The sequence below is a fragment of the Lagenorhynchus albirostris genome, chromosome 2, assembly GCF_949774975.1.
Source record: "Lagenorhynchus albirostris chromosome 2, mLagAlb1.1, whole genome shotgun sequence".
Classification (NCBI taxonomy): Eukaryota; Metazoa; Chordata; class Mammalia; order Artiodactyla; family Delphinidae; genus Lagenorhynchus; species Lagenorhynchus albirostris.
In genome coordinates this window covers 38072184-38142522 of record NC_083096.1, presented here as the reverse complement: position 1 = coordinate 38142522, position 70339 = coordinate 38072184, and the positions used below count along the sequence as shown (strand labels likewise).

General features: G+C 46.4%; 3 protein-coding genes across 4 annotated transcripts; 2 read left to right on the top strand and 1 right to left on the bottom strand.

Moving 5' to 3' along the window:
* The first annotated feature begins 13621 nt into the window (after positions 1-13621).
* Positions 13622-39577, top strand: IRF6 (interferon regulatory factor 6). Of its 2 annotated transcripts, none has more exons than XM_060130671.1 (8): positions 13622-13903; positions 18316-18492; positions 22058-22262; positions 23282-23410; positions 25835-25993; positions 27050-27442; positions 28157-28275; positions 38683-39577. In XM_060130671.1, the coding sequence occupies exons 2-8, from the start codon at positions 18319-18321 to the stop codon at positions 38698-38700; spliced, it is 1197 nt and encodes a 398-aa protein (XP_059986654.1). In that variant the 5' UTR covers positions 13622-13903; positions 18316-18318; the 3' UTR covers positions 38701-39577. The 2 variants fall into 2 exon arrangements, with proteins under 2 accessions (XP_059986654.1, XP_059986646.1); XM_060130663.1 differs by lacking the exon at positions 38683-39577 and adding an exon at positions 28932-29670.
* C2H1orf74 (chromosome 2 C1orf74 homolog) lies at positions 33392-38681 on the top strand. The gene is made up of 2 exons (XM_060130681.1): positions 33392-33910; positions 34612-38681. The coding sequence occupies exon 2, from the start codon at positions 34707-34709 to the stop codon at positions 35496-35498; it is 792 nt and encodes a 263-aa protein (XP_059986664.1). The 5' UTR covers positions 33392-33910; positions 34612-34706; the 3' UTR covers positions 35499-38681.
* TRAF3IP3 (TRAF3 interacting protein 3) lies at positions 35763-59190 on the bottom strand. The gene is given in 17 exon segments (XM_060130695.1): positions 35763-35959; positions 36554-36675; positions 37449-37531; positions 37534-37575; positions 38669-38728; positions 40218-40280; positions 40817-40952; positions 42934-43071; positions 43194-43334; positions 45621-45692; positions 52330-52425; positions 52519-52548; positions 52810-52834; positions 53112-53175; positions 53308-53455; positions 55110-55513; positions 59062-59190. Coding segments are annotated over 16 exon segments (1656 nt in total). The 5' UTR covers positions 55455-55513; positions 59062-59190; the 3' UTR covers positions 35763-35868.
* Between the last annotated feature and the right edge of the window lie 11149 nt (positions 59191-70339).

Sequence of the window (70339 nt, the reverse complement as noted above, 5' to 3'; positions counted from 1 at the left end):
CTTGGGCGATGATTTACCTTCCATTTTGGAGGCAGCTTGTCTTATTCAGATAGTGAAGCCCCAAGAATGTCAGCCTTTCACATATTGAACAACCATACATTTCTCATGAAGAAGATTTCTAGCATCTTCTTGTGGTTTTTATTTCTCCTTGTTTTCCTCTCTGTGCATTTATTCTGACTAGAGCTAAAAATTTTAGAAATAAAGTTTGCAGCTAAAGATGTCCTTCATGAGTTTACACTTGCACTGAAAATTCCACAAAGGCAGATTGCAAAGCTGCTTGTAAGTCAGTGTTGAAGGCGGACTACCTGCATTCTGCAGACTTAGAGCTCCTCCAGCTCTGCCTGAAGAGGGGATTTGGGAGCCAGATGCATGTTTGGATCATTGTGTCCTCCAATCCTAAAGTAACTGTACTATAGTCTCTTTGATGGCTGGTGTGGATGACAGTGAATGTATCTGGGACAAGGCAGGAAAAGAGATGAGGGCAGCATGGGTAAGTGTTGAGCATTGTTAGCTGGGACCCAAGGAGGACATTCTCTTCAACCAGCAAGGAATATACCCAGGAACCAGTGTTTGTTCTTCCCAAAACAAAAAGACTGTGAAGAATCATTAAAAGAAAATAAAATGAGACAATTGTGTAGCCCTGATTCAAAAATGAAGAAAACACTAGCCTTTTCTCTTAGAAAAGATAGTTAAGGTTTATTTCCTATGAAGGGTATATATTATTTGAAGAATAACTGCTCTTCAAAGTTGTCCCTGTACTTCAGCCTTTAACTAAAGGGACCAAGTCTCTTTTAAAGTAGGAATCCCAACGACACTGAGTACAATGGACTGAATATTTGTGTCCCCGCGCCCCATTGCCAAATTCATATGTCGAAATCCTAACGCCCAATGTGATGGTAGCAGGAGCTGGGGCCTCTGGAAAGTGATTCGGTCCTGAAGGTGGAGCCCTCATGAATGGGATTAGTGCCCTTATGAAAAGGACTCCAGAGAGCAACCTCGTCTCTTCCACCATGGGAGGACACAGCAAGAAGATGGCCTTCTAAGAACCTAGAAGTTGGTCTTCACCAGGCACCAAATCTTCTTGGACTTCCCAGCCTCCATAACTGTGAGAAATAAATATCTGTTGTTTATAATCCACCCAGTCTCTGGTATTTTGTTATAGCAGCCCAAATGGACTAAGACACCAAGTTTCTCCATGAGTAGATTAGCAAGGAGTTCAGTCTTCCCTCTGGTTTGGCCAAGTCTCTCAATGATGCTGACCCAGTCCAAAGGGTCAGTCCTGGTTACATTCATCAGCAGTCACTGCTGAAGCCTGGCTGTGCTCCAGGGGGCAAGAGCAGACATTCTCCCCAGCTCTCCCTGTGCCCTCCCCCAGCTCCCCCCAATTTGTTATACTCAGTCTCAGGCATGCCACTAGCTCCCAGTGGTATAGCTCTTTAGGGTCCGAGTTCTTCACTTGAGTGCATGGCCATTTCCCTTGGCACACCCATAGTGTCAAGGCAGGTGGGTTGGAAGGAGGCTTCAGCGTCAGCCTCATGCCGTTCCCAGAGCCAACTCACCCCTATGATGGGCTCCAGGCCCTAGGTCATTACTGTCTTACGGTGAAGGTCATTTCAATGGCCTTGTCACAACTGTCTGTCATTGAGCCTTGTCAGGGCCCCTCTAGTTCATCTGACATGTCCTGGTGACTCTGAATCTCAAAGAGACTAGATCTACAAAGCTCAATATGAGCCATTATTGTTATTGAGCATCATTTGCTGTCTAAGCATAAGTTCCTATTAAATTAAACTGAATGAAATAGGAAGGTGGGGAGGAGTTGACTCTGCCACTCACGGATGAGTGTGTGTGTGTATGTGTGTGTATGTATGTTGTGGGGAGAGGAACAGGCTATAAAGACCTGAGAGCACATTCTACAGAGGTCCAGGACTCTAATTTTCCTTCTTGTGATTTCCTAAGAGAGTCTAGGGTAGGACAATACCAAGATGTTGAAGACAGATTTGGGGTGACAGGGAAATTTTATAACCTCTAGCCGTCATCAGAGTCAACTGTCTAAAATTCTTGAACCTTCAGCCAGTTTGGGCAGAGGCCTTGCACTGCCGATAGTAACAACATAGAACACTTCTGTACGTTTTTACAATCACATAACAGGCCAGATAAAAATCATACAGTAGGTATGTCAGGAAACTCAGAGAGAGCTGCTAAGAGCCCTGGGAATCCAGAGAGAGGCAGACATGCTTCTTTGGTCTATCACAAACATCAATTTTTCGCAACCCAATTAGTAATGCTGAGTATCTCCTCTATGCTACACCTTTAGGGAATGGAATGCTCTGGCTCTTCCTGTGCAAGAGTTGATCACCTCCGTGGGGAAAGCAGAAGGATGCACCCCTAGAAATAAATAATGAAGACAACAGACTCTGGACAAGGCCTCTGGGCATGACCTTTAGCTGCCCTGGTTACCATTGTGTGACCAGCTACCTTCAGAAGGAAATGCTATATACCTCCCACATGGCCACTCTACACAGCAACAACCTGATTCCTGGCATTAAGGAAGAGTTTGCTCCTAGTGGTCGGGCATTTGGGTTGAGAAGTGAGATGGCAGCAGCTGGCACCCCTTCTGTCCGTTCCAGAGCTAGGGTAGACCGGACGGAAGGCTTTTTACCATTTACCAAAAGGCTTTACCCCAGGCTTTACCATTCATCAAGAAGGCACAGACATCTCCCAGGAGAGGGTGGCTACTGTGCCTGGAGAGCCGGGTGCCTTGTTGTAGTGAAAAACCATCTGAACAAGGAAAAAGACAAGGCTAAGTCAGGGTAGGTGGGAGCAGGGACTGGGGCTGGCAGGGACATCTACCCTCGTATTGGATTAGAAGAGGTTGGCCATCTCCTGGGAGAGTGAGGTAGGTATTTCTTACATAGCCAGTTTCCTACAGGGCTATGAGCAAAAGTGCTGTTAATTATGTTAATTACAATAACAGCACTTCAGTTCTCAGGAGAGCTTTTCATCTTCAAAGGGACTCCAGGATGGAGCATTACCGGTTGACATGAAAGTCTCTGGAGTTTCAGAACTGAAGTCTGAAGTCCGAGGGGCCCTAGCTGTGTGGGACAGGCAATGCCCAAGGAATTCTCTTGCTTCAGGATGGGGAGCAGGTCAAAACAGGGTTATGTGTCCAGAAACTGGCCCTTGCCTCCCTGAAATTGGAGAGACAGGGGGATGGAGTGTCAGCCTCAGTCCAGTTCAGCCGAGTCCTGCCTCCTATATTGGGGTTGCCAGATAAGTTCAGTTAAATTTGAATTTCATTTAAGCAAAAAGCGCATGGATGCACTAAACAATTATTTGTCGCACACACACACGCACACACAGCCCCTGCACAATCAGAGGCTGGGCTTCCTACCCAGAGACTCCTACCTGAGAGCTCAGCAAGTCGGGGCGTGTTCCCCCAAAGCCACAGGGAACAGGTGCTCTCCAGACCTGCCCAGACCCAGCCTCTTTCCCACCCTCCTGTAGGAATGTGAGAAAGTCCTCCTTTCAGGGACTCAGGACTGGGCTGCTGGGAAGACAGTCCAGCCTTCCCAACTCCCTTATTTGCCTTGGATTTGGGGATGAAACAACCTCAGGGATGGAATGTCTCAAGCTTCCCTTCCCTCCCCTCTTTCCTTCTCTACACACTGATATCCACCCCACCACTCTGTAGCTTAAGCGAGAAGAAGCCTGTGGCCACCCACCCACCCCCATCGCCCTGAACTTCTGGAATAGAAATTCCTCTGTGACAAAACCCAGGGAGAAATGGTCCCTGGGCTGAGATGAGCTTTCTGCCTAGGCGGTGGAATCCAGGCCACCAGGACGGGTCCGGGCCTGAGCTAGAAATGCCTCCGGTTTCCCAGGCTGGGCGGGAAGGGAAGACAAGCTGGCACTTGCCACAGCGCAGAATAGCAACTGGGAGGTGGCCATGCCTGCTATGAAACAGCGAAACTCTTGGGGCCTGCAGACATTGAAGCACTTAGAGAGAGGTTCCCAGGCCCCTAAACCTCCAGATCCAGCCCCTGGGTTCAGTCAGTCAGGGTCAAGGACAGAGCGTCTTGCCTTCTTCACGCCCCCAGGACAGACAGATGGTCATGCACATTCACATCCTGGGATATTACTTCAGGCCCGTGGGCAAGATTAACATTCCAAAGCTTGGGTTCCCCTCCATGACCTAATGCAAAGGACACAGAGCCAGGCAGATCGGGCCTGGCCAGCTTCCTACTCGCCATTTACCAGCTGGTAATTTATCCATTTACCTTGGATAAGACTCTTTTAAAGATTAAATTTAAGAAAAATCCCCTGATGGACTTGAAAATAAATCCATTTAAGGAAAATGAATGTGTGCAAGATGAACTGACTGGCCAGCAATGCAGTGCATGGGGTTCTGGTTCAGAAAGCAGAGCACTGAGCCGTGACTGTACCTTCAAATACAAGATTCTGGAAAGAGTCCAGAAATTGGTAAATTACTCTCAGAATTGTATAGAGGAACAACAACAGCTTTCCCCTGCGAATTGTAATAGTTGGCAAAACACGCTAGTGTCTCCTTCTCTCCTTATCCCTTCTTAATAAATTGAAAGTGTATGAATATATGAATAAAATGTGACACAGTTCACGGGCATCATTCAAATCATCACCTGCCAATTATGGGAGTCTGTTGAACACTGAACAACAAATGTTTCTTGACTGACTAAACTACTGTCTGATTAGATGAAGGGAGGAAGAGAGGAAGAAAGAGGGAAAGGAAGGAAGGATTGATTTTATGTCAACTGAGTAGGTCTTAGCCTGACTCTGATTTTAGAAGGCTCAACCACTGATATTCTATTTCCCCAAATCCCCCTTCACTGGCTCTATTGTTTTCCCACCTCCTTTCATTTCTTTCTTTTTTTAAAATTAATTTTTATTACTTCACAATGTTGTGTTAGTTTCTGCTGTACAGCCCACCTCCTTTCATTTCTACTTATGCAGCAGCCATGAGCAGCTCTGCTAATAATGTTTGTAAAAGAGTGAACTAGATCAGAAAAAGCTACCTTATAGCTACCTGGTACCCCTAGGGATTTAGTTGTCCAGGATCCTGGCCAGCAAGATCTGGTGGGTCCTTGTTTGGATTTGAAATACCCAGAAGAAACTGCTACTGCTAGCAACTCAACGTTTTACAGATGTCACTGTGCTGGGGAGGGACAGGTGGTGAGTGGGCTGCCTCATCTCTGATTCCTAGGTCTGAATAAGATAAGAGAGGGAAAACAGTCCCAGAGAACGGGATCAGAAGTTTCCCAGGGGGTTAAAATCAAGTGGGAGCCACACACAGGACATCTGAGCTGTCCCCACATCCTGGATAGGGGATGGGGGGCGGTGTAAGGGTGTGACGAAGAGCTGTTTCTACTCTTCTACTCTTAGACTATCTTAATCCATCTTTCTTGCAAGACATTTTGTCTATTTCCAAGTTCAGAGATTTGAACTTGAACCCGAGTGTGGCCACTTCCCGTGTCATCTATTATCCTCCATGAGCCTCAGTTTCCTCAAGCGTACAATACGAATACTAGTAACTAACACATACATATACATTTAGCAAACATGTATGAACACCTACTGTGTGCCAGGCTCTGTGGCAAGCACTGAGAACGCAGTGGAAATAAGACAAAGTCCCTGTCCTCCTGGAGGTTACTTATACTCCAGGCAGAAGCCCCCAGAGGGTGGCTGCTATGCGGGGTTTTATATACAATTAAAATTTTATACGTAATCAAAATTTTTTAAAAAAAACTTGTTGCAAACATATAAAAAATTGGAAGATTTTATATAAAAATCTAGATTTCCCAGTGGCAAAACTGGGCCTGTCTTTCTGTACAGCAACCATCAGCCAGAACCCTGGCTGCTTCCTTTAAAAGCAACGCAGGCTTTCCAAGTAGACACAGTCCTCAACATTCCCGGACACTCTTACCTTGTTCAAGCTTAAACAATATTTTTGTTTACTTGTTTGTTTACCTAAAACCCTTCAAAGTTCCCTCACTGTAAATAGGAGAAAGTCTAGCTCTTTGATATGACATTCCATTCAAGGCCTTCCAGATCTGTTTCCTGCCTAATGCATCCCTATAAATGCTACACACCAGTAAACTGCAGTTTCCTGACCATCCCATGTGGTACCTCTGAACCTGTGCAGTGCTATTTTCTTTGCCTTAAATGTCCTTTGCTTCTGTTTTTCTATCCAGATAATTAATGTTGACATTTAAGGGTCATCTTAAACATCTCCCTCTCCCTTTGTGCAGGCTTCCTGTGAGGAAATGCCTAGAGGGTCACATGGTCTGGAGACCCTCAAAGATGCAAATGGTCTACTTGAGACCAAAGGGGAATCAATTGTTCTTTATCTTATGGTTGGGCCCAGGGACCTTCGAATTGGTGGCAACTTGTAAAAAGCCTCAGCTTTCCCAATACGTGGGGACAAAATATAAACATTAAATGAGATAATGTCTGTAAGTGAAATTAGACAATACTTTTTAAAAAATTGAATGGAATTATTGATGCTGGATAAGTAGCAGCTGTTATTCCAGGTGTTATTATTATTCGAAGCGGAGGCCACTTCATCAAGGATGATAGGTCAGCAGCTGCAAAGTGTGTTCAGGGAAGAAGAGTCTGTTAGGGCTACAGGGTAGCAGAATAGTAAGAGATGTGATTGGACAAACAGAAGAGGGCCAGCAAGGGGCCTTCCAACTCATCTCCCTGCTTGGCCATTTTCTCTTTTCTCTTTATTTTAAACACAGCAGCTAGAGTGATCCTGCAAAACAAGTCACCCCACGTCACTTTTCTGCTCAAAACCCCTAGTGGCCCCCTATCTCTAGCAGAGTAAAACCTGCAGCTATTAGATCTCAGATCTCACATGCCAACCGTCTCCCCTCTCTCCTCACTCTGCCAGACACTGGGCCTCATTCTGACCTCCCTGCTCATCCTTTAAAGTGTGCTCTTACCTCAGGGCCTTTGCACTTGCCAGCCTCTCTTTCTGGACCCATATTCCCTCTGCTATCCCCAGGGTTCCCTCCTTCATTTTCTTAGATCTTTACTTAGATGTCTTCTTCTTGCTGGTTAGTATATCTAAAATTTTACTTCTCCCTCACCCCCTCCACTTCCTGACCTGTTGCCTTATTGTTCTTAGAACTTATCACCAACTAACACGCTTTACTTATCGTACATGTTTATCTTGGTTATTGTCTATCTCCCCCACTAGAATATAAGCACTATGAGAGCAGAAGTTTTTATCTGTTTCTCTTGCTCACTGCTGTATCCCCAGCACCTAGAACAGAGCCTGACACATAGTAGACACACAATAAACATTTGTTGGATGAGTGAATCAAGTTTCTTGATTCAATAAACATTGGGAAATCACAGAATGTTTTTGACCAGAACAGTAAACCGATCAGAGCTCACAAAGGGGCTTAGGCTAGATTAGGGTAGGGGATAGGATGGGGCCACAATAGTAGAAGGATACACATGTGAAAGTTTAAACAGAGGGCTTCAGTAGGAATAAAAGAAAACAATAGGAGGCAGTAAGTTTCATGAGGGCAGGGATTTTGTCTGGCATATAAGAGTCGCTGAATAAATATTTACTGAAGGATGAATGAAGGAATGATGCTGGTGTCTCATGTGGGATGGACCCAGGGCTCTGGTTTGGGTCTGTCTTAGAAAAGATATAAATCCTTTTTGATCTTGAGTCGGATGTGCTCGTGGTCGGGGGTTACACGAGATCAACACTGAACTCTTATATCTGTATGTACATCTTCCCTTTCTTCCTGGATTGGGCTAACCCTCCATGGCATTTAGTCACCTTGTAGGCCTCAGTTCAACTCAGACAAATTGGGATTCAGACTGTGGTAACTGAGGAGGGGGGTCGAGCTGTAGGTGCCTAGGAGCAGCATCCAGACCGAATGCCCTGTTTGAATGCTATACAACCAAATTCTTAAGTGATGTGGAGAAGTTAGTGTGGAAGGCAGCCCATAGTGTGGAAAATCAGTGCGCCAGTCCAGAGCCACTCAAGACAGAGGCGATCCCTGTGGACACCATCTTTACCTTTTCTGCAGAACTATAGGTAATGGAATAGGAGGCTAATCTAGGTTGAGGCTGTGTATGTGGACACTGTTAAGAGAAAGTTCCCACAGTGGAGGGGTGGAGGGATGGAGGGTACTTGGTCAAAGAACCTCTCATTCATGCCCTCCCTTGTCTGCCCTTTAGTTAGCTACCTCTCCTCAAAGGAATTATACTAGGCTCTGATATCCACACTTGGACCTTGCCCCTAATACAATCAACAGAAATGAGGTGCTTCACATTCTCCCTGCCCCAAGAATAAATATAAGAGTAACCCATTTCTGAACTCTTCGGGTTTTAAACCAATGCCTGGTGCCCAGAACTATGCAGGATCCTTGCCTAAATATGGGAGGTGCAGCAGTGGAGAAAACATACATTTGCTGCTTTACTTATTTGTTGCTTTACTTATTTCATTTAATCCTTTTGTCAGTCCTGAGAAATAGGCAGTATCCTCATGCATGAGTTGAGTAAACTGAGGCCCAGCCAGCTCACACAGCTAGGAATTGAAAGAGGGGAAATCTGAGACAACTTTTGACTAATTCCAAAGCACAGGTTGTTTTTCTGAGGACATCAGTGCTGCCTCTATAATTTACTTGTAGAACTAGGAATTGTTAGAACTGGAAGGTGATTGTGGGATTTGTTCAACTCCTTCAGATAAAGGGGCTCAGGCTCAGACAGCGACGGTGACAAGCTCTGCTTGTCACCAAGTACCAAAGAAAGATCTGACACCCAGGTCTCTCCTGAGTCCCAGGTGCTCTTTCTTCTTTCTTTAAAAAAAAATACTGATAATAATGCTTTTCTTAAATTTTATATATATCTGCTTTAAAAATTAAATAGTCCTGAAACCTTTATAATCAAAATATCAGCCCTCCCCACTCCTTATTTTTGTTAACATAATATTTCATCTCCTAATATTTTCTGTTGAAATCTTTCATCCATCTTATCTCCCCGCCTGTGCTTTTGTCCTCTCTTAACCTTGTGGGTTAAAATCTTTTTTTTTATTCCTTCATTGTCATTTTACTGGAATGGCCTGGGGAGGGAGACAAGATAAAACACATTTGGTCAATCAGTCTTACTGAACAGAAGTCCAGTTTTTCGTCTCACTGACCCCCAATGATCCTGTATCCCCAGGTAACTCATTTTTCTGAAGTCAACACATTCTCCGCTGCTCACGGAGATCACCCTGCCCCTAGCCCTGTGCCAGGAGCTCCCGACTTACAGGCGTTCCTGTCTGGCCTGTGCCTTGCTGCCTTCAAGGACTTGACTGAGGCCTGGAGAGAATGATTTACAGGAGGAAACAAAAAGCAGATAACAGCAGTGAGAAGCCCTCCCATCCACACAGCGCTTGTCCAATTTCAGAGAGCTTTCATATCCACGATCTCATATCATAGCCATAGATAATCACAGGATAGGTAGTTTGGTGCTGACCAAAGTCAAGACACTGCTCTGTCCCAACAGGGAAACATATTTGAAATCAGGACTATGAACCCTCACGTTCGTGGTACTTGTAACTTCTTGTTTGACTCTTTTATCTGCAGGTCCAGTGACAACTTTCTTTGCCAGGGGAGATGGAAGTGGACTGTTAGATTGGTACTGAAGGGAAGAAGTTTGGAGGGAGGGCCCCAGGTGGGCAACGTACTTCCAAGGGAGTTACTGAGCCTTCTTTTTCCTCCGCCTCCTCTTATACAGATCCAAGTTTGGAATAAAGAAAGCTGCTTCTCTGAGAACACGTACCAGTGCGCAGCTTGGTCCAAGGTTAAGAAGAGAGTCAGAAACAAATAATTCTGAACACTTTAGTGGAGAATTCTCCTAAAGTCCCAAGCCAAAGTCTGTTTCATTGTCTGGGTTGGAAAGTGAGATTCATTTATGGATTTCTGCTGCAGCTTCCGTTGCAGAAATCTCAGTGATTCTAGGATTTGGATTGCATTCTGGGATGCAGTCTATGGAGGGTAAGGGGACAGAGGAAGGGGCAACACCAATGTGCACTACAATTTAGGTTGTTGTTCAGGCAATGCGTTAGGCCCACCTGTGGCCCCAGTACCTTGGAACACTTGATGGAGCCAGAGATAAACCAGGGCACAGAAAGGACTGGGGGTAGACCTGATGGGTTCCAGAATTGCCTTCCAGAGGCTGGCTGGGGTCTGAGTTCCTCTGAGAGAGCACAGAATTGAATTGTTTAGCTTGAAGTCCCTAATACCCCTTCTTCAGCAGCTCCACTGACGTGCAGCCCAGTCTCTGAGATTATTTGTTGTCACTGATTCCAGGAACACTCTCCACTATACCGAGCCATTGGGAAAGGTTCCAGTTGCCATGCCCTCTACTCTGCCAAGAAGAGGGTGGGATTTGGGTCACATTTGGGCTTTATTGTCATATGTTTGATACTGCAGAGGCTAAAGCCACAGGGTGGTGAAAAAGACCCCTCCTCACCAGGTAAGAGTTGCCTGGGAGCCAGAGAGGGAAATTCCCTGATTCCCTGTAGCTGTGAATCACGGCCTCTGTGCTCAAACGTACATCTCACTGCCTGAAACTCAGGCTCACAAGTGACTCAGTAATGCCTCACCTGAGCAGGGACATAGGGCAAAATGCTGGGAACACTGCAGGCTCAAGCCATACTGGGGATGTCTGAATCCCGTGACAGCTCTTTTGAGAACATAGAAGAACTGATTCCTCTAGAGCCCTTGCAGGGACTCACAAGGTGTTCTTCTTCCTCAGACCAAGCAGATGAGGTATGTCTCAAGCAACGGAGACTTCAGGGTGGCCTATTGCCAGCTCTCATAATTTGAAGAGCCAGAAATTTCCTCCTGATCTCTACCTTAATTCCTCCGGCTTTATTCCCTTTCATTGATTCTTCAGTAGAGTGATACAAGAGTTGTTCACCATAGTATCGACAGTGTCTAGATGCACGGGCAACTTTAAAAAAAAAACTTAACGACCAGTGCAGCACAGTCAGAATAGAGTCTGGCTGGGGTGCTGAACAGGGTCCAAGCGGGAAGAGCTCTGGGCTTGGGTTCTAGTCTTGGCTTTGTGGCTAATTTGCTATGTGACCTTAAGCAAATCACTTGACCTCCCTGGGCCTCAGTTTTCTCACCTTTAAAAAAAGGATATTTGGACTAGAGGTTGCAAACTCATATGCCTACAGAATCGGGAGATTAAAGTAAATGAGTGAATCCAATATGATGGGGTTGTCCTGACTGCTACCTGTAGACTCTCTCTAAATGGGCAGCTGTTGCCTGTTGGAAATGCTGACCTAGGCTGTCCAGAGCATTTGACTCTTCAAGAGATGCTAAGGATCTGGATGTGTATGTGAAATCTCCCAATGTTTAAAAAACTGTGTGGGGGACTTCCCTGGTGGCACAGTGGTTGAGAATCCTCCTGCCAATGCAGGGGACACGGGTTCGAGCCCTGGTCTGGGAAGATCCCACATGCTGCGGAGCAACTAAACCTGTGAACCACAACAACTGAGCCCGCATGATGCAACTACTGAGCCCGTGTGCTGCAACTACTGAAGCCCATGTGCCTAGAGCCCGTGCTCTGCGACAAGAGAAGCCACCGCCATGAGAAGCCCGTACACCGCAATGAAGAGTAGCCCCCGCTTGCAGCAACTAGAGAAAGACCATGTGCAGCAACGAAGACCCAATGTAGGCAAAAAATTAAAAAAATTTAAAAAACCAAAAAACGTGTGGGTCAAACAAATATCTCTAAGCCAGTCTCATCCCGAGACTAGAGGATTTGAAGGGCCCTCCCAGCTCAAATTTTCTGATTCTAAAATATGTGTCTTCCAGGGAATTCCCTGGCAGTCCAGTGGTTAGGACTTGGAGATTTCACTGATGTGGCCCCGGGGTTCAATCCCTGGTCAGGGAACTAAGATCCTCACAAGCCACACAGAGCAGAAGAAAAAAAAATGTGTCTTCCAGAGAAGATCGCTAAGAAATCACCTTAGTTATGGTAATTTCAGCTACTGGAAAAGTGAATGTCCGTGTGTGCACTCATACTTGTATGCCATTGGGCTTTTGGCTCCCCTCAAATGACACTCCCCTGGTGGTCTTCCTCCATCACACACACCTGCAGTGGACTGTTTGCTTGGTCTCAGGAGCCCAGCCCTGGGCCAGATGGAAGATTTGGCTTGTCCGGTGAGCTCATCAGCAGTAATAGACTGGCTGTGCTGATGAGATAGCCCTTCCCTTCCCCTAAGTGAAGGGAAGAGTGGCCACAAGCAGTGACTGAGACAGAGGCTGCCTGAGTCAGGATCTGGACCTTGCTGCCTTCCCAGGCCTTTGCTGGCTATGTCACTAGGCTGAGTTGGGACTAGGAATCAAGTCCACAGTATTGCACAATCACATTCTGAGATACTGCAGGTTATGGGACCTCAATATCTGAATTTGGGGGGGGACATAATTCAGTCATAACACTACTCCATCATGGTCTCTAACTCATTGTTTTAAACTCCAAAACCTAAGTACCCTGCTTATGCCCCTTCTTACCTGTGACAGCCTAGTGCTTCCACATCTCATGTGCTAGTACACAGCTCACTGTAAGCGTGCACTTTACATGGACTGGAGTTCTCTGCAGTGGGAAAGGTGAGGGAACTTTTATCAAGCACCTGTTAGGGGACATACAGGCCTTGAATTTCACGTAACAGTAGATGTCTGTTTATTCCATGAGGCAATGCCAATATGGTACTTTTTATCCTCACACCAATAAAAATGGTATTTATACTGCACTTGGAAAGTGCCAAATACTGTTCCAAGCACTTTATATGAAGTAATTTTTTGAATGCCCACAACGCCCCTTTGAGGTGGGTACTATTATTTACCTCCTTCTACAGATAAGAAACTGAGGCCCAGACAGCTTAAAAAACTTGCCCAAGTCTGTAGTAACTGATGGAGTTGGATTTGAATATCAGTAGTTGGCTCCAGAGGCCATGCTTTTAATCATTACCTGATAGTGTTTGGAAAAGGCAGGACTATTATTCTCATTGAATAGATGAGGAAACTGAAACTGAGCAGCTAAGCAACTCACTCAGGGTCATAGGGGTAAAAGGCAGAGTGAAGGCAGAATTCCTGCCCTGTAAGCCACAGGGCTTCCCTCACAAGGGACCAAGTGTCCTGAGTCCCTTCCCAATACCCCACTCCACTTACACAGGCCCACAGGTATTAGGGCCAACCCAGAATCTCTAAATCCTTATTTGTAGTTAACCGTCTCCATACCGCAGGGTGATTATGGGGCATGAAGGAAGGGAGGCACCTTCTCGACTTAGATCTAAGTCTTTTCGACTTATTTTTCCTCCCAGTCGCTTCCAGTTCAGAAGACCACTAGCCCCAAGGGGTCAGGTCTAGACCCCAGTCCCGGAATTTTCTCAGCCCGGATTAGAAGCGGGGGAGGGCGGTGGGGAAGGGGCTGGGGGGGCTGGGCTCCCCTGGAACACAGAGTATCATATTTCTTGCAACCTGCCAATCCTGAACGCATGGGGGCGTGGCCACACCTGGGAGGCGTGGCCGGACGGCAGATGGGTCCGCGGCGTCCCGAGGCAAGGCGCTGACGTGAGCTTGGCTTACCTGGGCGGGGAAGGTGAGGGCCGGTGTGGGACTGGGAGCGGAGCCTGCAGTCCCTACCTGCGCAGAGCCAGGTGTTGCTTGCCCAACCGGCCGAGGAGAGCAGTGGCGACGGGTGATCCTAACTGGGACTTGGTTCGGAGGGACGTTCGCTTCTGGCAGCCGGATTGAAGAAAGGGGGGGGCGCCAACGTCTGGAGCCTCGCTTGAGGGAGGGAGGACACGCCCGCCGGTGAAGAAGCGTCCCCTCCAGAGTTTGTGGGGGTGAGGAAAGCTTGCTTAAGGACATCTGTTTGTTTGGGGATACCCTCTAGGGCTGGGTGCCCATCGCCCTGCTTCAGGTAGCTTTCGGGCGGTCCTAGCCCGGGGGCGCTGGGCCCTTACCGACCCCCTACTTCTGTCGACTCCCTTTCCCTCCCGCCCAACTGGAGTGTGCGGCTCTCGGGCCCGTACCCACCAACCGTCGGGGAGCGCTAAGGCTCCTCCACCACGCTGGTCCTCCCAGCTCACCGCTCCGCAGGCCCCTGGATCCCAAAGAGGGGATTTCCCAGGCCGGCCGGCCCTTGATCTTGGTGGGTGTTTTGGGAAATTGCGCGTCGGGGCGGCCAGTAAATTTAGCCAGTTTGTTTCCTCTCCTGGGATTTGTTTAGCACAGTCAGGCCCCTGCCCTGGGCCTGAGAGACACCCGTGAATTTCCAAGTAGCTAAGCTACTTGCCGGCGAGGGTGGCGCCGGGCGTGGTTGCTCGGGGGGTGAGGCCCTCTTCGCCTGAAAGGGCTGGAGGCCTGGTGTAGAGAAGTGGGGAAAGTCTTCCAGGCCAGACTGGAAAGCAGGCCCAGGGTGCCACTGTTTACAGGGAGCCTGCTGTGTGGTAAAGGGGTCATCCCTACCCCAGCCCTGCTCGCTTGGTGGATGTCACAAGTGGAAGCCAGGGAAGGGAGAGGAAGAAGGCGTTTGAGTAGGGGTTGGTGAAGGCTGGTGTTGGCCTAGGAGAGTAGTTTTCGATGTTTGTATAATGCGTGACAGCCGCACCTATACCCTGTAGCTCCCTCTCTCCAGCCCTCAACTTCAATCAAGCAGGGAGGCAGGGCGTGGGAATTATGGCTAGAGGTCCAGAATTTACCCCTAAACAGGGCTAAACTAAATGGAGGAAAGACTGGGGAACTTGGAAGATGGCATTTCAGGTCTCTCCAGGAGGAAGGGAAAAAGCAGGACCACGCCTGAGGCCTGTCTGCAAGAAGTGAGGGTGTGTGTTTTACTCTGAGCCAAACCATTGACGACTGAATCTTGGCTTTGGGGTGGCCATGTTCCTGGAAACTAGTCTGGGCAGGGGCCGCAGAGGTGGCAGTACAGGTGTTTGTAGGGGACCTGTTCCCTGGAATGGGGGTGTGAGAGAGGATGGTTTATGCCTTGGGGAGGTTGATAGTGTCCCTGCTCAGTGCCCAGTATGAGGGGAGTGGATGGGTTAAATCTTTGTTCTTTGGCTAGTTGAATACCTGTTGGAGACACAGGCCTTGAATTTTGCTGTGATGGCAGCTAGAGATACCAGAGCTGAGTTAAACTAGGCTAAGCTTGTTCTGTGGGCATTGGGATTTGGGTGGTGAGTGTTCTGAAAGAGAACTCTGGTTTAGGTGTGTTTAAGGGTGGGTGTCATGCAGTCTCCTCCCTAACCACTTCGTTGGCCCTCCATGCTGCTTGGATCTTTGTTGATGTTTTTCATTTACTTTCTTGGTGTATAGAAAAAGGGAGGGACTTAGAAGGCTGGGTGCAGTGGCAGGATATGGTACAGCACACTCTGACTGAGAAGTGTTGGGTCCAGGCCCCAGATAAAACACTTTGCTGTGCCTCAGTTAACCCAGCTGTAAAATGGGGATGATAACAATGGGGATGATAATTTCATTAAGAGGATGAAATCAGACACGTTAAATAAAAGCACATGTAAAAACTGTTAAGCCTATGTAGATAGAAGATTGCTGTTACCGTGGTTTCATTAGCTGAAGGCCATCATCTTTTATATCTCCCAGTGGCCAAGAAATGTCTTAGCTTCCTGTGGTTAAAAAAAAATACTACTTGTAGTGTTTTGTTTTTAAGTTGTGAATCGAAACACGTCATTGTAGGAAAATGTGAATCGTATATAAAAGTACTTAGGCACGTATAAAATTCACCCACAGTCCTATCACCAGGTAACCACTAAGAACTTCTTGTTGCATTGATGTATTATTTCTTTCCCTTTTCAAAAATTCTCAGTGCTTATGTACACGAGTGCATGTTATGGTACAAGATGGAGATACTACTATACAGTCAATATTGTATGATGCCTTTTCCCCCCTTAAGTACATATTTAAACATTTTCCCAAATCCAGTAAACATTCTTCAGATGCCTCGACGTTAATGGCTACTTGATATTGCAGCCTATGAATGTCTAATTAGATATTTTTCTCTGTGATTTTGGTTGCTTCCAAAGTTTCCCTCTCTGCCTGTTCTTATAGTCTTAGGTGCTGGGTGGCTGGTGGAGGAGATCTCGGTGGGCTTTCAGAAGGTGGAGAGGGTTAGCTGTGATGGAGGTGGGGCATGGAGGAGGAGGAGGCTGGGGCAGCGTTGCTCCTGTGTACTGCCATCTTGGGAGAACGCTGAGAACGCAGGGCTCTAGATCTTAGTCATCGACCTCTAAGGGCGGCTGCCTCTCCCTCCCCGTCACTCTGTGCAGTTCCTTGCGTTGGCCTGGTTGCGTTAATTTTTTTTTTGATGTGCTGTGGATCAACTAGGATAAGCCCTTTTCTTCAAAGCCCATGATCTGTCAAGAGGTGGATTTCACGTGTCTGCCGGGCCTCGACACAAGACTGACCAATATTGCAACAGAAATTCTCGAAAGCCCCTCACTGGGTGGACCAGTTTGCTGTCCATTTCCCTGTTCTCTTTGTTCTTCCCTTACCCCATCCCCCTTCCCGCAGGCCAGGACTGAGGAAGAGAAGGCTAGAACTTGCCCTGGGGAGAATATGCATTCCCTCCTCCTTATAAGGTAAATGTTCTCTGTGGTTTGATAGCTTGACTTTGCTGTCCTACAGAGCAATCTACATCAAGGCCAAGAACATGGGGGTGGGGGGCCCTTGAATACCGGGTACTACCTCACCTGCCCACTGTGAGCTGCTCCCAGGGGGGAAGGTTTCAGTTGCAGAATTTGGTAATTGGGTCAGAAGGCTCAGGTGAGAGCAGGTCCTGCCGTGTTCTTAAAGTGCCAGTGACCGAGCTGGGTTTGAGTTTTCCCGTTTGTTGGGGGCCTGGCTGGGGAGAGAAGTGGCCTTAGGACCCACCCCTTAAGCTAAGTTCCTCCGAGGGGGTAAGCCTTCGGCTGACTCAGCTGGTTTGGTTTCTGAACCGCGATCCAGGTGGGAATCTTTCTGGGTGGGAAGGTGACTTATTTGTCTTCCCTTTCTCAGGTCAGTGGATGTTTGAGCAATTCCAATGTGGATTTCTTCAGGGAGTCTGATGAGGACATTGTGTTTAGTAACTAATGTCGCTCTTGTCACGCAGTAGCTGACGGACAAATATTTGTTGAATGAACGTTCTTTTGCAGGCCTGTCTTTCTCACCTGAAGTAAAAACAAAGAGAAATGAGAACGCCAAAAAATCTAAACACAACACCCCAGGCAAACACTTCTCCGGTAACTGCTTTTTCCTTTAGGCACCCAATCTGGGCAGGCCTTTGTTTCCCGCTGTGAGTGCTGGCTGCCACCGAACGTTATCTGCTACGCTATGCCCTTTATGAGAATCAATTGCAGACTTTACCCAGGCTGGCTCCAGCAACCAATCAGTTCAATTCAGCCTCTGTGGGGAGGTAAACAGACCCAGGTGAGGAGGCTGTCCTAGCAGTACAGACCTTGTCTTATGACTGGTTTTAGTATTCTATAGGGTTAGGAACTGTGGTATTTGATCATTCTAGGGCATCTTAGCTTTACCAGACTCAGATACAGGGCAGGGTTCTTACACTTTGTCTCCAGTGCTCCCAAGCCTTCTCCTAGACACTGGATTGTCGTGGGGACCCCCCCACCCCGCATTTGGGTGGCCCAGAGAAAGGAAAACTGACTTGAGGCCCAGCTCTCAGATCCCTGTGGATACACTTCCTGCTCATCTATGTAAGTGAGGACTTTGGAACCAGGGACCATCCCTCGCCTACTTCTCTCTCATCACGATGCTGTCATTTCTTACTAAAATATTCCCATTCACCTTAGTTGTCTAAGAAGAGAGCATGCTTCAAGTTCTTGCCTATATACCTGCTGTTTCCATAACTTTTTTCTTCCTTCTCCCGAGATGAGATTGAAAAGAGCAGTTTCTCTTCTCTTCCCTTGGTACTTGCGGAAGGACTGTTTTCCAGCAGGGATGACATCATCTCTTTATTTTTCTGCCTCAGGATTTAAATAGAAGAAATGTGATCTACTTACGTGATAAGTCTGATTTGGCTAGAGCATGAAAAATAAATGGCTTTGGAATAAGAATCAAAAGAACCTTTTAACCTGTTTTCTTTTCTTCCCCACCTGGCACAGTTTATTCCCATATTTAGTTTCTTTGCTGTAATCTAGTGAAACTGTAGCTCTATCATATGGGAACAGTGGCTGGGAACTTTTCCCAGGGGCTGGCCTAATTCTCCTCTCCCCATTTCTTCCCCCTCCCGCCAACCCAGATCATGGCTCTCCACCCCCGCAGAGTTCGGCTGAAGCCCTGGTTGGTGGCCCAAGTGGATAGTGGCCTGTACCCTGGGCTCATCTGGCTACATAGGGACTCCAAACGCTTCCAGATTCCCTGGAAACATGCCACCCGGCATAGCCCCCAACAGGAGGAGGAAAATACCATTTTCAAGGTAAAGGTATTCTTTTACCATCTGACTTGAAGTGTTTTCCAGTTCTCTCAGACCTTTCTGGTTTTTTGTTCTTCTGTTTTCAATTTTGGCTTGAAGAAGTTACTAGACCCAAAATGCTCATGCAACAAAGAGAATGTTTATGATGTGGGGCGGGGGCAAACTTAGCAGGCATAGTAATTTCTCTTGTTGGGGCATGTCTGTTATGGTTGAGGCCATTTATTCTTTCCCATTGGTCAAAGCTACTCAACTCACATCCCAAGGGATCCCAGGGGTGATTGGCTAAACTCCTGTAAGTGCGTGTATGCTGTGGTTGTTCCAGAGCTCTCAAGGGTCAGCCAGCAATCAACCCTTCATTCGCTCAGGGCTCTTGCCCTGGCCCGGGAATGGCTGTCCAGATCAGGGCACAGCTACTGAGTGTTAGCAGGCTCCTAACAGCCTGTAGCATGGGTGTGGAGGGCCCTTTGCAAGTTTTTCTTTTGATGTTAAAGCATTTTGCCCCATCCATAACCTCCACTTAAAAATGAAAGGCGATTTAATTACAGGTTTTTATTCTACAAATATGTTTTCTTAACTGAAGAGTAGCTCTGATGTGAGAGTTATTTTGCTTCACTGAAAATAAGATTGAATCACATGGCATTTCATAAAATGTAAGTGAAACCAAAGTCTAAGACAGAAGTAGGTGCGAAGCTAGTTGTGGGAAGGGGTATTATGTGGTTTGTAACTCCGCAGCCCATGCCTCTGCTCCAGACCAGCTTCTCTGTGCCGGTCAGTCTTCCATCTCATGAGTAGCTTTAGTTCCTGCACTCCCAAGACACGGAGAAATGAGTTTCCCCATTTCTTCCCTGACTCTAAGCTGGAAGTCAGAAGTGAAATCCAGTCCCTACCCTGAGCCCCTCAAGATTGATGCTCCAGGTTCTTGCTGAGACTGGGCCAGGAAAGGTGGGCTCACACCTCAAAGGAGAGCCAACTTAGAGTTGTTTCCCACCCAACTCAGTTATATTGGGTGTAGAGATGAGAGGTAGAGAAAAAATTGGCCTGTGAATACTTAGAAAGTAAATGAATGCTTTTAATGTAAAAATTAAATAATGACATGAAAGTGGTAAGGAAAACATCCGTAAATCAGCACCAATTATTGGAGCTGGCATCAGAGGGGGATGGGCCTGCCCTGGCCCAGCTGGCCTCTCGCTGTGGCCTTGGTCTGAAACTGGACTTGCTGTTGAAGTGCCTGGTGGTGGCTGGCCGTGGGGGAGGAGGCTGGTTCCTGAAAGCTCCACTCGTGAGAATGTTCTGTATGCTTAGGGCTTGAGGAAAAATTGGCTGTGGGAAGCTGCTTTGTCTTACTTATATCTGTGTATCTGTTTGCAGAATGCTAAGGGAGGGCCTGGGTGTCAGGAGAAGTGTGAGGGTGCTTTCACAGATCCCAAGCTCTGACAGGCCTTTGGCAGGATATGGGGTGTGGGCAGTTCTGACTAGCATTAAGTGGGTGCCCGCTGCCTACCCTAGGTCCGTTATCTCATTTGCTTCTCGACAACACTGTAAGGGGGGCGGCACCCTCATGTTATAGATGCAGAAGCTGAGTCTCAGAGGGGCTATGTAACTTGCCCAAGTCACACAGCCAATAAGTGGTGGGGTTAGGGTTTGAACCCAGGCCTATCAGCTCCCCCATTATCAGACGGCCCCTCCTGACCAGGAGCTGGAAGACCTGGCTTCAGATCCTACTACCATCACTTGCATGTGTGGTCTTGAACAAGTCACATAATCTCTTGGGGCTTTAGCTTCCCCTTCAGTAAAATGGGGCTAAAACCAGTCTTGCCTGCCTCACAGGATTGTTGTGAGAATTGAGTGAACTCAGTGTATGGGAAGGGACTCATACATTGCCATAAAAATGCAGAGACTTGTGTCCATTTTAGGAAGAGAAATAGGGACCTGCCCAATGACCAGACTCTCAGAAGCAAGACTCAGAATGGGTTTGAATAAGGGATGTTTATAAAGCACAGCGATTGCCACGTGGTGTGTACCACCCTCTGCTGCCTCAGCCTCAGGTTCTCTGCATCATCTGAGTGGGCCCTGGGGAATGGCTGTGTCGTGAGCAGGATGTTAGTCTGGCTGCTCTCTGTGGAGGGGCAGGGATTCAGGGAGCCACAGAAAGCTTGCAGACCTGGGCCAAAGTCAGCACAGCCCAAGCCAGCTGGATGGGGCCAGAGGGGGAGCGGGCACGGAGGATCCAACAAAGAGAGGGGAAAACGTGAGGAGGCAGCAGCCAGGTACTGCCAGGTGCAACTGGAGATGTGCCTCTCCGACACTAGGGACCGGTGAGGCTGAAATCCCCTACGGGGATTGGATGGAATGGAGTCTGCTGAGTGCCCAAGGGCAGCAGCTTTGTCAGACTGCTTCATTCCATACTGCGCATCAAGTGGAGGAGCCCCCAGGTCTGAGAAGATGATAAGAAGAAATGAGTGAATTGGAGGAGAAGAATTTAGCTCGGCTATTGGGAGAAGCTTCCTCGTGATTGTGAGGCTCTGCAGGGATTGACTGAGGGAGACCAGAGAGCTCAAAGGATGGGGCCAGAAAAATTCCATTTCGGCTTGAGGAAGTGGTCTACGTTCAGGAGCGGAGGCGGGGAGTTGGGACTGGACAAGCGATATGCCCTGTCCACTTGAACAAGCTGCCGTGTACTTCCTGATCTTGAGTCCTCTGCAAAGGACATCCCCCTTTTCTGCACCAGCACATACGTCACAAGCCCTGAAGAAAGTGTAGACATCTGAGATATGTTCACAATGGGGGAGGGCTGATATCCCGTGAACAGACACATAAATGCCTGTTAGACCTGGAAATTGAAAACCAGAGAGGCGGGGCCACACTGGTTTTGGCCCAGGCCACCAGCCACTGGTGTTCCCAGCAAAATGTTCCCAATGTGGGAGTTTGAGGAAGCAGGGAAAGGCAGGTGGTGTGAGTTTATTAGGACTTGACGCCCTCAGCCTCCCACTGAGGCAGGCTGAACCCCCAGAGCGTGCTTCCTGCCCTCCTATGGTCTGCTACTCCTAAAGGTACTTGGTTTCAACAGTTTTTGTGCATCAGATGGAAGACTGAAGGGAGAGGGAACAGCAAGCCTAAATTCTTCATATCATACGGCATCTCCCTTTCTCTTCTTATTATATAAGCAATTCATGTGAAAAATAAGTCAAAACAAAACAAAATTACCTGAAATCTTGCTATCCAAAAGTTACCATTAGTATTTTGGTGTATATTTGTTCCAGATTTTTCTTTATTTTCAACCCTTCATTATGGCCATTGTGGTCTTGACAGATGATGCTGGCACAAGCACTTGAGACGAGGCTCCTCTTTTTAAAATATTGTATTTGCATTTGGCTTAATTTCTCTCAGGCCCTGCCTTGCCTGGTCCCCAGTGTGGTGTTTCCTGCTGCAGTCTCTGTAAATTGGAGTTGGGGTGATGGGGCGGTCAGGCAGGGCTGTGTGTATCTGTGTCTGTATGAGGGAGGGCGGGCACACTTTCCAGTGTTTCTGGGCAACAGGCAGGCACTCACTGCAGTTTCCTATCCCTCAGGCCTGGGCTGTGGAGACAGGGAAGTACCAGGAAGGGGTGGATGACCCCGACCCAGCTAAATGGAAGGCCCAGCTCCGCTGTGCGCTCAACAAGAGCAGGGAATTCAACCTGATGTACGACGGCACCAAGGAGGTGCCCATGAACCCAGTGAAGATATATCAAGTGTGTGACATCCCCCAGCCCCAGGGCTCTATCATTAACCCAGGTGAGACCCCAGCTGCTGGGGAGAAGGTGGACAGTGTGCCGGGTTCCGGGCTGGACCCTTAAAGCGATAGTCGACTTGAAAGTCGCCTCGCTTACAAAGTTGAAGACTGGTAAAGCAAGAAATCCTGTCCCTAGAAAGAACCCAGAGAACAAAAGATACAAACTCAGCAAAGTCTTCCTGCCCACCCAGTGGAACAGTAAAGCATTAGAAAGGAGAGGGGGTATTGAGTTCTGTAAAAAAATAACTTCTCTTGGGACTCAACACTGAGAAGAGAGGCCAGATAGTTTAGAAGAAGGAGGGATTAAAACTTAGAAGGTCTGAGGTATAAACCTCGTTCTTTCCATTTCACTACTTGTGGGACATTGAATCAAGTCATTCAACCTTTTGAGCCTCAGCTTCTTCCACTATAAAATCTGGGTTCTCATCTTCCCTGCGTATTTCAAAGGCTGTTCTAAGAATCAATTGACATGACATTATGAAGGCTATTAAGTTCTCTTTATAAATGATGGGTAAGTGATCATTTAATTTGTATGGTATTTTTCCTAGGAGAATACCACCTGATCCCTATGTTTACTCTATGTTTAGCAAGTTCCGACTAAGAGCCAGATTATTTAGACTTGACCTCCAGTGAATCTAGTGAGGCTCTGCCATGAGGGAAGGGTCTGTCTTCACATTAAGCTTACAAAGGAGAGAAGCTGTGCTCCTTGGGTCCTTAGAAGGGATGCTAATGTGTAGAAAGGGGTTTAGAGTAGGAATTAAAAGATTTCTAGGAGAAGGGAGTAGGGTCTGCAGCTCCTGGATAGGGGAGGGGATGAGAGCTTGCACTGGGGCTCCGTAGGAGGAGCTGGGAGTGGGGTGAACACCCTTGGTTCCCACTCTTTGGCATTGAGGGTGCACACTGAACCCAAGGAGCCTCTGTGCTGGCAGTGCCTAGCTTGAACAGTGGGTCAGCTGCAGGGATGACAGTGCAAGGTGAGCGGCTCACCTGTGACCTTTGTGTGTGTCTGTTTCTCGGGTAGGATCCACTGGATCTGCTCCTTGGGATGAGAAAGATAATGATGTGGATGAAGAAGATGAGGAAGATGAGCTGGACCAGTCACAGCACCACGTTCCCATCCAGGACACCTTCCCCTTCCTGAACATCAATGGTGAGTGGGGTGGGGGGTGGGACAGAGGCATGGAGAAGATGTAAGGGGCTTTGATTTTGCAACCGTTGACACCATATCCACCATTGCACTGGGAGCAGCGACCAGGCCCTGTGGCCAGGCTGCCAGTCTGTTAGCAAGTAGGAGTCATAGGCAAAGGAACTCCGTAGGCATAGTTATCCCAGTGGGGTGGCTTCTAGGCAGAGAGAGCATCTTCTGAGTCTTATGTGATAATTCAGAGAAATTAAAAAATTAAATTCATTCTCAATCCCGCATACAAATACACAAGCTGTTATAAATTTTGCTGATTTCCTTCAGGCCAAGTGCAGAGATCATTTTCGTGAATTGTAGGCAAACTCTTCTGCTATTTCCCTCGGTATAAATTTTCTGTCACTGCCTTAACAGCGTCTGCTAAGGCTGTATCATGGGAAACTTGTGGCTCTACAGCTCTTAATACTAGGCTCTGATAAAATTTATCTACTAGAGACTTTTATCTTTTTTTTAAATTGACTTTTTGAATTCAACTTCCCAAGAAGGATGAGTTTAGAGGTTGCAGGGTCACTGTGAGACAGAGCAGGTACTGCATCTCCCATTGCACATTCTGAGGGTGCTCAAACACAAGGTGAATTGCTCTTCCACGGCATCTTCACTTGAACTTTTCACTGACATGCTCCTAGTCATATAACTTGCATTCAGTTGTGTAGCTTTTCACTACTTTTCTAAGTTCCATCTGGCTGCTAGGGTCAAATGAGATACTTTTGCCACCTAGAAAATTTAGTATATCAAGATGATTCCTGTAGGATTTTGGAGTACCCTACTCTAGGTGATGCCCCTTCTCTTGAGAATCAGGAAATGACTCTTATCTGTCTACTTGCCCTCCTTCACTTACCCTGTCATTTATAACTTTGCAACCAAGTGATGAGTAAAGACAACGATCATAGAGCTCTCTCAGGTTAATATTGCTACAGCTACATTCCCACTTGGTGCAATTTTAAGATTTGGACATTTGGAAATGTGAGATCCTTTCCCAAATCTTTGGCTGACTCATTCTGTTATTCTTACCCCCTAAAAGGATGCAACCCATTTCCAGAATCCTGATTTCCCTTTTTTTTTCTTTTTTCTTTTTTTTGCGGTACGCGGGCCTCTCACTGTTGTGGCCTCTGCCGTTGCGGAGCACAGGCTCCGGACGCGCAGGCTCAGCGGCCATGGCTCACGGGCCCAGCCGCTCCGCGGCACGTGGGATCTTCCCGGACCGGGGCACGAACCCGTGTCTCCTGCATCGGCAGGCGGACTCTGAACCACTGTGCCACCAGGGGAGCCCCTCATGTCTTTTTTCGGTACGCGGGCTTCTCACTGCTGTGGCCTCTCCCGCTGCGGAGCACAGCCTCCGGATGCGCAGGCTTAGCGGCCATGGCTCACGGGCCCAGCCGCTCCGCGGCATGTGGACCGGGCACGATCCCGTGTCCCCCGCATCGGCAGGCGGACTCTCAACCACTGTGCCACCAGGGAAGCCCCCCCTCATGTTTTTTTAAAGCTAATGTTGTGTGGCCTTATGTTATGGGCCACCTTGGATCCTTTATGGAAACATGTGAACATATATTAAAAATAAAAAAGTAAAATACATAGATATAACCAGACTCGTACACAAAGGGTCAAAGAAACCTTAACCTCTGTGATTTCAGAGCTGTTGGGCAGAGGAAGATGAATTGTTGAAGAATAGATGCTTAAAAGGTGAGGCTAGGAGGAAAAATCTGTAAACTTTGGAGTGAGCCAACTTTGACAATAGCAGGGATATAGGATGTGTTTTTCATTCTCTCTTTTAAAAGCTTTAACTGGATACTTTTGAATAAATAATACTCTTACATGGTTTAAAATTCATAATGGTACAAAAAGGAAATCAGCTGAAAGGTTTTCCTTCTAACTTGTCCGAACAGTTCCTTCCCTGGAGGAGACAGATCTTTCCAGGTTCTTGAGTATCCTTCCAGATGTTTCATGCATGTAAAAAAGTATGTGTTTGTTTTTAAAGGAATTTCTATACATTAACACTTATTCGAAGCTAATCAGTCAATTTAGTTGAGTTCATTTTATGGAAGACAACCAGTTTCTGTTTAATCGCTGGGTTCAAATTTTGTAACAGGGAATCTCTCATTCATGCCTGCTCTAATTTAACCCCAGAGAGTACCTACTTGTCTGTTAATCATCAGCAAATGCATGTTTTCAGAATTATGAGTTTGTGAGAGAACTAATAAGATTAGGAAGCAGAAGCAGGGGAACCTTATTTCTTTTGGTGTTTGTTGGGGGAATTACTGATGGGCTGCCACACTGAGTTGTGGTCCAGTGTTGGACCTTTTAGATTTGAGAGCTTCGGACCCAGGTGATATGCACGTGTGGTGCTCCTGCCTGCTCACCCACATCCTTCTTTTCTAGGTTCTCCCATAGCACCAGCCAGTGTGGGCAACTGCAGTGTGGGCAACTGCAGCCCCGAAGCAGTGTGGCCCAAAACGGAACCTCTGGAGATGGAAGTACCCCAGGCACCTATACAGCCTTTCTATAGCTCTCCAGAGCTGTGGATCAGCTCTCTCCCAAGTAAGTGAGCCTTGATATTCTAGGTGGATCTTCAGCTCCTATTACAGTCCATTTCCTGCCCCACCTTCTGCCTCCATTTCTTCGCCATGTATAGAATAGTCCCCCAGGCAGCCTCTGTGTCTGGTTCCTGGCTGGCTGGTGAGTCACCAGGAACTAAAGAAACATTAGCCCATACCTACTTGCCCATGGGGGTTCTCTGATTGGTGCTGTGCAGCTCTAGGTTACTCACCTATTAGGTGGGTGGAAGGCCTGGGTTTATCAGTTTGCCCAGGGGATTTAAGGACAAGGTCAGTTGTGGGTTGGGGAAGTTAATGACTGTGGATTTGATCAAGGAGGCTCTTGGGTTTTGAGGGACTTTAGGACCCAGAGAAAATCTCTTTCTGAATTGGGTACAAATTGATCTCAGTGAAGAATCATTGTCATTGCACCTCCCTTTCACACTACATATGGTAGGGGAGGTGCCAGGGGAGTACTAGCATTTTGTCCAAGAGGCTGATAGCTTTGATAAGACCTGTAGGGTTCAGTGGACACTTGCTGAGTGAAAATTTACTTTGTTGTGCACTGTGTCCTTCTGTGATATATTATTAGAACATATCAACAGTGTGTGCTCATCTGTGTAATTTTCAGAAATATGCCTTGGTATTTCTTATTGTTCCTCTGGTTTCTTTAAACAGTGAGTCAAAAATGATACACAAACCAGATGCTGCCTTAGTTTTCAGCTCCTTCCAGTGCCTATTGATGTAAGGACTCAGTCAGTACAAAATGGGGAGACCAGGACCCAGAACTTTGGTTGGAGAAATTCTAGCTGTTAGGGTGTGGTGACTGAACAGTGATAGTATAGGTGGAATTTGAGCTATTTGCTTCAAGGCAGCCTCTTGAGTGAATATTCCAGGGATATGTTGATGTCTCCCTTTGTTGCAGGAAGGATAACTATGGCAATGGCCTTCCTGAATGCTGGTTGAAAGGTGGCTTGATCTTGATGGACTTGCATGAGTCCTAGGGATGGATGGGCAAAGCAGCAGAGCAGGACTCTCACTGTCCCCCCTCACCTTGCAGTGACTGACCTGGACATCAAATTTCAGTACCGTGGGAAGGAGTATGCACAGACCATGACGGTGAGCAACCCCCAGGGCTGCAGGCTCTTCTATGGAGACTTGGGTCCCATGCCTGACCAGGAGGAGCTCTTTGGTCCCGTCAGCCTGGAGCAGGTCAAGTTCCCAGGTCCGGAGCACATCACCAATGAGAAGCAGAAGCTGTTCACCAGCAAACTGCTAGACGTCATGGACAGAGGACTGATCCTGGAGGTCAGCGGTCATGCCATCTATGCTATCAGGCTGTGCCAGTGCAAGGTGTACTGGTCTGGGCCATGTGCCCCATCGCTTGTTGCCCCCAACCTGATCGAGAGACAAAAGAAGGTCAAACTGTTTTGTCTGGAAACGTTCCTTAGTGGTGAGTCTTTTTTCAGACCATTGATGATGGGAACTGCTCCCTGCAAGTATGTCTTCCTCCTTCCTTCCCCCTTTTCCTATCTCTGCAAAGATCTTAACCAAACAGTTTCTTCTGGAGGAAGTCACGGTAGAAGGGGACCTTGATTCTGAAAAAGAAAAGTGACCTGGGCAACAAAGAAGGGTGTTCCACTCCAAAGCTGTGCATTTGAAGCCAGTTTTAGGTGCTTATGGCTCCTTTATTGGCAGAAGAAGAAGACAGCCTTGATATTGCTCCCCACATTCTACCAGCTTATCCTTAACTTTGGAAGGTGACCCTGTTCATCATAATCAGCAAAACGTATACTCTTCTCATTTGGGACATACTTGCATGGCAAATTTAAGCAGACATATTTAGGGAGAGCACTGAGATGTGAATTTTCCAATGTGATTTGAACCCTAAGTCTGGTTTAAGCGGTGTCCAATAGAACTCTCTGAAATGATGAAAATGTTCTATATTTATGTTGTTCAATATGGTAGCCACTAGCCACATGTGGCTATTGAGTATGTAGATGTAACTAATGTGACTAAGGAACTATTTAATTTTAATGAATTTAAATTCAATACCCACATGTTGTGGCCAGTGGCTACTATTCTGGACAGTATAAAAGAAAGTGTTTACTGAGTAGGTGTGGAATGACCCAGTACCCCAAACTCCATGCTCTTCCATGTTCTGCAGATCTCATTGCCCACCAGAAAGGACAGATAGAGAAACAGCCACCGTTTGAGATCTACTTATGCTTTGGGGAAGAATGGCCAGATGGGAAACCTCAGGAAAGGAAACTCATCTTGGTTCAGGTGAGGAGATAATAATGTGTCAACAACTCTTTGCCTTTTTATCAATGCTTTAGCCCCTAGGTCTGGGCTTGAGCCCTGAGTGAGGATCCATCAGCCTCTGTGGGTTTTAATCCCATCAGATGTAGCAACTTGAGCTTTGTACGTTGTACAAAGTAGGACCAGGCTGGAGAATACAGTGTCCTCAAAGCAAGTGACTGATTCAGGGGAGACCTTATTCTCTTACTGACGTTAGAGTCTTGCTGAAACCTAACAGGCTATGACTCTTTCTAGCTCTTTCAGTAAAACCTTTTGAGGTACTTTTAAGAACGTGTTCTCATTCTGGAAAATGGCAGCAAGATCACTTGGGTCTGGCTGTGGATTTGTGCATCAAGGCAGGCAGCAGATGAAATTCGGGTAAAAGTCTTGCTAAATAAGCAGTTATTTATTTAGGCATGTGATGTGATGCTACTTCTAGGTTCTTTACCTTCATTTGAACCAAATTCTAAAGTGAACCTTGGCAGGATGGTCCAGAGAGATGAAGGCATAGTCTGTATCTAGACATTAAAGTGGTGGGTTCCCCACAGCCTCACTGGTCCTTCCGTCAATCTTGGGACCCTCCTGCTGTTTAAAAATACCCTTTCCTCAGTGGATAGCTGTGTGCTCTGTGTCCTGAACAGGTCATTCCAGTGGTGGCTCGGATGATCTATGAGATGTTTTCTGGTGATTTCACACGATCCTTTGACAGTGGCAGTGTCCGCCTGCAGATCTCAACTCCAGACATCAAGGATAACATTGTTGCTCAGCTGAAGCAGCTGTACCGCATCCTGCAAACCCAGGAAAGCTGGCAGCCCATGCAGCCCACCCCCAGCATGCAACTGTCCCCTGCCCTGCCAGCCCAGTAATCATGAATGCCATCTTCCTTCTCTTTTTTACAATATTGTACATATGGATATTTTTTATTAGATTTAACCAGCTTTTAAACCTTTCTTCTTTCTAACAATATTAGTACTCTCTGACTCTCCAAATATGCCTAGCTTTTAAAGTTGATTTAATTTATGGAAAAATCACCCTTCATACTTTCCCTTTCTTTTTTAAACCTCCCCATGGTAGTGTAATGTAGTAGAAGGAGATTTGGCCTGGGAGTTTGGACACCAGGGTTCTAGCTGCAGCTTTGCTTCCAGTGGTGTGACCTTGAACCAAGTCATTTAGCCTCTGGGCTTCAGATTCATTACTGTAAAATGAAGGAGTTGGAATGATGCCTGAAATAATGCCAGCTTTAAAACTCTGACTCAGTGACTTCCTTCTACTTGTACAAGGCAAAACTGCCTGGAACAGAACATTTCTGCCTTGTTCTTGCACCACATTTTTTTTTTTTTTTTTTTTTTTTTTGCTTTCATTAAAGTTCCCTCAAGCACTGATTTGTCCAGGATTGATCTCCGTTTGACCTGTTCTGCTAGTATAGTAAGCTGGCTCCCTGATGGGGGAAGAGGGAGGGAGGGGCGCCGGCCGGTTGCTTGGGAACCAAGCTAGATATCTAAATAGAAATAGGTGCCAAAGTCTGAAAGTCACCCAGCCTGTGGAGTAAAAACTCACACACTGAGCTTCTAAGGGGAAGGTGTTGATGTAGAGGCTTAGGGATTCTGTAGAAGAATTGGCTGTCAGGTTTTCAACTTATCACCACTGAAATACGGGCATACCTCGGAGATATTGCAGGGCTAGTCCCAAACCACTGCAATAAAGTGAATATTGCAATAAAGCAAGTCACAAATTTTTTGGTTTCCCAGTGCATATAAAAGTTATGTTTACATTATACTGTAGTCTTTTAAGTGTGCAATAGCATTATGTCTAAAAGTACAAATGTGCATACCTTAATTAAAAATACTTGGGGACTTCCCTGGTGGTGCAGTGGTTAAGAATCTGCCTGCCAATGCAAGGGACATGGGTTCGAGCCCTGGTCTGGGAAGATCCCACATGCCACGGAGCAACTAAGCCTGTGCGCCACAACTACTGAGACTGCGCCCTAGAGCCCGCGAGCCACAACTACTGAAGCCTGCACGCCTAGAGCCCGTGCTCCACAACAAGAGAAGCCACCGCAATGAGAAGCCTGTGCACTGTAATGAAGAGTAGCCCCCGCTCGCTGCAACTAGAGAAAGCCCGCGCACAGCAACAAAGACCAAACGCAGCCAAAAATAAATAAATAAATAAATAATTAAAAATAAAGATACTTGATTGCTAAAAAATGGTAACCATCATCTGAGCCTTCAGCAAGTCATAATCTTTTTGCAATAGTTACATCAAAGATCACTGATCACAGATCACTATAACAAACATAACAATAAAAAAGTTTAAGTATTGTGAGAACTACCAAAACATCACACACAGACATGAAGTGAAAAAATGCTATTGGAAAAATGGCGCCAATAGGCTTGCTTGACGCAGGGTTGCCACAGATCTTCAGTTTGTAAAAAACACAGTATCTGCAAAGTGCCATAAAGCAAAACGATAAAATGAGGTATGTCTGTACCACTGTGTGTGTGTGGTAGACAGCAGTATGTAACTCAGTTATAACCTTTGGAGAGGATAGAGCTCTCTTGTTCTTTTTTCCCTTCTTTGAGGAAGACCTGAGAGTGAGCTGGGCATCCAGGACCAGCTCCTGTGACCACAGAGGAGACAGGGACAGTTCCTCCTTGTATGGAGATGTTTACAGTCTTCCTGTCATTTGGAGTTTTTGTGGATGGGAAAAATGGGGTGTTGAATGTGTCAAGGTCAAGGTGAAGAAGGGCTGGGCAGTGCTTTTCTGGAAATGGCTCACCTAGCACAAACCTGCTTGCCTCCCTTCCTGGTGGAGGTAGCTGGGTGTGAACATTTAAGGTGAAGAGTGTAGATTAAGGTGTAGAACATTGCAGCTATGGCTACAATTAAGGTGTAGAACATTGCAGCTCTGGCTGCCACAAACTGGTCTGATCTATTAACTTTTGCTCTGTCCCTGACCCTTTGACTCTGTTTTGTTTTTGTTTTGTGTTTTAGGGTGAAATTATACATAATTTAAACTCCAGGACCTAAATGGAAAACAAGATGCTTATCTCTGGTTGCAGGTTCCAACCCTCCTGAATACTGATACCTATGTGTGCCATGCCATATTAAGAAAGTCCATGTCTGGTCTGCTACCCTTAAAGCAGGCCACCTCCTACTTGCTACTGTAGTTGAGCTAGCTGTAAAGTTGGGCTAGCTTTATTTCAAAAACCCCTCAATCACAAGTGGCAATGGACTTATTTATTTAGAAAGCTTAAGCTGTGGTTTTAGGGTCTCTAAGGGACCTAGTAGTATCTGCTGTTACTAAAGCATGATCAAGAGAAATCTGGGTGTTCTCTCTAAGGGACCTAGTAGAATCTGCTGTTACTAAAGCATGACCAAGAGAAATCTGGGTGCTCAGGTGCTCAGCTGTGAGCAGAAGTTGGGCTTCTAGAGACCAGGAAATGTGCAAGGTATAGGAACTTGATATTTTGGGGGCATTCTGTTGAGTGGGTGAAGTGAGGGATTTGGTCTTGATGTCTGGCTCCCTCTGTCTCTTATCTGCAAAGCTCAAAGTTAAAAAGAACCCACAGAAAATACATTGGGAGGGCAACTGCTGGATCTGGGCTGGTCCCTTCCCCTTATTCTGTGAGATGCTAACAGCCAGGCTGTACACCTGGGTGGGGGCCCAGAAAATGTGAGCTGGCAAAGGGTGTAGAGAACAGTGTTCTTAAGTGCCAAGAAGGATTGAACTTTTAGTATGTGATTGTAATGAAAAGCTGATGAATATGTTAGAGGAATGGATGAGTGGTTTTATGTAGTCTTAACCCAGTAGTGTAGTTTCTTCCTTGTTCTTTATCCTTTTCAGAACACTGGGAGAGTGCATGCAGGGCTCTGCACTGATCTCCCTCAGTGCTCCTTCTGTGGTCCTGATGCCAGGTGTCCTTTCTTGGAGACTCAGTCTGCTATCTTCTTTGGTGGCTACACCACTCATTCCCTTGGTGTTTTCTACTTCCTTGCCTTCACCTTGCTTAAGACTGAGAAGGGAGTTAGGTGGTGTCCCCAGCTTTTCATTTTCTCACTGTCCACCCCGCTAAACTAGATTAGCTGTAGGTGTAAATTGGGAGGGCAAATGTTGGATCTGGACTGGTCCCTTGCTCACATAATTAGGTCCCTGGCTATATGTTCCCATAGCACCCTATAGTTCCTCTTTCAGAGTAATCAATTCCCTTGTAATTACTCAGTTTGTGTCCTGCATGACTACAGACTTGCTGGAGGTAGGGACTGTTTGTCTTGGACTTTGCTGTCAGCCCTTAGCACAATGTCTGGTACATAGTATGTTCTCAAATATTTATTGTTAGAATAAATGCATTAACTCAATACGTCCTTCATTTCGGAAACTGATTGCTAACTACCATGGGAAAATAAAGTAAATATGGGGATGGAAAAAATTCTAAAATTAGTTTCTGCTCTGCTTCTGGCTCCACATTAGTGTGGGAGCCCCTACAAGCTGGACCTCCTTCCAGGCTGGCCCCACCTTTACTCTACAGTGGTCTCTTCACAGTCTGAAGATGCCACCAAGGTACACCCAGGAGTGAAACTTCCAGTGTAGGTGACTGCAGTTCCCTTAGCCTCTGCCCTGCCCACGTATCAATAAATTTGGGCTATTTCTTCAGATACGAATTTTCTCAAGAAATTCTTTCCCTTCGTGGTATGGGTCATATCACTGGTAGTTAACTTTTCAGTGAAATAACGTTTTCTTCCTAATGACCTGAAAAGCTTCTGCACCTCTGCCTCTCATTTCTCATGTGAAGTCAGCAAACTGAATTCCTCAATTTGAGCTCCAAGAAGGTGGGGTTTTTGTCTGTTTTCTACGCTGTAATAATACTTCCAGCGCCCAGAAGCATACCTAGCACACATTTGTTCGGAGTGAATACTCATGCACTTCACACCCTGCTTAGAGATGACAAACTTTGGCCAGGACACCTGTCCACCCACTTCTCGGAATTCAGCCTCTCAGGATTTAGGTAGGTCAAAGTAAAAAACAAAAAACTTTCCAGCACCCACAGGTGAGGATATTATGCAAAACACGTCGCTTGTCTTGAGATAAGTTTCGTTTGGAGGGGAAAGTACATTTCTCCAGAGACGAATCAAAGCGTGCTTTTGCGTCGAGTGCCCTGCTTCCGCCTTCCGGGTCAAACGGGACACTGGACTTAACACAGAAGGAGGGCAAGCGGCGGAGCCGAGGGCGGGCGGCGGCGGGATACTAGCTTCACCCGCCTCTTTCCATTCCTACGCAGACGGGTGGGGCCCACATCTGCGTAAGAATGGAAAGGGGCCGGAAGGGGCCGGGCCGCAGGCGCCCAGACTTCCGGCACTCAGCCGGGCTGCCCTGCGGGTAGTTCTAACGCGAGGCGCGCGAGCGGACTGGGTGACGTCAAGGAAGGCAGTGGGGCGGGGGACGTGTTGGGCATGCGCAATAGATTGACTTCGCCCACCCTGGCCCCGCCGCGGTAAGGACCTGGCCACGCGGGTGGGATTTCCAGTTTTGTGGCAGAGGGCGGGCGCCTAGCGGCTTTCTTGGCAGCGGGCAGGAAACTGGCAGGAGTTCCTGAGCCTGAACGTGCAGCGGAAGTAGAAGAACGTATGTATGTGTGAGAGAGACCTCTGCCTCATTTAACAAATTACGATACTATGCTCAGGAAACGGTGTAGGGGTTGAGGTGAGCCCATCGTCCGGGGGTCCGTGGATGTCCACTAGTAGGGGAAGGCGGGACCAGCAGAAGTTAAAGTACAACCCTCTTGCAATTCTGCCCGATTTCATTTATTTACTTTTCTGTCTCAGGGTGAGATGGTTGGTAGTCCACATTCTAGTGTATATTAGTTTAATCAGATTGCTATTCTTACAACCATTGGCGGGAAGCGAAGGGGGAGTTGGCAGTGAAAAGAGTGCATTTGGAACCTAGAACTCCATCTCAGAGGGCAGTTTTAGGTGAAATGCTCAGAATTTTGCCAAAAACTCCCCTGCTTCCCTTCTGCCCCAAACTCCTTAACGTTTGAATCAGAGGAAATAAATTACAACAGGTAAAATTCAGCCAGAGAAAATATAAATCTAGGCGTAGGCTAGAAAGACACATGAATTTGGGACTAATGGAGGCCAAGTCAACCAAAAAATCAGATAGCATTGTTGACCCCATCTTGTCTGGGCTGGGTTAGCATTCCAAAGCAGAGGGAGGGGAAAATGGCCTCTGGAAGATGCTGTAAGACTTAAGGGAAAGTTGTTGGCAGGTTTCCTGGTATGTCACTAGCTGGTGTTAATAATCCACTGCTACTGCTTTGATTTTAGGCCCTTCTTCAAGTGTCTGGAGCTCAGAGATGCAGCCCAGGGGAGGGAAATGTGACTAGTTGAGGAGGCCATGCTTACTGTTGCTGCCAGGTCCCATGTCAGCACCAAGTCCTCAGCTGCTGGTGGCAGCTGCTCAGCAGACCCTGGGCATGGGAGAGAGACGAGGCCCACCCCGAGCTGTCTGCCTTCATCTAGCCGGAGAGGTGCTGGCTGTGGCCAGGGGACTGAAGCCAGCTCTGCTCTATGATTGCAACTGTGCAGGGGCAGCGGAGCTCCAGAGCTATCTGGAGGAGCTGCAGGGCCTGGGCTTCCCGGCCCAGGGACTTCACATCCTTGAGATTGGAGAAAACAGCCTGATTGTCCTTCCGGAGCAGGTGTGTCGGCACTTGGAGCAGGTGCTGCTTGGTACCATAGTCTTTGTGGATGTTTCCAGCTCTCAACTTCACCCTTCCATCTGCTCCCTGGACCAGCTTCAGGACTTAAAGGCCCTCGTGGCTGAGATCATCACACATTTGCAGGGGCCACGGAGGAACCAATCCCTGGCAGTCTCCTGCAGCAGGCTCCGTTCCTCAGACTGGAATCTCTGTACTGTGTTTGGGATCCTCCTGGGCTATCCCGTCCCCTATACTTTTCACATGAACCAGAGAGGTGACAACTGCTTAGCCCAGACTCCACTACGGGTGTTCACCGCCCGGATCTCATGGCTACGTGGTCAACCACCAGTCTTGCTCTATTCCTTTAGTGTCCCAGAGAGCTTGTTCCCATCCTTGAGGAACATTCTAAACACTTGGGAGAAGGACCTTAGAACTCGATGTAGGACTCAGAATGACTTCGCTGACCTCAGCATCTCCTCTGAGATAGTCACACTGCCGGCTGTGGCGCTCTGACTTTAACTCTTTTCCTGTGTAGAAGGAGCCCGGTAAATGATCAGCTCTAGGTCAGAGATGGCACACAGGAATCATCTCAAGTGCCAATTCCAAGCATCTCGGGGACCTAGGGAAGAATGCTGTAATAAATTTGCCATTTTTATGCTGAACTGGACTAGGGAGAGTAGACCAGGATGCTTCAGGAATAAACAGAGTTCTTTGGAACAGAGGCCATTAGGTGAAGTTTGTTTATTTTTACAGCAGGTTAAAAAAATGAGAGTCAGAAATCTCAGTTGAGTTGGAAAAACCCACACATTAAAGTACCCAGACCTGAGTTTTTTACTGAATTTCTTGCTTCTGATTTTCACCCAAGGCAGCTGTCACCAGTTATTCAGAGCTTCAGGCTGTCCTTATTGGCCAGGAACACTGCCACTGCTATAGCAATCAGTGCCATCAGCATCAGAAGCCATCGGCCACATTGCCTTTGTGAGGAGGGAGGGGGAGAGAAGAGAAAGAGGCCATGGGTTGGTCAGAGAAGATGCAGGCAAAAATAATCTTCCTTCTTCCCATTCTAGCCCAGTGGAAAACCTTGGGTTGGTGGAGGAGAAAAAGCTTTTTATATCTCTGTCTCTCTCACTTTGCCACCTCCCTTGGGATAAAACCACTTTCCAGTGGTCACTGGCCCAGCGAACCACAGCCAGCGGGGGCCAGGTACTTCAATACTGATATGAATAATCAAAAGTGGAAAATAACTCAGCAAAATTGTATTCTGTTTATATTCCTTTTCTCGTCACTCTGTCCTTGCCGCTATACTCATAATAGACTAAAAGAACACCGTTTCATACTTCAGCTAGTAGTAAGTTTTTCCCTTCAGGCTCAGGCTTTCCATGAAAATTAGGCTTGGAGGCATGAGCCAGTGTTTCTTTACATGGTTGCTATACTCTCAGTACAGTATAAACCAAGCTGAACGGGGCCGGCTGGTCAGATGTTGGCAGGGGCTGAACAATTTTATGGGCAAGATTTGGCTAAAGGAGGAATCGTCCCACGATCACCTAGGGCTGTAGGGGAGGATAGACCCTCTTACTCTGGGAGGCAGCTGCTGGCTCTGGTTCAGCTCTTCTCGACAATGCTGCAGCTTACGCAGGCAGGAGAGATACTCATCACTGAGGTTGTCTAATTCTGAATGCAGTTCTTTGCACTGTGTGGGGGCGGGGGGGGAGGGGCGTTGCGGGAGAACACCACCAAGGTCATCAAGACAGTTCTGTCAGGGACAGAGCCCAGGTAGGGGAGAGGGCCCTGTGTAAGTTGCCCTGTCATTCATTTGGAATTTTTACCTCCATCCTCCCTTCCCAGCTTTTCTCAGAGCTTTCAGTTTGCCTTCTGACTGTCTCACCTAGTTTGTTTGTAATGTGTTCATTTAAATGATTGATTATAATGCATATTATTATATATCACACATGTGTGACAGTTGTATGTGCCAGTGCTTTGTAAATGGAGACACACAAAAATGAAGTTCCTATAGCACACACAACCTGGAAGAGATCTTAGTGCAAGTCTCTTTGCTGGGAACTAGTTGCATGTGAACACTTCAGGAGCTACGTATTTCTGTGAGTATGGAAGATAGGAAGAGATAGGCAGAGTTTTGTTATTTAAAAGACACTGTATAAAGTTTTAAGATGCTCAATGTAGGACAAAGTTTGAGGAGTTAATGTGTTTGTTAAATGTGTTTGAGTTTAGGTTGACTTTCTGAAAAGTAACTCTTTAGTAAAACCTTGAATAAGGGTTGGTATAAACAAGAGAAAAGATTGACAGGTTAACCCGAAAGCAAAGATGTTTTATTCAGGCCTAAATGAATACCTGCAGGCACCCAATCACAACTTAAGCTCAGAAATGCCTGTTGTCTGGCTGCCTCCCAGCAGTGTCCCTGTCACTGTAGGATGAGCCCCTTACTATCGGAGGTCACCATCTCACCTCCTTTTCCTTGGCCAAGAGCTGCAAAGTTTTCTTTTGGAGCTGGTCTCTGAAATCCCAGTCCTTCTCCTTCCCTGGACCACTTCGTTATGGGAGGGCTTTGGACTCCACCCAGGCAAAGCCTGATCTAAAAAATCAGCCAGAATTGCAGTGAAAGTGAGGCCCATACCTCTGAGGAATGGTCCCTACACACTGAGAGAAGCCCTAAGCGGGAGGGAATAAGGAAGGGCCTGTCCCTGGCCAGACCGTGTGGATTGCAATTCTCTGACTTTTAAAGAACATCCATTGGGATCCTGCCCAGACTGGACAGAGAGTGGGAATTTGAGCCCCTTGAGGGCAAGGTTGGCATTTTACTTTTGTCTGTATCTCTAGTCCTGTCTAAAGCCAGATACTTTTAGAAAATACTCATTAATTTAGTTTCTTTGGTTGCATGTCACATCTTTTAGACTGGGAGGTTTGCTGGATGCTTCAGTATAACTCCATTTTCCTTCTGTCCTTGTTTCAAAATGGTGAGATGAGAATGGCAGTCATGTAACGCATCTTCATGTAGTTAAAGATGGTTTTTCAGCCACCTGGCAGTCTGCATCGTGGTGAAGAGAGCCCTGGCCTGGGAGTCAGAAATTCTGGATTGTGGTCATAGCTGTGTCCTTAATTTGTATGACCACAGACCTTCACTGACCTTCATTTTCTTATCCATCGTATGTGGGCATAATACTTCCTTCTTTATATTCTACCCAGTGATTGTGATGACAAAACAGAGGGCCATGTGCAGTGGATAAATGAGGAGCTTTTGCCCCTCCAGATGTATGATGAATTCTTCTCAGGAAGCTAAGGCAGCAGACTTGAGGGCTGAGAGTGAGGTGACTGTTCCATGTGACGTGGTTTCTACGTGGGGAGCTGGATGTGGTTTGGAAAGTTAAGGGTAAAAATTAACATAAAATCCTGAGTTCAAAATCAGTTTATTGAAATAGTCAATGCAGACATATGTTTTCAGAGGGAGTAGGAATCCTTTTCACAGTTTATATACCTCTCAGGATAGGAGGCTAACTAAACTATTCTCAGAGCCAGTGATGAGTCCTTAAAATGGCCCTCTAGCTCCCTGACCTAATAGACTCCCAGAACTGGGTGGGACTCCAAGAGGTCATGTAGTCCATCCCTCTGTCTCTAGGCGGACAGGGAAAGGGCAATATCTTAGAATTTGTGGAAATAAATTTGCTGACCTTTCTTTGTTAAGAGTTTCTCCTGTTCTTGAAGCTGTAAGGATTGATTCTGAAGCAGACCTGTTGGAAAACACAAGGAACTTTTCTGTGCTAGCATATTTACTGCGAAGAGTATCTTTTCAGAACTTTGCTTAGAACCTTAATGATTGTGTTCCCATCTGTAGTTGGTTGAATTGTGTCTCCCCCACCTGCCCCCCACAAATTCATATGTCAAAGCCCTAACCCCCAGTACTTCAGAAATGTGACCCTATTTGGAGATAGGTTCTTTGCAGAGGTAATCAAGTTAAAATAGGACATTAGAATGGGCCCTAACCTAATATGACTGACGTCCTTATAAGAAGGGGAAATTTGGACACAGACGTGGATGGATGGAAGACGTGTGAAGAGATGGACAAGACAGCCATCTCCAAAACAAGGAAAGCGGTCTAGAACAGATCCTTCCCCCAGAGCCCTCAGAAGAACCAACCCTGCCTGACACCTTGATTTTGGACTTCCAGCCTCTAGCACTATGAGAATGTAAATGTCTGTTCTTTAAGTCACCCAGTTTGTGGTGCTGTGTTTTGAACACACCATCCTTATGTCTTTTCCTACTATGTACATTTAAGTCTCTGCTTAAATGTTACCCTAGAAGAAAGACTTCCCCAGATGACCCTGTGTAAAATAGCAACTATTTTCTCTTTAACCTGCTTTATTTTTTTCTCTGTAGCCGTTATTAATACCTGACACACATTTGTTCACAGAAACTCCATAGTCCACGGTAGTGTTTCCTGAGAATGTAAGCTTTGTTAGGGAAGAAACTGTGCCAGCTCTGTTCATTACTGTATCCCCAGTGAGTATCTAGGGTGCCTGGCACTTGGTAGGGGCTCAATAAATATGCATTGAATAAATAAAGGCATGATTTTGAAGTGACTTGCCCATTCAGCTCCCGCTGTGTAGGAGCCCGGCTTCTGCTGGTGTTCTTTTCCCCTTAGCCCTGTGGCTGCCTTGCTGTTTTCATATTCATTGCTGTTTGCATGAAACTTCTCTGTCAGGGTGTCAGAGGTTAAGGTGTGAGCTATTAATTGAATCAGGTTCTCCAGCTTTTCAGAAATTGCCTGCTTTTCTTCTGAGACGTCCCTTTTCTTCTTTGGCCTCAACATGTAATTTTGAAGTGGACTGAGGCATATGTGGTGTGAGCTTATTTTCTGAACCATTCCTAGTGACAGGTCTATGTGACATATGTACATAATAAATTAGAATATATAAAATAAGAAATACCTTAGAAAACTCAACACGTTTTGAAATCTGCAGTTCTGGGGGAAATGCAGGTGGTTGTCAGAGAACATGGCGGAGAAAAGTAGAAACAAAAAAACCCAGAGGCTAATGTGGAACTTGTGAAGAGCTGTAAATGACCTCACTGCAGAAGAAGAGGGTCTGAAAATGCAGAGGTAGAGGATATGCCAAGGACGAGGCTCCCCATCCCTCCTTTGGGTGCCTTTCATGGGGCAGGAGCCCCAAGAACACCAAAAAGCCACCTGTGCTACTTTCAGAATCTGGAAAAGGGACTTACTCTGCAACTGCTGTACTTTGGTCACCAGGGCAAGTTTCTCCTCCTCTGACCTCTTTAGTTGATCTGAAAATGAAATAATGCAAACCAAAATAGACGAACCTAAGACTTAATGAGCTCACCCCTGAGGCTGGAAATTAGTAACAGATGCTGTCTTGCCCATGGCATCTGACAAGTGTCCAGTGGAAGTTGCTCTTTCTTCTGCTTGTCCCAGTTTGGAAGAGGTGAACCAGAACCCGACTACCTGGGATTTCATCAGCATCAACAGCAACAACATTATGTGCACATAATTTGGTCTTCTCTCAGCTGACAGAGGCTGTGACTGGGAAACCTTCACTATGCCTTGTATTTCAACTGACCTTTCAACTGACCTTTCCCTTTAAATTAGGAATGCGCCCTTGACACGTGACTGCTGTGTTCTGGCTTAGAGGAATGGGCTGGATACTTTCAGTCTTGGATGATTAAAACAGCCTTGACTTTTTCTCAAAGTCAAATGAAATCGCCAAGTCAACCAAAAGAACAAGTGAAAGACTGAAGCCTTTCTCCACCCAGCTTCCTTTCTCTGGGCTCCTTCAGCCAGAGGCCTCCAAGGAGAAGGGTACCTTGTAGGTGCTGGGTATCCGAGCTGCACAGGTCTCTGTCCCGCTGCAGGCGTTCAGTCTTGGTCTGCAGCTCCTGGCGCTCGTTCTCCAGAAGCCTTAGGGCCTGGTTCATCTGTAAGTCTCTACTGTCTGCTCCCTGGAAGGAGGAGGAGGGGTGGACACAAGCAGGTCAGTGCTAGGGTGGAGGTGGGGGGCAGATCCCAAGGAAGAGGAAAACTGTAGAAAACTGGAATTTTAGAGCTGGAAGGAGCCTTAGGGAAATGGAAAAATAGGAAAAGTTTTAAAATTCTTTGCTTTGCTCTGTTCCTCACGCTTACAGCAAACAGTGCATTAGATTTTTGATGTTCACAAGGGATACATTTGGGTAAATGCCCAAATTAAGGAATACTGAATCATCACTTTTCTAGATGTCTTCACTTTGTCTTTACTTCTCATTCTCACGCTATCCGGGGTGGCGGGGGGAGGCGGGGTGGGGGGGGAGGAGGCGGGTAGGATCATTTTTCACAACGGATTAAGGTTAAAAAGAAAAGGGCCTTCAGGAGGGTTGCCTTGTAGGTGATTCGAGGAAGAGAATAGTGGGTGAGATGTGGCTGCGGTGCAGCGCCCAGCGAGGTTCCCTCCTGTGATACGACGACTCACTTGCTGTTTCTTATCAAATGGGCTTTTTTTTTTAAAAAAAAAAAAAAGAATTTTAATGTCCTTTGAGAAATTCTTTGCCTTTTAAAATAAAAAATTAAAGAACAATATAAGAATAATTTGTACATAAGAATATAAAAAGTGAGAAGCAAAAAAAGCGAGAAGCAAATTCGAAGGTTTCTGTTTTTTAGTAGATTTGAAAGGAAATCTATAGATAAATCTTTTTTGCGGTACGCGGGCCTCTCCCGTTGCGGAGCACAGGCTCCGGACGCGCAGGCTCAGGGGCCATGGCTCACGGGCCCAGCCGCTCCGCGGCATGTGGGATCTTCCCAGACCGGGGCACAGAACCCGTGTCCCCTGCATCGGCAGGCGGACTCTCAACCACTGCGCCACCAGGGAAGCCCAACCTTCAATGGTTTTAACCCCCATTCCTCCGTCTGATCGGTTCTTCCTTTTTCTACATTTGGAACATTAATTCTTCATAAACAAATATGATGCCTATGAGTACAAACTGCTCGAGGAAATAAGGGAATTTCAAATGTCTTTTTAATGACTTTGAACTAGAGTTGCACTCTTCTTCATTGCTAATAGGATATTGTATATAAACCTCAAACACATTGATATCTGGACCACCATCCCCCCAACAAATTCTTTACAATCACTCAAAATGTTCCCCTTTCTCCCTGCTCACCTTAGAGCCACACATTAAGGTTTAGATTGTTAAAAAACATAACAAGTCAAACAAAAACAACTTTCACACTTAATTGATCTTATTTCTAGAACTGGCACACACTAGGATTCTCAGATCCCAGCTTCAGTAAAAGTATAAAGAGACACTTTTGAGGTGGGTCCTCAAAATTCCAAACCAAGTAAGTAAAATCTGCGAAAAACAATAGCTAATATCTATTGAGAGCTTATATGCGCGAGGCACTGTGCTAAGTGCTTTGCATGGATTTCCTCACCTAATCCTCACAACAATCCTACGATAGAGGTACCATTATCATCCTCATTTTACCGATGTGGAAACTGAGGCTTAGGTGGTGAGTTAACTTCTCCAAGGTAAACACGGATTGGAAATGATGGAACCCTTGAGAATGCCAAGGGTCTACTGTAATGGCTTAAAAAACACATTGGCAAGATGTGTTAGTTGATACTCAAACTGTAAGTAAACTGGTGACATTTATTCTGCCCCAATAGTGGGCATTTCTGAACTGGAGGCCCTGCTGGGATGGGGTGCAGAGAGTGGGTTGGGGCATGACAGTAGGCTGATGACTATTCCAGCCCAGCCCTTTACATTCGGATGATGTCATTTCAATGAACACTTAGGTCATTTGCATGAGCAGTGCAGACATCCTTGCTAAACTCAAAATTAGCTTTGGGTCCCCCTGCCCAGCGGCAGCTTCTCTCATCACTGCTGTCAACACCTCCCTCCCCTAAACCCTGCCTTCCCTCCCCACCTCCCTACTCCCAGGGCCTGGTACCTGCAGTTTGGACTGAAGCACGTGGAGCTGGCTCTCCAGCTCCCTGTGCTGGGTCCCCAGGGTCCTCCAGTCCTCCTTCAGAGCCTCGTACTGGCTCTTCCACTCTTCACACTTCTGCTCGGCCAGAGCCAGGGACCGCTGAGGGAGATCAGAGGAGAGGGTGGTGCCTTGGGGGTTCCAGGAGGTCGTGTAGCTGGCTCCCTCGCCACCCAGACTGCCCCAGGGTTCCCAGCCCCAAGGATTATGGAGCATCCCCACACCTGTGTGCTCTGCAGCTGCTGTTCTGCACTCATTTTCTCCTCCAGCACTTTCTGCAGTGACTCCTTGGCCTTCTGCTCATAGCTGTTTTTCTGGTCTTCCATCTCTAATAGCACCTTATTCATTCCCCAAGGAGTGTATTTCTGTAAATTTGAGGCAATTCAACAAATACACATTGAGCTACTGTGTGCTAAAGCCTGAGCAGGGATACAGAAACGAAAAGAAATTGGTCCTTGCCCACAGGGCAGAGATGTCAGTAATCTGGTGGACCTTCTTCCAGGCTGGAGGCAGGCAGGGAGAGTCCCTCAGGTGATGTTGAGAGGTGAGTGGGGATAAAAAAACTGCCCTGGGCATGCTGGGCATTCTCCCCTAGGCCTTCCACAGGCACTTGAAATCCAACATTTCCAAAGGGAAATCATCTTTCTAAACCTGCTCCTATCTCAGTGACCAGCATCACCACCCACCAAGTCTCCCAAACCCTAAACCAGGGAATCACCCTTGATTTCTCTCTCACCTTCTTCAAGGAATCAGGTCAACATCAAGCTTTGTCAAGTCAATGTCTTTAACAGCTCGTACCTGTATCCTCTATCCCTACTGCCACCTCCTTAGTTCAGACCCCAGTAATACTATTATATGGATTATATCGAGACTATATATTATCTTCATGCCTTGCCTCCCTTCAAACCCTTTTCAGTCCTGCAGCTAGAGGGTTTTTTCTAAAACTTAAATCTGATCACGTCACAACCCGCTTAAATCTCTCAGTGGTTCTCAGTGTTCTAAGAATCAGGTCCAAACTCCTTGGCATGGTTTCTACTTACAAGCCCAGACTTTCATCTCATGCTGCCTCCACGCAAGCTGAACTGCTTGTAGGTCCCCTAAGCACTGTGCTTTTTGGCCTCTGCCTTTGCCCATAAAGCTTCTTCTACTTAGAGTATCGTGACCCACACTTTTCACCTGGTTAACTTCTACCCATGTTCAAGATTCAGCCCTAGAATCATAAATTCTGATAAACTTGGCCAACCATACCTACCCCCCGACTCTATGGATTAGGTAGTTTTACTGGTGTTCACATAGTATCTATATTTCTAATCTATTGACTCATCTGTCTCCTTTAAGGGACTGTAAGCTCCTTTGAGGCAGGGAGCATTTTTAAAAAAATAAAATTATTTTTGTAGGCTTGGGGATCTGAACAATATTCAGTAAAGTCAAGTTTTAAAAATTAATACATTTGTATTTTTAGAATTTCTCCTGGCTTCAAGATCAAAAAGAAAAAGACACGAGCAGCTTTGCAAATTCACTGGGGGTCTTGCCCTTCCAGTGCTTTTCATTTTTATGCCCTGTGATTTTTGGGAAAGCAGGAGTCTTTTACTATCGATTCTGGGTTACCCAACTGGGTAAGAGATAGTCTAGATAATGCAAATTTAGAGTTCAATATCAAATCATTTCCATTTAGAGTCTTTAGAGTCAGATGACTTTGGAGTCATCTGAAAATTTGGATTTAAATGTTGAGTGGGTCTTATGTTCTTGGAATTGTCATTAGAAACCAGATACAGGAGTTACTGGTTGAGATCATACATGGTTATGTCCAGGTTATTGGACTTAACCATGCTGGTCACTGACCAGCTTTATCCCCCATTGAAAACGAGTAGACTGGCATTCTGGATTATATGTCAGTCTCTCATGAGCTTGGTTGGCATTACTGAAAAAATAAAAGTTGTGGATCCGCAAACCCATAGACTATATAGACTATGTTCCCCTGCAAAATTCTAACTACATGGCCACCTTATCTTCCTAACATCAAGTGGGAGCAGTCTGGCCGGTTCATCTCGTTCTCTTGACTTATCTCCCCGCCTGTCAGAAATCTATCACTTCTCGAGTGTGAAAACTGACTTTTTTCTATCTCATATAATCCAAGATCAGGCCAATCAAGAGATTACCGGAGCTGGATAACAATGCCACAGAAAGCCAGGAGTCACAGTCTTTTACTTTCTCCCAGGGATTGCTGCTAGATAAAAGTTGCCCATGGCATGAAAATCATTTTGCGAGACTTCATTGTAATATCCAACTCATCTGTTCAAATATTAGGGCCTGTGAAGTTCTATCCAGGTGAGCTGAATCTTTACCAAGGGCCTCTCCCTACGTTTCCAGGTATTCTCAAGGTTCCCCTGGAGCTGGCAAAGCGCTTAGTGCTGGGCTTCCTTTCCTAGGGTACAAAGTGAAGGACACCAGGAGAAAGGGAGAGGGGGATGGAGATAGTGTTTTGGTGAATTGGAGACCAAAGTGAAAATGGTAAAGGCCAGAACTGGGTGAGTAGGGATGGGTGCATTAACCTCTAGCAGGTGATGTTTCTAGAGAGTAAGCTTGACGTTCAAGCATTCTCTCCCTTAATTCTAGATTCCTGGGCTAGAAGTGTCCTCCGGAATGCTTACCTGGGTACAGGTGTACAGCTGGTTTTCCAAAGATCTCAGTTTGCCCTTCAGTTTGTCTTCATTAAGCTGGCCCTGGAGCAAACGGGATGAGTTAGCCAGAACACAGCTTGGGCCAGAATACAGCATGCAAAGAGTTTTGTTCCGTATTTCCAGCCTACTGCCTAGAATAAACAGTGTTTGTGGAATTGAGCTCTTTCAGGAGGTAGAGAGAGGGAGAGATGACAGATGTTTGGAAAGAAAAGGATCTTTTCCTCTTTCTCTGTAATAGGAGAAGGAAGAATCAGACTGGCCCCCAAAGTCTTCTGTGTACCTTGAGGTTTTGTATCAAATGGCTCAGGGTATCGTAGCAGGGGCCCATTTGAAGGAAAGCTTCTAAGCTCTCCTTTTCTTCTTTCATTACCTCTCTCCCCTGTCTGTCCAGGCACTTATATACTCCGCACCTCCTCCCAGTCTAGTACATGGCCCTTTACCTCTAAAGGCCAATCGGACTAAAGGGGTCTCCCCTCCCAGGGGGAACATCCCTCCCTCCCTTACCCCCTGTTATGGGCTGAATTATGTCCCCCTAACCTCTCCACAACGTTCATACGTTGACCTCCTAATCCCCAGTACCTCCGAAGGTGACTGTATTTGGAGATAAGTTCTTTAAAGAGATAATTGAGGTCCTTAGGGTGGGCCCTAATCCAATATGACTGGTGTGCTCATAAGAAGAGGAGATTTGAACATCAGGATATGCAGAGGGAAGACCATATGAGGACACAGGGAGGAGAAAGCCATCTGCAAGCCAAGGAGAGAGGCCTCAGAAGAAACCAACCGTGTCAACACCTTGTTCTCACACTTCCAGCCTTCAGAACTGTGAGAAAATACATTTCTGTTGGTGAAGCCACCCAGTCTGTGGTACTTTGTTATAGCAGCCCTAGCAAACGAATACAGTCCCCTCCCTGCCCTACACACACACACACACACACACACACACACACACACACACACACACAAACACACGACTCAAGATGAGAAATTCTTTAAGAAAGCAGGAAAGGGAGGAGGGATATTAGGGCAGCGTGTGTATGCGTGCGTGGTAGTGACGGTGATGGTGAGAGGACCTCCCAGAGAGCCACACGCTATTTATTCACGATCTGGGTCTGTCTAGTGGCATTTTGGACATTCCAAGAGGGACGTAAATCTCAAGGGCGGGGGTGGCGAAAGACAGGCAGGAAGGCCCGTTATCTGTTTCTCAGTTTTGCAGTATTTCTGCTGAGCAGCCGACAGCTTCCTTGCTGCCTTATTCTTTCCTCCACCTGTAGACATCTTCCTTTTTCCCAGGTAGGGGTTTTGTCCCTCCAGTCCTGAGTCTGATTTAAGGTCGTGTGTGTGAGGGGGTGAGGGCGGGGAGGTGCCATGGGTGAGAGCCAGTTTCCCAGAGGAAAGGCCATGGGTCTCTTTAGCAGTAACCGGTTCTCATATCCTTTCGCTGGCTTTTCCAACCAGGCCCCGTGGGACGCTTGTGAGGTCTAGAAATTACATTTCTCCTCAGGCCTGAGACGCCACCGTCCCTCTCCGTCGGGAGACAGCTTGGACACGGCTTGGACGTTTCCAACGCTTATAACGTTTCTGGTCTGTAACGGCCAGAGGGCAGAGGATCCTCTGTTTTTTGTTTGTTTGTTTGTTTGTTTGTTTTGTTTTGTTTTGCGGTACGCGGGCCTCTCACTGTTGTGGCCTCTCCCGCTGCGGAGCACAGGCTCCGGACGCGCAGGCTCAGCGGCCATGGCTCACGGGCCCAGCCGCTCCGCGGCACGAACCTGTGTCCCCTGCACCGGCAGGCGGACTCTCAACCACTGCGCCACCAGGGAAGCCCGAGCCTCTGTTCTGAGGTCTGTCCCCCTCACTGAGTTTCAGGGCACCTGGGAGAGGCAGGAAGTGGTATCTCACAGCTCCTGTTTTGATCTTGTTTGGCCGATTCTTTTAACCCTGGAAGCCAGGGTGCACCTCCACCCTTTTTCCTTCCTGTATTCCTCAGCGGGGCCTTGCAAAAGCAAAAGGCTTTGCCAAAAATAATTTTTCAAAGTGCCTCCTGCTATTAATGTTTTTCATAATGTCTGGTGTGAGAGCCGAGAGTCAGGATTTGGCATCTACAATAACCACAGGGCTTTGGGACAGATAGAACAGATGGAAAAGACTTCCACTGTTCTGGGCTCTGGAGTAACTGGGAAAAGTTACTCCCCTGCATGGCCTGTTCATTATTAATCCACAGGTCCCGAAATCAACTCCCTCCACCTGTATCGCAGCTCCGGGTTCAGAGAGTCTGACTGTGTATTTTCCTTTGCCTAAACTCTTACTTTGCAGGATGCACTCAAACCCACTAAGTTTGACAGTTTATCTTGTGGTAGTTTCAGAAGAAAACAAACAAGCCCAAGGCAATATTCTTACAGTTCCCTCAGTCTCCTACCCTTTCTGGGTAGCTCCCTTCTCCTTCCTTAGTATGGTTTCTATCCAGTATTTTTGCCTCTTCCAACTGTTTTTGTGTTTTAGCCACTCCCCAGATTACTTTTCCATTCACGTTGTAATAGAAGACAATTCAGTTAGCCCCTTCAGTGGAGACGAAGGGCCACCCAAGTCTGGGGCTTGAAAACATCTCTGATCCACAGCTCCGCCTGCCCAGACTCCCCAAGGCAGGCAGGGAAGTTGCAGCCAAGTTGTTGCAAATGGGGCATGTGGTTTCCTGGTCTGAGCCCCAGCTCTCCCCACATGAAGCCCAGTGGTACAGTATGGGGAAAGGAGCACTTTTTACAGGCCAATTGTGGAACTTTTTTGGCAGTAGCATCCCAGGAACCCGGGGTTCAGAGAGCATAGTACCCCCGCTTGTAAAAGGGAGCAAGGTGGAGGCCATACACACCCGGTCTGAGGGCTTCAGCTCCTGCTTCTGCTTGGCTTTCCCCTGCCTCTGATCTGCTCTCCAGAAACACCACCGCCTCACTGCAGAAGCACCAGCCCACTTATCTCTCTGCTCTACTAGAGGTTGCTTAGGGCCTGCAGCCAATCCCCCACTGCGCTGTCATCTTAAGATCTCATTTCCACTTTGCAGAACTTAAAACCCACGTGTGCCCTGCTCTGGGTTTGTATTGCCCCATACTGAGGGCTTCCTTTCTCTACTGCCCGAACTGTTTCTGCTCTAAAGCCTGGGCCAGCTCAGGAGTCTCTGCTGCACCCCAGGGCCTGTCACATCCAAAAGGCCCAAAGTCAGCTTGAAGGTGGAGGCAACAGAGGGAGCTGATCTCTGGTGTTCTAATAGAGCTTGTGGTGAGCTTCTCTGCATGTGCAGTTGGAGATTCAAATTATGGAGGCCAAATGGAAAAAAAATAAAGGCCTGAACTTGGCTGAATATCGGAGTCCCTGTTCTGGCCACATTCTTCCACTTACTTTTCCCAAGTACGGCAGTCTGGGACTGTCTTTTCATTGAAGTTGAGCTTTCCAAGGAAGGGGTAGGGGGTTGAATTGTCTTGTTTTGGGGGACGCAAGAGCTGTTAACTGAAAAAACCTGAGACTATTTTTCTTAAAAACAGGAAGCTGAGGGGTTTGTGGGGAGGAAGAAGACAAAAAGGGTGAATATTAGGGGGTGGGGGGAGAAGGGAGGGAGAAAACCACAGCTGGAGGAACTCCTGCCCCCCGCAGGAGCATGGAGCGAAACCGCCCTCAGAGTCTACCTTGGAAATGTCTCTTAATAAATCCTCCCCATTCCCACCACGCTGGCTGTAATTCAAGTTCTGATTGTGTCTTACCTGCAGTATTGCAAGAACTTTCACCACCCCTACACCCACTGGGAGCCAGGGTCCTCATTGTTGTCAGAGAACCTTTTATAAGGTTTATAAAACACAGATCTGATCAATCGCTTTCAACTCAGTTCTACAGCTATCTTTTTAATTTCATTTAATTAATTAATTTATTTCTTGGCCACGCCGCACGGCACGTGGGATCTTTCTTCCCCGACTAGGGATCGAATCCGCACCCACGGCATTGGAAGCGTGGAGTCTTAACCGCTGGACCGCCAAGGAAGTCCCACCACAGCTATCTTAGTAAACGTGCTGCCAAGCGAGTGCAACTCTACGGCTACTGGACAAGCTCCTTCTCAGGATGGGCTGGACACTGCTAAGCGTAGGGCTTTAAACCTGAGGAAAACGTGGTCCCACTGCTCCCCTGCTTATTGCCTGCGGCAGTGTTTCTCAAACTGGGGTGACATGCATTCTCATGATATATATATATATATATATATATATATATATATATATATATATATACACTTTTCCTTTAAGAGGGAATCTATAACTATTAAGTTTGAGATACCCTATTCAACAGAAAAAGTTTAAGCGCCATAATTCTAGAGACCTATCGGAGGCCGTTTCGGTCTTATCTTTGGAGCTACTCTGACACAGTCCCTTCATTTCCATCACACTCTGCTATACCCTACGCTTTGTTACACCTAGGCCTGTAATCATTCTGATTCCTTTACTGTAAGCACCCTTTTCCTTTTTCCTTCTTCTTACCCTTCATCATTCCTGCTTCTGTACTGGTAAACTCCTATTCAATCCTTCCAGACCCCGCTAAAGTGGTCCGTTTCCTTTGGAGTCTACCCTATACCACCTCAGGCAGAAGAATTGCTCCCTTCTCTTTTCTCTGTGTCACTTTGTAGAAAGTGCTGTTACAGCTTTAGCACACTGCAGTAGAGTTATTTATGACCTGTCTCTCTCTTCCTGGCTGCTACTGGAACTCCTAAAGACAAAGGACCCTACCTCTGTCCCTGTAGCACCCAAGCCAGCACATAGTTGGAACTTACCAGATGTCTGTTGAATAAACGAATGAGACAATCTCAGTTTAGTTCAGCACCGGAAACCACCTGGCAGGCACAGCTGTCTGTCTCAGGCTCCTACTCAGCTATGAAAACAACTTCCTTAACCAGCAGGAGCCCTGAACATAAACACCTAAATCCGGATACAGTGACCGACATGAAGAGGGAGGGCTGAGCCTAGGAGTCTCTTTGACATCACTGCAAACTTCTTAGTTTTGTCCCACGTCCTCCCATCCCATCTCTCTGTCTAAGCACAGCCATCTACGTGGTAAGGTCAGATGTTCACGGAGGCTGGGAGGTTGTGTGTTCTCTCTGTGCACCCGGGGCTTTCTGCTCCAGTCGCATCAAACTGCTTATGCTCTCTGAACATTAAAGTCTAGGGGTTTCAATGTGGGGTCCAAGGACCCCTGGGAATCCAGGATCTGCAAGGTCTTCCCTTTTCCAACTACATATCTGTGTGAGGCTGGATTTTCCTCATATGCTTCAACCAAAACAATGTATTAACAACAGACTGAATGCAGACGCAAATACGAGAATCTAGCTGTCTTCCGTTCAGACATTAAAAAGATTTGCCAGCTCGGTGCTTTGCGACCACCTAGAGGGGTGGGATAAGGAGGGAGGGAGGAGGACGCAAGAGGGAGGGGCTATGGGGATATATATATGCATATAGCTGATTCACTTTGTTATACAGCAGAAAATAACACAACACTGTAATTATACTCCAATAAAGATGTTAAAAAAACCCAAAAACCAAAACCAAACAAAAATTTGAAAAAGCATAAAACAATGCCACTCCTCTCACTATTTTTTAAAAAAAATATATACTTATTTTTCACAAAAATATATAATTTAGGTTCACATGTAATCTATGTACTATTGTTATTTTAAAATTAATACATATTTTAAGATTCCTTTTTTTCATTTCAAAGTGGTAAATATAAAAAGTTCTTTGGATTTTAATAATTTTTTTTAAAGAGTATAAAGGGGTCCTGAGATTAAAAAGCTGGAGACCCATTGCATTAGCCTATATCATGCCTCTGGTTCTTTGCCTATGCTGTATCCCCCGCCCAGAATATAGTTCTTGTTTCCACATTTGCCTGGAAAATACTAATATAACTATAAATATTTCCCTGGTTCTCCCCTTCTGTGGAGTCGTTCATTCCTCCTTGTATTCTACTATATCCTGAAAACATTTATTTCTCACATGTCTGCATTGTTTAGGCTTCTGTCTCCCTGACCCACAGCCTCTCTAAAAGCAGGAACCCTGTCTAATTAATCTCATTTCCAGTGCTCAGTGTAGAGAACATGACTTATGAATATTTGTTGAAGGAATGGACTAAAATCAGGAGGTCTGAATTTTAGTTCCAATTCTGCCTCTAACTAGAAGTGTGAATATGGACTAGTCACCTGACCTCTCTGACACTCAGTTTCCTCATTGGCAAAATGAGAAAATTAGCTAATCTCCAAGGTCCCTTCCCGCTTTGACATTCACGTCTGGGCTGACTAGTAGGTGTAGGATGACTTGGAATTAATATTGGTGTGAATCCCATATGAAAATAGTTGCATTTATCACAGTCAGTAATATTAACTGAATTGGGACCATCCTTTCTTTCTTCCAACAAATTAAAAAATGGAAACTCTTGCCTCTTTTGGTTCTGGGTCTTCCCTGGGGGTGTCCTCAGCTGACCACCCTGGATTGAGCCAAGCTCAATACTGTGACATGTTTGACCTTTAGGTCTTAGCACCATCCCCCACCTTCAGCCTCTTCAGTAGCAAAAAAGCCCCTTCTCTTGCTGGGATGGTATGGAAAGAAGAATGAGATAGGCACACATAGAAGTCCATGAGCTTTGTTCAAGCAAAGATTTCCCTTACCTTCCAAGAGCTGTCAGAGGCCTGAATCAGGGCAGACAGTAGGTCTTGGAGAATCACCATTTTCTGTTTTAGAACCAGCTCCCTCTGTAGGGCCTCCTGGGGGGCAAAATGCAAGAGGGTAAGATTAAGTTGGAGGAGAAGGGAGCAGATGGATGGAGGAGCTGCAGGGAGAATTCACATGTTACTTACTTTGAGGTACTCAGAAAGCTGGATGATTTCCTAGAGAGAAAGAAAAAGGTATTTAAGAAGATTGTAGGTTCCCTGAAATCCTAGAACATGGAACCTGAGCCAGGATTGGCTTGTGCTGAGTAAACTTTCTTCCTTGACTCAGGGTCCCTCCAGGCCCCCATGTCTATGCTCATCCAGGAAGAGGGTACCCCTCCATCCCAGCTGAGTTTACCATGGAATTCCAGAATGTCAGAGCTTGGAGGAGATTAGATGCCACCTGATTCAACACCTTCACCATGAGGATTTTCTTACCTTATCTAGAACTGCAACTCCATAACTGGAAGAGAAGAAAAAACAAAAAAATAAAAAACAAAAATGACAATGGATCAAAGAAATAAGAGTGTCAGGAGGCAGTTGTATTGATTCCTTCTCTGATCTCTTCTGAAGAGCCAATGGGGAAGGGGGGGAAGGCCTTCCTTTTTCTTAATTAAGGTGGACGTGGAAGTTCCTTGTGCTCCTCTCCACATTCTGGGGGAGGGTTCAGGTAAAAGCTTAGGAGAGAGGAATGGATGGGCTGTGAAGGAGTTGAGGTCAGGAACATGAAAGGTACTCACTTGGTTTGCTGACTGGCATCGTGCTTAATTGTTGGCTGTGTTTCTTCTGCCTTTGTCTGAGTGTCTGAGGGATAGGGATAAGGTGATTCAGAACCCATGGGAGAGGCAGTGAGGGAAGTGGGGAGGGATAGGGACTCTCCACTGCCAGCGAGTGGAAATGCCTCGGCCCAGTGAGTGAGGAAGGCCCTGCTCTTACCACGGTGGTGTTTGGGTGGCTTCTTGATGGGAGCGTCCTGTGGTGGAAGGCCCCCAGCCTGGGAGGGGATGTGGTCAGCCGGATCCCTCCAGGAGCCTGAGGGAGGCTGGTGTTGGGTTGCAAAGACCTCGGAGCTGGTCCCTGACACCTGGAAAGCAAGTGCGGGATGCTGAGAGCATCTTAGAACAGGATTCTCCAGCTGACTGCAGAAAGATGAGCCAGTGATCAAGTTTCAGGTCCAGAAAACCAAAGGAACCCATTCAAGCCTTCAAAGCTACAAGGTTATCCCTGCTCCTGCCCTTTCTTGTCCTGGCTGGTGGGATTGGTCCTCCTCAGTTCAGGCAAATGGGGAGCTGGGCTTGTCTCCAATTACTCTCTCTAGAGTCCCTGATCCCGGAAAGAGAACCTGTCTGAGGTGGGAGTGAGGGGATCTGGGATCAGGTCCTGCCTTTTCTTGGTCTCAGTCTCCTGGCTGTATAATGAGGAGCTTGGAGTAGATGGTGTCCAAGGTGCCTTCCTATTCTAGAGGTGGTTTCCTTCCTCTTAGTAACAGCTGGACTATTGTTGAGGTTTTGTGTGAAGAGAAGGTAAATTAGGCAGCTGTAGGGAGGAACGTAGCAGTAGTTGTCACAATTTTGCTTGCTATTTTTATATTTTCTTCTTACAAACTAAAAAAAATTATGTTTGTAACATAACACTAAAAGGCTAAGAAATGCATGTGGCAGCTAATCCTGCAGACTAACTCTATCTCAAGAAACCTTAAATAACTGATAGGCTCAGGAAGAGTTCTTTAGGTAACTGTGTTTTCTGTTCTTTTTCTCCTTAAAATTATTTTTTCAACCGAAAGCACGTAGAAACCTTCTTGCCTTAGAAAGGACACAGTTGGTTTTATTTTACAGCTGGGCTCGAGGATCATTTTTCTGAACAGCACCTCCTGTTGTGGATAACACATGCACTGGTTAAGAAGGCCCAACAGAGCACCTACTCTGGGGACAGTACAATACCAGTTACTTCCAGGGAATCCGGAGGACCCATCCCTGCTGTCCACATGCTCACAATGTGGATAGGAAGACACAGATGGTTTGCTGGCTGAGCTCATTTCAACGTACCCTGGCTTTTGCCAGCACTGCTCCTTCCCAGGGCGGACTAATGGGCCCTCTAAAAGTTATACAATCTTAGAGGATTTATAACCTCATAAAAACCACAGAGAGCAGAGGTGGCCTGGAGAAGCTAGGGAAGCTAGGGCTTCCTGGGCCAGATGCGGCCTTAGGTGAACGATATTGGAATTGGGATGGCCCAAGAGAAAGAGAGAAGGTGGGTGATGCAGCAGCCTTACAGAAGAATAGAGATGAGAAATGTGTGTGTGTGTGTGTGTGTGTGTGTGTGTGTGTGTGTGTGTGTGTGTGTGTGATTTGAGGGAGACATTAAGAAGATTGGTCTGTGTCCCTGGCCTACAGTAAGCATTCATTGAATGTTGAATGACGGATGAATGAATGCTGTAGGAGATATGTCTAGATAGACTGAATTTGAACTAATACTAGGAATTAGCTATGGAATTGTTTTTAAATTATTCTTTTCTCTCCTAAAAGGCAAGTGCAAAGTAAAAAAATAGCTAAACAAAAAACACCCCCAAAACACAACAACAAAGATATCTGTTGAGTAAGTGGCTAAGGGAGACTTTATGATGACTGAGGAAGGACGGACTTCATTTAAATCACTTCTTAGTGACCTTGAGCCCACCCACCTGTCTTGGTGCTGCACCCCATCCCCTCCAGAGCACTGTGTCTCTCAACATGGCCCACCTGCTGTCTGGGGGAAGAAATCCTGTTGGCCCAAGACAAGGGCTCCTTGAGGTCGGTCGCCTGGCCTTGCCTCCTGGAGGGACCTGGCTCCCCGGCCTGCGGGCTCTGTGCCTCGCCTTTCTCTTCCACCTTCAGGTTCCTCCGTCTGAAAAACTGCTGTTGTCGTGCCCTCTGGAGATGTTCCCTCTGCTGGGTCCTCAGCACCTTCCCCACCTGGCGGCAAGTGGTCACATTGGGGCGGCAGCGGCGGCTCTCACGGGTCTCTTGCCGGCGCTCGTACTTGGTCTCGTAGCTCTCAGCCCACCGGGCCAAGCCAGAGGCAGGCCTAGGGTCTGGGCTGATCATGATGGCCTCCCGAGCACCTGTTGTGCTTGGCTTCCAGTTCCTGGAATAGCTGCCCGGATCTGCCAAGTGCCAACAGGGAGGCGAAGAGGAGGGGTCAGGAGATGGGCCGAAAAATGGCCATCTTCCTGGACGAGGGGGCAGAAATAGCACAGCGTCCCATATGTGTGGGTTGACAACTGAAGAGGGGATGATGTCACACGGGAACTCAGGACATCTGGATTCAGCCTCTAGACTAATTTCTGCTCTTCTCTGGCCTGCGTCTCCCCTTCTGCAAAGTGGCGAGATTCCTCTGGCTGCCACTTCTTCCTTGACCAAACGTCTCACCCTGCCTCTAAGTTAGGGGAACGTGAGAAATAATTGATAAAAATCACTAAAAGCTTCTAGCCTTCTGGAGGGCAGATGGGGCTGTGTTCCTTTTCCAGGGACTTCTAAAGAACCAGTTAAATTGGCTCCCTGATCCCCAATCTAAAAGGAAAGCCAGAATCTTCACTGCTCTCTTGGCCCAGTTGTTACTCACATAGGTGAGCAACTTTTCTCAAGGCCTGGAGGGATAGCCAAACCCCTCGACGTGCTACCAGTCCTATGACCAGCACTCACTGTCCTCTGTTTAGCCTTTAGCAGCTATCTTGCCAGCCTGCTCTGGGGCATGGTTCGGGAGGGACACCCCACGCTATTGCCTACAGTCATGGAGCCCTGACCTCGGTCCCTTGGCACTCCACTCCTGGCCCAGGACTGGGCTCTGACTCTGAGGTACAGGACAACCCAGATCCGTACTGGCTGATTACTTGCCACTTGCCCATCACGGGCCAAAACTCATTTCATACTGAGCTTTCAGCTCAGTATCTCTTCAAGTGGCAGGTTCCATTTTTTTAGCATCACCTCCCTGTTAGGGCTAAGTATGGTGCCGAGTCTGCTTTCCTCAGCCCAGACACAGATTGCGCCATTGAAACCAGCAACGATGTGGATTATACGTAAATAAGGCTATTGCCAAGAAAAAGGAAACCAAAGCGAACAAACAAAAACAGTAACCAAAAGTCCCCAGGGAACCAGGCTTGGAGTAGAGACCACACTTGCTGCCCCTCTACATGGCCTCACCTGCTACTCACATAACCCCACCCTCACCCCTTCTGCCTTCTCCGTGCCCTTCTCTCTCTTTCCTACTCTCCCTCACCTACCTTCTGCAAATTTGTTCATTCTCCCAGAACCCTCTGGTAGCTTGGCTGAGTTGGGGCTGGACATGGCTAAGCTGGATTCTGAGCACTGGAAATTCTGGTCCCTGGGGTCAGCCCAGAGACTGAAGAAGGGAGGGGGACTTCCCCTTACAGTTGCCGCCTCTCTCTGTCCCACAGACTCACTACCCACTGCCCTGGGAATCTAGTTCCCGGGGAGGTCAGTGAAGGGATTTCTCAGCTTCACCAACCAGGAGGCATTTGCTGGCACTGGCCCTTCGGGTTTATTTATAGTCAAACAGACTCGACAGGTAGCAGCCTCTCCGCTCTTTCATTGGAGTTCCTTGCTCCTCCTGGATCAGTCTGGAATTCTCTGCAGGATTCTTGCCCTCTCTTTCTCTCTCTGGTCATACGACTCCTTCCGGGGGCTCATGGGTGGGGTCGTATCACACCCTGAGAGGGGGTCTTACACAGTCAGACCCTGTTCGCTCTCCAATGCCTGACTCTCCAGGCTTGGAGGGGCATCTCCTGGCCTTGGGCAGTGCTGACCCCAAGCAGAACTGTTAGGTTGTCAATGCTTGTCCGCTCGTCTCATCCCTGGGTGCCTCTCCCCTTTCTTTAGGCTTTTCTCCTCACTCCTACTCTGTAGGGTCCCCTCACTTCTCACCTGCCACTTTCTTTGTTTAAAAACTTAGGAAAGGATCTGAGAGGCCCATTCATATTAAATTATGAAGGACTGGGTGTGCAGGTAAACTCCACTTTCAGAATCTATACTTGTGGTGTCCTAAGCCATAGGCCCTAGTGATTCTGCCGTAAATGGGGGAGGCGGGGTGTCCCGACCCTGGACTCAGACTGTGTGGACTCCTGTCCTGGCCCTGTCATCTACTACCCACGTGCTTTTGAACAAGCTATTAACTGTCTCTATGTCTCTGTCTCCTCATTTATAAAGTGGGAACCTACCTCCTAAGGTTATGAGGATTAAAGAGAAAATGCACGTCAAGCATCTGGGACATAGCACACAATAAATGTTAGCTTTTTATAATAATATGATTATTATCACTCCTGTCCTACTGATCTTGGATATTGAAGACTCAGTGCGATAAGACAAACGCCCCGAGCTAACCTAGCACTCCAGGACCAAGAATGCCTCATCCTCCAACTCCCTTGGCCCCTTTCTCTTTGAAGGGGCACTGTCTACCCCACGGAGGCGATGCTGGTCCCTAGTTGAAATCATATTTACTGTTGCTCTGTTCCTCTGACTTCTGGGTGTAGGCTACAGGGAGAAAGGACTACTCTGTGGTCTGGATACAACTGCCATTTCAGTTAGGCCTGGCAGAAAGGCAAAGAAGAGAGGACTGCCTCTTTCCCACCTTTAAAATGTGGGGCACTAGGTCCCCTCCCTGTTTGGTTCCAGGTAATCCCTCAGGCTTCGTAGACGAGGCAGATCCCTTGATTGTGGAGAATCCTCCTGCCTCCTGCTGTGAAGAAGAGAGGGCTGTCTGGGAGAGATAAGTGTGTGGGCTCTGTCTACACTAGTTCACTGAAACGCATGGCTGCCCTGCTCTGTTTCCGGGGTGGGGGGTGCAGACGTTAGCCCTTGCTACCCAAGCTGGGAGTTGCAGTGGGAAAGTCTCCTCAGAGATGTGAGCGTTCTCAGGCCCCCAGGCTCTCACACTGGGTAGGATTTGGTGTGGCACACCTGGGTAGAATCATACCCAGCTCTCCGGGAGGTCTTGGCTATTCTGATTTGCTTAAACACAAGAAGTCATGTGGACGGCTGACTGACAGAGATGGGCTGTAGAAGAAAATGGAACGGGTCCCCGTGTGCTTCAAAGAAAGGTCACTGGGCCACTGCCCAGGCCGCACTTGGTGGCGTGACAGGGCCCAGCTGGAGCTCTGGGAAAGGGTGGTATTGGCTGGGGGAGACTGTCCTCACTGCTCCAGGGGGAGATCAGGGCGCTGCCCTCACCTGACAGTGCTTTGTTGCTGCCTTTCCCGGTCTTTGCTCCTAATTCCCTGCTGTGTGTGTGACAAATGGCCTCCCGCATGAATGAACGTTCTGGCCTTCCTAGCCGAGAGCTCTCAGAGCGAGGTAGGAGAGAAGGGCCTGCACGCAAGCTGCTGGGCAGGCAGCTTGGTGCTATGGGGTCCCTGCTGTGAAGGGAGCTGTAAAATGTACCTCCCGTCACTGGGGAGCCTGAACCCTTAGTCATCTGACTCGCTGCTAATCTGACCTTATGGAAGCAGCAGAGAGCTGTGCCTCTGGAGACCAACGCGGGACACTTTCCTGTTTACCCAACCCCCAACACTCAAACTACAACATCCACTCCAGTGTCTCCCCCTTCAGACCAGGGAAGCTGGCAGACAGAGCCTCTTTTGCCCCCCCCCCCAGAATCGGAGGTCCCCAACATGGACACAAAAGCCTCCTCCTAAGTTACCTTGGGTCCCAGGCTCCAACCCAAACAGCTCAGGAAAGCATCCCAGCTCCTGGGCAGATCTCGGCTCTGGTCTCTGATGGGGCAAGCTCTCGATCCATGGCTCTGGGCCCCCTTAGCATTTCCCTTCTTTTTGCACAGCAGCCTTGCTGAAACAGGAAACCACGATACTTGCTCACCCCAGTTCCTCTCTCTTCCTCTCTGGTGCGATCTGAGGGGCGCCTGAACCCTTGAGGCCTTCAGGGCTGGGCTCAGGAGCTCCTCCCACCAGCGGGCATCCCAGCCACCCTTTCTCTTGCTCTTCGATTGGTCTGAGCTCTCGGTCAGTTTCAAGTCAAAATTCCCTTTCTAGCTTAGACAAGGATGGGTCTCTGGGTCAGATTCAAACCTTGCAGTTTCTATGAAGGGGAAGAAAAGGCCTTTTTGACCTAGAAGAGAGGTTCCAATGTAGGTTTTCATGTGTATCAGGTAGTTCCCTGTGTAAGGATTTTCTCTTTTCTTACTTTACTTCTTCCCAATCCTGGTGTTGTAAAGGCTTTCTGCTCTTCTAAAGTACTGGTATTTTTTTTCAGAATTCTGGAATGAGGTCAGCTCTGAACTTCCTCCTTTCTGAAGCAATGGGACGGGACACAGGGGGTAGGGGAAGGTGAAAAGATGGTGATTGGGTGGCTGGGAAATCAGGGATCAACAGCAGGCAGAATCTTATGAAAATATTTCCTAGTCCACTGAACTGGGACATTTGGGGAAAAACTAAAAGGAACTTATCTGTGTGCATTAAAAAGAAACTATTACAAATGCGATAGGAAATTTCCAAGAAGTTTAGTATAAGATGGTGGAGAGGGAACCGGATTGGGACAAGTTGACTGAGTAGCTTTGTAACCTTTGTGCAATTCATCTTGTCTGAATGGCCCGTTCAGTGTGTGAATGGAGGATTCATGTGTCTCCCATGAAGTCTAAGACTTCACGTGTGAGGCACGTAATGAGACTTTTAAATAGCTGTGATAAGATAACAATTATTAAGAGGTTGGGAGTATGTCACAATCTTCTCGGTTGCCTGCTACTGCCTCCATTCTCTGAGGAGAGAGAGAACAGGAGAAGGCAGGGGAAAATGAAGAGGATGAATTCTCAAGCACTGGGACTGAAGGCAAATGACATTCCCTCAGGATGAGAGACAATAGCCCAAGGTCCTGTGCCTGAAGCTTGGCACATGGAGATGGGAATGAGGACAGAGGGGCTGGGGAGCCCAAGATGGCAGAGCAAGAGAATGTTATGGGCATAGAATTATGAGAGGGTTCTGGGAGTTTAGGGCGCTAGAGCATAAGAGAGGACAGGTGACGGTAATAGGAGTTCCTGTGGGCCAGCTATTTGGGTTCCATTGAAAGTCAGAAAGAAATGTGTATGTAGATTGAAATCTCTTTTAGGGCTATGCATTCAATGGGATACCACCTGTACTTTAACTGGGGTTTGGAGAGGTTACCAGTGTGAGTTCAAGGTCACACAGGTTTGCCTGGCATCAGAGCCTGAGCTCTTAACACTATGTTCTGAGAATAATACAATTAATAAGGTTGTCATACCTATCTAGTTATATGGACAGAAAGAAAGATACACACACACACACACACACACACACACACACACACACAGAGAACTCTGAAAACAGAGAATGTACCTTATTTTCAAATGCCCATGAAGCATCAAAAAATTCACTGTATTGATCATAAAGCAAACTTCATTTAAAAAAAGCAAACATTAGTCTAGTGTAATGCATTGAAAATAGACAGGCTTTGACTTTTAGTCTGCTGCTGCCCTCAATCCGTTGTGTGAGCTTGGCTTATTATTTTATTTCTATCCCAATTTCTTCATTCATAAATGGGGAGGGCCCCTTCTGGAGCTAATAGTTTCTGATTCTTTGCTTTCTGTTTAAAAATGTGTTACCCTCAAAAGAATGATGTTGGACCCTTATCACATAAATAAAAATGAACTCAAAACGGATCAAAGACCTAACTGTAACAGCTAAAACTATAAAACTCTTAGAAGAAAACTTAAGGCAAAATCTTCAGGACATCGGATGTGGCAATGATTTCTTGAATGGGACACAAAAAGCACAGTTTGGGATGATGAAGAAGTTCTGGAAATGGATAATGGTGGATGGTTGCCTAACAATGTGAATTACTTAAGTAGTGCCACTAAACTGTACAGTTAAAAATGGTTAAAATTCTAAACTTTATGTTGTATATTTCACCACAATAAAAATTATTATATTTCATGCATACAAAAGAATATAGAAAAAAAGACAACATTAAAACAAGTTTATCTCTTACAGCAGGATTTTCTAACCATAGTACAGTAAAATTAGAAATAAATAGCAAAAGTTGGAAGAAATAAACATTTCAACCTCTTGGAAAAAGAATCCTCCTGGTTTACTCTTGAAATCTAGAGGAGACCAAATCTGTAACTAAGAATGACTTGAAAACAATGCTAATGAGAATATTAAGAACAAAATCTATGAGATGTGGCCAAGGCATAGTCTTAAATATTTTTGTATTCGTAGTCTTAAATATTTTCATTACTTAAATAAGGGGGATTAAAAACAAATTAGCCATTTATTTATTTTCAAATAAATTTCTAAAAAAAGAAAGGAGGTAAGAATAAAAGGGAGATAAAAGGGGAAAGCAATAGAATAAATTGGAATTTAGAGTAGAATTCATTTATTTATTCATAAATAAATTCAGGAACTGGTCCTCGTGTGTGTTTGTGGAGAGAGGTATAAATACCAATAGAAAGAAAAAAGCAATAAAATAAACTACTAGCAAGCCAAATCAATTTAAAAAAGCAAAAGCACATCTGTAAAAATGTATTAACGATATATGGAAAGTAAACATAATTCAATGGAAACTAAAATAAATTTAGAGTTATTTGTGTAACTATGCTAGTGTTTTGAAAATCTGGATAAGATGGATTTAAGAAACTCTGCTTTACCAAATTAGACTCAAGTAGAGGTAGATGGTCTAATCATCTGCCTGCCTCTACTTGAGGGTCCCCTTCCTCTAGGGTGGGTTAGTAAAGAGAAGGATTTAGATCAGGCCCCTGTTGAGTTGACCACCTGGCATTTACTGGCCAGCATTCTGTGCTTCTCCTCACTATTTCCAGGTCCCTTTGTTGATGGTCATATCCTGAACTTTGGGATATGGTCTCCTTGATAGATGCTGAGCCCTCTATGAGCTCCCATGAACGGGTAAATATAGGATAAGAAACGCTATGCTTTAGAACCCTGTTGCTTTACCCTTCACAACATCACACAAGGAGGTATAGGATTATCAGATTTTATGGTAGGGTTGGGGTAATGACCGGGAATCTCAATCATGAAAGAAAAAATTTTAAACTGTATGCTAATATAACTTTTCCTATACTCCAAGAAATAACACTATGAAGTTAACCCCTAGTTAACCCATGGAGGGCCCCCTATGGGTGCTACTAGTTCTAATCTTGTTCTCCCTTTCCACTCTACTGGATGACTCCTTATTCATTTTTTGGGAAATGGCAACCTTGCTCAAAAGAAGTTGTCCGTCCAATATTTTCTCAGCAATGTCTTCCTGAAGTCTAAGTTATTCACTTTAGAATAAGTTCACAGACATTCAACAGAATAGTACCTGGTGGCCTTGGCAACCCACATTCTGCAGAAGGTACCAGGGGTGTGTGGTGAGGGGAGCTTGGAACTCCAAGTCCTGCAGAGCAGCTCAGGGTGGGCATACTTAAGTCTGTTCCCATTCAAATTTTCCCCAGTGCAGACTTGCAGACTTTCCTCTTTAGTCTTCCAAGTGTCTAGCTGGTAACTGTTTAATCAGATGTCCATACAAACATCCCTAGGACAAATATTCATTCTCAGAGGTGTTACAGTCTAAACTCATCAGGAGAAGATGAATATCTTCTTAACTTGTCCATTTGCAAGTCTGCTTCTCTAACAGTGGAGTTACAACTTCACATTCATGGCAGGACAGAATTCTCAGTCCTCTTCTCTTTTGTTGCTTTGTGTCATCATTGTTGATAGAGGACCTTTTACTGTACTGAAACCTCCAAGTTACGCTGTGAGAGATGATCAACGTTGGAATGAGATTCATCTATTGTATAGATGCTAAGAATCTGAAAGGCTTAACCCCAACGCACAACTAACTGTGGATCCATTCTTGTGGGTCTCAGCACTGAGCAAGGAACAAGTTACTTTTCATTCGAGGCTCCTGAGAAGGACCATCTCACTGGCTTTGACCTGGAAGGGCCCAGACAGGATGCAACTTTAAGCCTGGGGGTGGGGTGGAAGGTGTGTGTGTGTGTGCATGTGTGTGTGTTAGAATGGACAGATGGAAAAGTGAAGAAGAAGGTAGACCAGAAAAGGAGGGCCTCCCAGACACCAATCTGCTTGGACTAAAAGGAGAAACTGGGTGTTAGTCTTCAGAGCAACTTAGTTTCTCCCTTTAGACTTTGTTTCGGATTGTGTCCCCTTGGGCCTGTCAGGATACAAAATAAGGCTTATCTCCGAATCAGATATCATCGTGAGTTAACCCCTAGGTATGCCATACCCCTTTCTGAACTTTAAAAACTACTGCTTTTTAGGGTTCAATTGAAACACTGCCCTCCTCTCCCCAGGGTGAGTTGTCCAATAACAGGACTCTGAGAACTTCTAGTTTATCACTAAAAAGCCACCTTATTTATTAAAAACAATATACTTACACAAATTACTCAGCTACCAAAAGCCATTTAAGAAAAAATTAAAAATATGAAGCTTCTATTCTTTAAAACGTGCTTTCACTTACTTTACTTCACTTGCATATTGTTTTTTCATGATAGCCTGGGTCGTCGGAACCAGTACCTTTGTCTTAAGCCAGGAATTCTAAAAGCCTCAACAATAGTAACTGTACTCAATAACGATGTACTTCCAGAGACGTTTGCTCTCTGGTAAAATTAGGTTATTTGATAGTGTTATCCTCTTTCTGAAACTGACAACTTTCCTTCCTAGTTTCAATTGTCATTTTTTGGCCACAGCTTCAGTTAAACAATACCAATTATTTCACAGATGGCCTCACATTCCCAAACTGTAATATCCTCCAGAGCCTTTTCAATACATCTTACATCTACATTTGTACCCTTACCTTTCAGATCTGTTTTAGACTCAGCACAATCTATTATCCATAACAGAGAATATTTGAATTGATGCAGTAAAATGAACCCAGACTGATCTCACCAGAGGGCTGACATGTTAGCCGGCTGTCAGCCTGCTCTGCAGAGAGCATTCCAGGCTCTGAAGACTAATAATGAAAGCAGCTTGGTGGAGAAATGGGTCAGAAAGCCTTCAGATTTTCTTTCATTTTCTTTTTTTTCAGTTCTAAAAAGGGGTAATCTGATACCCTTAAAAGAATTTTTAAAATAGAAAAAGAAAGACTTCATCTTACCACCCAAACACAAATTAGTTTCATAGTTTTTACATTCCCTTCTAGCTTTTGCCTGTATGCACACATCTTTTTTTTAACAATATAGATTTTGTGTTGTGAATCTACCATTGTTTTCTTTCCACTTGATACTGTATTATAAATAGTTTTCATGTTTTTACCTTTTTTCATATTTTTACTTTTTAGTGTTGTCACAATCTTTCATAATGTGAGTGTGCTACGATCTGTTTAATAATTTCCTTATTATTGAATGACAGCCATGCCTCCCTAGCATTGCTCAGGATAATGATTAACCCCTGGTTAATACCATTTAATAGACATAAAAATAACTATGAGTTATAATATTATAATTTTCTGTGATTGCAATGATAAATTCAGAGCTGGGATAACTTTCAACTTTGGAACAAGATTACTTTACGTATCATATCTGATGCGTCCTTTTGCTCACTCTGAAGGGTTTTGCCCTGAGTGGCAGCCCAGGGCAATAGAGCAGCAAGGGTGCTCCGAAGTAGGGCTGCCTGTGTTGGAAGCCTGGCTTCACCTTTACTGCCTGTTTCAGTTTAGTAAATTATTTAGCCTCTTTATATCTCAGTTTCTTCCTCTGTAAAATGCCTATAATGATAATCCCTACCCTATGGGATTATTTAAAGATTACATGAGGGCTTCCCTGGTGGTGCGGTGGTTGAGAGTTCGCCTGCCGATGCAGGGGACACGGGTTCGTGCCCCAGTCCGGGAAGATCCCACATGCGGGGGAGCGGCTGGGCCCGTGAGCCATGGCCGCTGAGCCTGCGCATCCGGAGCCTGTGCTCCGCAACAGGAGAGGCCACAACAATGGGAGGCCCGCGTACCACAAAAATAAATAAATAAATAAATAAAGATTACATGAGCTAACACTTACGTAGTACTCAGTACATGTTAGCTCTCACTATTATTTTAGCCCTTGTGACCTATCAGTGTTGGAGGTAATGGATCCTCACCTGGATCTGCAGTTGTATGAATATGAAGGAGTGGTTTCAGTGAGTTTTTGTCTGGTATAATTTCACAAGTATATCTATAGGATAAAAATGTTTAAAGTTATCACTTCAAAAGACCAATAAACATGTGGAAACTCTCCATCCGTGAGATGATGGCAAAAGTTAAAATATATAATTTTTTGACAATCTAAATATCTTTATGATTATTCTATTTTTTGTGTTTAATAAAATATGTAACTTTTAAAACTCACTGAACAGACCAGGTTCTTTTAAGAGTACGTGTTACACTACTCTGTGGAAGAAAACTATTTGACGTGCCTCACAGAGCTCCCCCCACATAAGTGTCTGGTAGGTCACTTAACTTCTATTTTTTTTTGGACCAAATCAAATGTGTTCTGACATAAATAATGGGAATCAGAATAGCAACTACCTCATGTTGAGCATTCAATGAGTTAATATTCATACAGTAGAATAATGTCTGAACATAGTGAGTATATGGAAATGTTGGCTAATAAATGAAGTTAAACAATCATCCCAGTGTGTCGATACTCTTTAGCTTTTGCATTATGTGACTGATAACTTGATTTATATGGAGGAGCTTAATTTTATTTATATGGAGAGTTTGGTCATTTCTAATTTTTAGATTTTACTACGGTGCTGCCAGTGAGCACCTGCGTGCATACAGTTACGCGTTTTCTTCTTTTAAAATATATCCTTGAGGATGAAGATCTCAGCAGTGGGTTTGCTGGAGCGGTTTCATGAAGACGTGGTTTCCTTCTGATGAGAAAGTTTTGCAGGAAGTGGGCCGGAAGGAGTAGAGCTAAGGTATAGGGCACTGCTGGAGATGGCAAAGTCAGGAGAGCTGCAGAGAGGGGAGGGCCCTCCTACCAGCATGATAGCTCAGTGCTGCTGGGTGTTGGCAAGGAGGCAAAACCAGGATGGTGTGGTGAAAAGAGTAATGGTCTGGAATCTGGAGAAATGACTTTTACATCCATCTACGCCTCTCTCCTGAAATGCAAAGTTGTTTTGTCCCTGTGGGTCTCAGTTTCCCCTAAAGCCTTTCCCAGTATTAGGGTCTAAGAGTCCTCTATTTCTGATATATTAATTAAATACTTTATACATGCCAAGGTCTGTGTTTGGTACTAGGGGTGCAACAATGAGTAAAATACAGCAAGTCCCTTGATGTAGTCATGTAAGACAATTTAAAAGGTAAATTTAGAGTTGGTAAACTCAAGTGACAGGCAAATACAGAAATTTATAGAGGCACGGGAGAGGGGTGGGAGAGCACCCATCCCAGCCTTGAGGGTTGGGCCCTGGCAGAAGGGGGCAAGTTTTCCTAGAGGGGGTAGGAAAGACTCAGTTGAGCTGAGTCTTAAAGGATGAGCAGGATTTAAGCAGACTACGGGGAGAGTGAAGAGTGTCTGGGCAGAAGCGGTGGCCTGGGTAGAGGTACAGCGGGAATAGCAGGGCGCCTTCAGAGGGCCAGCGGTTCTGTGTCCTCAGGGAATCCAGAGCATGGCAGGTGACCTGAGGTGTGTCTGGGGAGGTGGCCGGGATCCTTGCACATCACTGTAAAGAGTTTAGGTTTTCTATGTACCATTTTACCCAAGGATGGCTTTGGGTATATGCTAGCCTCCACTCGCAGCCAAGTCTCTGTCTTGATTTCCCTATACCTTGACATTTCTTTCCCCTGGAGGCTCAGAGCACCTTGCTTTTGAGGTTGACCACTAGCTGTCGCTATTGAACAGATCTGGCTGCCCACAGCTAAAGGCCAATGGTGGTGTCCTAGGCTGCGAGCTCCCGGCGGCCCTACCAGATGCTTGAGTGTGCCCCGCCTCCTCTGGGTCTGTTCATCCGTCCTGAGAGGTGACTCCCCGTAGACACGCAGTGAGGAGGTGGTGGTAGCCCTTGAGCAGAACCTGGGCAAGCTGGGGGAAGGAATTGTGGTGAAGTGCGGTCCACCACACCACCGCAGTCAGCCACTGGGTGGCGCTGCCACCACTGACCGCAGAAAGGGAGGCCTGTGAAAAGGGTAAGTCTCTGGATAGGACTGCTTTGCTGCTTTGGGGTGGGGTAACTTTTGCGTCCACTCTGTTACCTGGAGTTCGGGGGCCACAGGGCTGGTCAAGGACAGTGTGAGGGAGGTCTGGAAGCACACCGACCCAACAGTCCCAGGTCAGCCAACACTGCCATTTTTCGGGTCCTTCAGGCCTCACCCCTGGCCGGTGTGTGTTTTTTGACTTGTCCCCAGTTTCCACCCTTTGGTTCCAGATCATGCAATGAGCCAATACACCCTTCCCTTTGGCTTCTCTTTCCTTATTTTCCTTCCCAGCAACTCCCATCTCCAAAGCCTCCCCATTCAGCGGGTGTTCATCTGGGACTTTTCTTTTTTAGGAATCCATTTCCCCCTCTCCTTTTTCCTGTGGCATTGCTGTTCGCTGTGTCTGTGTCCTCACCCTGTGTGTTCGGGATCTGTGCAGACTTAATTCTGCTTCTCCTGGCTTTCTGCCTCTGGGCGTTGTAGTTCTAAATACTATTTTACCTTTTTAAAAATTCTCTCTTTTCTTGTCTGCCTTTCGTTTTCACATTTGCCCTGTCTTCGTCCCTGTCTCCCATCCCCCCACCTTTAAAAACCAGAGAATGTAGACATATTCTAAGTCTAACTAGAAAACTTGTGAGTCTAACAACTAGAGAAGTTAAAGTCTAACAACTAGCGGGGGAGGATATAGCAAGTAAGGGGTATCCTGACTTTTCTTGGCATCCTTCATGAACTGGCGACCCTCTGGGGTGGGCTGGTGATCTAGGGGCGCTGAGAGGCTGACACTGAGGCAGACTTGCTGGAGACATTGTGAGACAGCATGGGTAGTTATGTGTTTTTCTTTTCCCTCAATGCTCCAAGTTAGTTTGGTTCTCATACCTCCCTTGAGAAATTAAGGGATGCTTCTGGGACTTCATTAGCATATGTGTCCCCGTTCTCTGGGATGGGCACTAATGAAAAAGAATGTGGGTTCTTGGCAAATTCCCTGGACAGCAGGCAATGCCAGAAGGGGTAAGTGTTCTACCCAACATGTAGCATCCTCAGAGGGGAACAGGAGTACACTCTGAGCCAAGGGAAGGTTAGGCCTGTAACTAAGGTCCCAAAGGACTGGTTAGTAGCATAACATATGCTGACTGCTTCCTCTCACACAACTTTAGAGGCTTAGTCTCCAAAGGGGATGTGTTGCAGGGACTACTGGGGCGTAGGGAGAAAAATATTAGAATTTCTCTTTATTTTTTTATCTTGTCTTTTTAAGATTTCTATTTTTGCATATGTTTTGTGCTAGTAAATATTACATGGATATATTATATAAATAGTAGCTATATATCTATGAGAAATACATGTGCCTAATCATTTTTTAATGATGAAGTGTGGGATCCAGAGTTTCAGAGATCACTGCTCTGGAGAATCTTTGGAGCTTGCCATGGACTCTAGCAGAGGCCTGTGATGCTGGCCCAGAGCAGCCCAGCTGAGGAGAAAGGTCCAGCCTGTGTGGACAGACTTGGCGGTGAGGTGGGACTTAGTTGTCCTTGAGAGGGAGCTCTCCAGAAACAGCAGCTGGATGACTATCCCCCATGCCCATGTGAGTCACAGCCTCTGAGATCAACCTCAGGGTCCCCTGCTACCTGATATCTTAGGGCCTTTTATTATATTCTTTGCTGAGGAGAGGTTTCATAGTTTCTCAAAGGGAAATTTGAAGAGGTGGGAGGCTTAGGATATTCTGCAGCATGGGGGGAGCTGTGACTGATTAGGACTTTGTAGATGGTCAGGTGGGAGGGGATCCTGTCACCATGGTTAGGAGCCTGGCATCTTAGGGACTGTGTCCTTCTGCTCTGACTGTATCTCAGACTTGTTTCCGAGGTGATTTACATTTGTGACAAATACTTATGGTTGGCTAACGGAACCCCATTTTTGTTTGGGGTGGAAATGTGCTCAGCTGAAAATTCCATTTCTCAACCTGTCTTGAAGGGAGAGGTGTCCCAAGATGTGACCCTAGCCCAGGGGATGTAAGCTGAAGTCCTCGCTGGGGCTTTCCTGTTGGCTGCTTATTAGGGCTCAGAATCAGCCGGTGCACACATTTGACCCTTCACATTCCTCTTTTTTTTTTGGCATGATGCTGAAGGTGGGGCAGCTGTCTTGTGACCCCACCGTGACAAGGAGGAAGATGGATATTTGGAAATATAGAAGGAGCCTGGCTGCCGGAGGTGCTGGTCTGCTCTTCCCAGACTTTCTGTTATGGAAGGAAAAGAAATCTCTATTTGATTCAGCCATTGCAGGGGTTTTTCTGTTGCTCCCAGGGGAATGCAGTGCTAGCGAACATGAAGGTGGACTCAGGGCTCGCAGACACCTGGGTTAAGGCCATGGCTTCATGCAAGATGCTGACGTCCTTAGAGTTGAAGAGCGTGAGCGTCCCCTGTCTCAGGGAGCCCGTGTTCCCTCTTCTTCTCCAGCAAGGATGGAAACAAGCTGTCCTGTTACTTGCAAGTCCTTGGAAGAGGAGAGAGGCATTGAGCTGGCCCTTTAAGAATAACTAATTCTGTTAAGAATGTGGAAAGTGAAAGTCCGGGCGAGTGCTGGAGCCGGCTGTGCAGGTTTGAGCGAACTGATGGTGCTTAGCTCTGCTAATACAGATTCAGTGGTGGCAGCTGGTGGCTTCAAGTTGGCCATGGTGAGAGTACTTGTATCATGGAAATAGGCAAATATTACACATCAGGGCTTTTCTCTTTTTTTTCCTTTTCGGGAGAGCCAGTTGTTAAGCATTTACCAACACACCCTTGGAAAGACCACAAGTTTAGTTTACTAACTACCTTAATATCGTTTCATAGCTT

Excerpts from the sequence above, each read along its gene's own strand:
- IRF6 (XM_060130663.1), top strand. The coding sequence starts at position 18,319 with ATGGCTCTCCACCCCCGCAGAGTTCGGCTGAAGCCCTGGTTGGTGGCC. Across the intron at positions 18,493-22,057 it reads AGGAAAATACCATTTTCAAG|GCCTGGGCTGTGGAGACAGG; the intron begins GTAAAGGTATTC and ends CCTATCCCTCAG. Across the intron at positions 23,411-25,834 it reads CCCCTTCCTGAACATCAATG|GTTCTCCCATAGCACCAGCC; the intron begins GTGAGTGGGGTG and ends CTTCTTTTCTAG.
- C2H1orf74 (XM_060130681.1), top strand. The coding sequence starts at position 34,707 with ATGTCAGCACCAAGTCCTCAGCTGCTGGTGGCAGCTGCTCAGCAGACC.